The sequence below is a fragment of the Rattus norvegicus genome, chromosome 2 (assembly GCF_021556685.1).
Source record: "Rattus norvegicus strain SHRSP/BbbUtx chromosome 2, alternate assembly SHRSP_T2T, whole genome shotgun sequence".
NCBI lineage: Eukaryota > Metazoa > Chordata > Mammalia > Rodentia > Muridae > Rattus > Rattus norvegicus.
The window spans coordinates 184,960,682-185,020,513 of record NC_141535.1 but is presented as its reverse complement, the minus strand read 5'-3'; the positions used below and the strand labels follow the sequence as shown (position 1 = coordinate 185,020,513).

General features: G+C 44.2%; 2 protein-coding genes and 1 non-coding gene across 9 annotated transcripts; 1 reads left to right on the top strand and 2 right to left on the bottom strand.

The window, feature by feature from the left end:
• Positions 1–5,291: 5,291 nt before the first annotated feature.
• LOC120101149 (U6 spliceosomal RNA) lies at positions 5,292–5,398 on the bottom strand. The gene has a single exon (XR_015678527.1). It is a non-coding gene; the product is annotated as a U6 spliceosomal RNA (small nuclear RNA).
• Positions 5,399–19,337: 13,939 nt separating this feature from the next.
• Positions 19,338–50,277, top strand: Setdb1 (SET domain bifurcated histone lysine methyltransferase 1). Of its 5 annotated transcripts, XM_087634577.1 has the most exons (23): positions 19,338–19,447; positions 19,768–19,872; positions 20,293–20,561; positions 22,117–22,268; positions 28,073–28,107; positions 29,729–29,828; positions 30,502–30,627; positions 30,829–31,030; positions 31,839–31,912; positions 33,844–34,034; positions 34,226–34,355; positions 35,372–35,522; positions 35,628–35,786; positions 36,394–37,062; positions 38,241–38,357; positions 45,415–45,584; positions 46,271–46,899; positions 47,522–47,550; positions 47,666–47,795; positions 48,059–48,224; positions 49,014–49,225; positions 49,433–49,521; positions 49,639–50,277. In XM_087634577.1, exons 2-23 carry the CDS (start codon positions 19,822–19,824, stop codon positions 49,754–49,756), a joined length of 3,969 nt encoding a protein of 1,322 aa, XP_087490703.1. In that variant the 5' UTR covers positions 19,338–19,447; positions 19,768–19,821; the 3' UTR covers positions 49,757–50,277.
• On the bottom strand, positions 50,210–58,420 carry Cers2 (ceramide synthase 2). Of its 3 annotated transcripts, none has more exons than XM_087624105.1 (11): positions 58,134–58,404; positions 53,578–53,751; positions 53,058–53,175; positions 52,757–52,875; positions 52,545–52,602; positions 52,405–52,455; positions 52,129–52,221; positions 51,819–51,947; positions 51,559–51,665; positions 51,319–51,472; positions 50,210–51,154 (listed from the first exon to the last, which is right to left on the bottom strand). In XM_087624105.1, the coding sequence occupies exons 2-11, from the start codon at positions 53,748–53,750 to the stop codon at positions 51,014–51,016; spliced, it is 1,143 nt and encodes a 380-aa protein (XP_087480231.1). In that variant the 5' UTR covers position 53,751; positions 58,134–58,404; the 3' UTR covers positions 50,210–51,013.
• Positions 58,421–59,832: the final 1,412 nt, after the last annotated feature.

The window sequence follows — 59,832 nt, the reverse complement described above, 5'->3', positions numbered from 1 at the left end:
CTAGTATTATATCTTGAAGATATTCATGTTGTCTTCGAGTTTCCTTGCTGTGAACAGACACATGACCATGGCAGCTCTTCTAAAGGACAACATTTAATTGGGACTGGCTTACAGTTGCATAGGTTTAGTCCATCATCATCATGGTGGGTCATGATAGCAAGCAGGTAGACATGGTGCTGGAGGAGCCAAGCTCTACATCTTGATCGACAAGAATCAGAAGAAGACAGTGTACCACACTGGGCATAGCTTGAGCATAGGAGACCTCAAAGCCAGCCTCCATGGCACACTTCCTCCAACAGTGCCATAGCTCCTAATAGTGTCACTTCCTATGAAACTCAGGACCTCTGGAAGAGCAGTCAGTGCTCTCAACCGCTGAGCCAAATCTCCAGCCCCCCTGGTCACGTTTTCTTTTTTCTTTTTTCTTTTTTTCAGAGCTGGGGACCGAACCCAGAGCCTTGTGCTTCCTAGGCAAGAGCTCAACCACTGAGCTAAATCCCCAACCCCCTGGTCACGTTTTCTTATCACTGCAATAGACACCCTAACTAGGTTACATGGGTTCTGGAGATTAAACTCAGGCCATCAAGGTTGTGGAGAGACTGAGTTAGTATCCCTTTGTTTTGATTAAACCAATGAAGACTGAACCATGGACTTAACTATTGTTTGGCTAGCATTATACCAACTGGACTTCATTCCTATCCTGTAGTGACATTTTTTAGAGAATTCTGGAATTATTTTTACTTTTTAAAAACACAAATATTGGGCTGGAGAGATGGCTCAGCAGCTAAGAGCACTGACTGCTCTTCCAGAGGTCCTGAGTTCAATTCCCAGCAACCACATAGTGGCTCACAACCATCTATAATGAGGTCTAATGCCCTCTTCTGGTGTGTCTGAAGACAGCTATAGTGTACTTATATATAATAAATTAATAAATCTTTTTAAAAAACCACAAATATTATAATATTCTTTCATTTTAATCCTAGGTGTAGGGATGTGGGACACTTCAGTCTGTCCATAGCAGCTGATCACAATTTGCCTCATGTTCTAGCAGAAGCCTGGTTCTGCCAACTGCAGATAATTTCCACAATTGTGTGTGGCATTTGGAATTCTGGGAAATTTCCAGAGGGTACATAAATGCTAGGTTCCCAAGAGGTGACAGTGGTGTTGATTGTTGTATTTTTAGGGAGTTTTTGTTGCAGTTTGTTGGTAGCCATGGTTGAAAAAGGAAAGGAAAGAAATTAGATTCTGGGGTTTTCCTAATTCCTCTCTCCCCTCTATACTTGTTTCTCTCTTATCTAGTGTTATGGGGTAAAACCAGGGGGCTGAGGGATGATAAAGAGTGGAGAACTAGGAAGCGCAAGGCCCTGGGTTCGGTCCCCAGCTCCGAAAAAAAAAGAACCAAAAAAAAAAAAAAAAGTGGAGAAAAGAAGAACCCACAAAGTAGGAAAGACCAGCTACAAGGGGCACCCAAATGTGGTCTCGAAAGTTAAGAATAAAAATGGAAAATTTGATTTCAAATGCCATAGAGAAAAGGGTGGAGGATGAAGGACTGGATATACTTTTTACAAGACACTAAAAATTACTGCAGCTGCTATCGTTGGGATGTCCGTGATTTGCTCCCACAGGGGATTTTCTGTATTTTTTCTTTTTCTTCTTCATAGTTTATTCTGTCTCAAAAAAGGTTAGAAGAATGGCCGAGCAGTTGGAAAAATTGTGGGTGGAAATGGAGGGGCCTGAGAACAAAAAGTGGCTGAAATTGGAAGACAAAAGGGATCACTCCTCTCTGTTTTCTGAAAGGATTTCAGAGTTAGTGGTGCAACTGGAGAGGTTTCTGGTGGAGGTGGAAGCACTCAGGAAGAGAGGAGCACAGGAAAAGAGAGAACTGAGTCTGAGCAAAAGAGTGGGAGTTTCCTGCAGGAAGAAAGATGAAAGAAAATATGCTGGAGGGTGATAACATCAGAGAAAATCTGAAAAAGCAGGAGGACAATCAGATGAATCAGCCCTTCAGCAAAAAAGGGCTATTCTTGAACTAACGATGCCTCCAGAGTTGGAGGAGGGGTGGGCCTTGGTTACAACGTCAACATCAGCTTTCTCTGTAGACATATAACATATGCCTGTTAATAGTGTGGAACAAAATTATGACAAGATAGGATAGCATTCTATAAAAATGATATATCTAAGGCCTTTTAAAGAGGCTATGATTTCATATGGGATACACTTTACATATGTGAAACAAATTCTAAACAACTGGGCTACTCAAATAGAATTATTCCCTAAGACAAGAAGGTCTCGGGAACAGTTGTATTAGAGGCCAGTCCACTGTTGTAATTATTTTAACATGGTGGAAGGAAGAAGCTTGAAATACTGAACAGTAAAAAAGAGTGAGGGGAATGGATATAGTAAAAGATCAGTTGCTGGAGAAGGGGCAGTGCCCTGACATACATTTTTGTTATTTTTCCTTCAACTCATTCTCCTACTGGACTCATTATGCAAAGGGAAGATAGTATTATGAAAAGGATTTTCTTAGAACACAAAAGAACCACAAAAGTGGTAGTAAAAGTTTACAGAATTACATAGAAAAAGTTTCTTATTTAATCATAAAAGGTAGACTAAGACTATGTTAATTGTCAGGAACAAACACAGCAGAAATTGCAGTACCTTATACTAATGCCAAGATTATTGTTGGGGTGACCTTTTGGGTACAGTGTATAGATTTTAGTAAGTAATAACTCAGGAGTATCAGGAGGGAGGCATTATCAACGTGGAAGTTTGGGAGTGGCCCAACCATTGTGCTGTTTAAGGCATATTAAAATAGAAGGCTGCGGGCTGGAGAGATAGCTCAGAGGTTAAGAGCACTGGCTGCTCTTCCAGAGGTCCTGAGTTCAAATCCCAGCAACCACATGGTGGCTCACAACCATCTGTAATGAGATCTGATGCCCTCGCTGATGTGTCTGAAGACAGCTACAGTGTACTTATATAAAATAAATAAATAAATCTTTAAAAAAAAAATAGAAGGCTGCATATGTGTGACTTTCATTCAAGAATCCAGAGCATTTGGGCAGCAGCGAAAAACTCACGCAGACGCTGCCTGGTAGGTAGAGTGGATTAATCATCCAGAGCAGCAGATGTAGGCTCTAATGCACTATTAAAAATTAATTGCAGGGGTTGGGGATTTAGCTCAGTGGTGGAGTGCTTGCCTCGCAAGCGCAAGGCCCTGGGTTTGGTCCCCAGCTCCAAAAAAAAGAAAAAAGAAAAAAGAAATAATTGCAGATTCTCAAATGGAAAACACATGCTATGATCTGAGATTAGGAGGTGGGGAGAATTGGGTTCTTAGCAGAGCTGCAGGTTTTTCCCAAGCCTTATGCTCCCTCCCTAAGCCACACAGGTTTGGAATTAGAACAAAAGGAGTGCCAAATTGGAACGCATAATTCTGGGGTTCGTGTCATGGGCTGGGACACAGCAAAGTCCCCCAAGCCAACTCGGACAAAGCTGGGTTGCAGGAATTTGCCACGGGTCCTTCTTAAAGGCCCTTCTTTGGCTGCCTAAGAGAGTTTGAGCTCAGAGGCGCTGGGAGACAGGCTGCTAGGAAGGCAGAGAGAGGCAGACAGAAGAGGCTGCTTAAAAAGATAGAGATAAGTGAATAAAAATCGATTTAATTGTTTTTAAGGATAGAAGGACAAGTCTAGAAATAGGCTCATATACACATACAAACACACACACACACACACACACACACACACACACACACACATATATATATATATATATAAGATTTAGACCTTGACCTCACTATTAAAAATTAATTGTAGGGGTTGGGGATTTAGTTCAGTGGTAGAGCGCTTGCCTAGCAAGCGCAAGGCTCTGGGTTCAGTCCTCACCTCTGAAAAAAAAAAAGAAAAAAAAAAGAGTAAAAAGTAATTAATCATCTAAGAATAAGGCATGGGATATTGAAGGAGCTGTCTCAATGGATAATATTTGTTTAGATTGCTTTAATTGCTTTGAACTGGGGGCTGGGGATTTAGCTCAGTGGTAGAGCGCTTGCCTAGGAAGCACAAGGCCCTGGGTTCGGTCCCCAGCTCCAAAAAAAAGAACAACAAAAAAAAAAATTGCTTTGAACTGCTTTAACTATCACAATGTGTGTGGTTATAAGTTTGGCCGTTATGATATTAAAAATCCTCTGTGACAGAGGTCAAAATCAAGCAAGCCAAAGAGGAAGGAGCCTGCTGATTTGAATCACTCTATGTCTTTAATGATTTCAGGCTACCAGACCAAGGACATGCTGTTGTGGGAGAGAGGCTCTGTATTGTGTTAATAGGAAAGAAGGAAGGCTCTGGATGCCTTCCAGAGTGATATGGATCAGATAGGATAGGGGAAGACCTTCTGGAGATCTTGGCTAAAGAAAAGAAAAATTCGAGAAAGTCAAACAGGACATGTAACTTGATTTGCTAATTCATCAACAGAAGAACAGCTCTGTAACTGGCTTGGACATAAGAATGTCTCTAGCCATACCTTTAGCTAAAATTAGACAGTAAACCTTGTTGGTTATAGAACCTTACAACTCATCCCGCCATCCTTCACATGGCATGAATGAAGATTTATTACAATTGGTTACTGAACAAATTAACTCATAAAAGGACAGTTGTCTTTAGCCTGCTCAAACAAGGAGCAAAATTTTCATCCTTAACTGATCTGTGCACCTTGTACAATCCATACAAATATCTCAATAGTACTAAAATTTTGTTGTAAGATTCATATCTTGCAGAATGTGCTGCTCTGATGAGCTTCATCCACAGGGAAATGACCTGCTGTTCCAGCTCCCTGCCTCCTGATGCAGGGAGACTTGCTCCCAGAAGATCTTCAGGAATAGCTGGTGATTCCCACTGTCCTCAGTTTATCCAGTCTTTCAGATGGAACCAGTTAGAACTTCCGTTAAGCCCTGAGCCGACTAAGCATACAGAGACTGGATAACAGATGCTAAATCTAGCTCTCTTTCTTCCTTTCTTTCTTTCTTTCCTTCTTTCTTTCTTTTTTTTTTTAATCTTTATTAACTTGAGTATTTCTTATTTACATTTTGATTGTTATTCCCCTTCCTGGTTTCCGGGCCAACATCCCCCTAACCCCTCCCCCTCCCCTTCTATATGGACTTTCCCTCCCCATCCTCCCTCCATTACCACCCTCCCCACAACAATCATGTTCACTAGGTGTTCAGTCTTGGCAGGACCAAGGGCTTCCCCTTCCACTGGTGCCCTTACTAGGCTATTCATTGCTACCTATGAGGTTGGAGCCCAGGGTTAAAAAATATGGAACGCTTCACGAATTTGTATGTCATCCTTGCGCAGGGGCCATGCTAATCTTCTCTGTATCGTTCCAATTTTAGTATATGTGCTGCCCAAGAGAGCACTAAATCTAGCTTTCTTACCTCTAACCAATTTTTCTAATTTTCCTACCCCTCCCCACCCCGTTAAAAAAATCGTCGCCCCAATTCAGCAGGAAGAAGTTGTGGCGAGTCATCGTCCCAATCCCTTGAGTGTCTGGTTATGGTTACTTTATACAGTATAGATAGGTTGTCATTTTTTTAGATTTATTTATTTTATTTATATGAGTACACTGTAGCTGTGTTCAGACACACCAGTAGAGGGCACCAGATCTCATTACAGATGGTTGTGAGCCGCCATCTGATTGCTAGGAATTGAACTCTGGACCTCTGGAAGAGCAGTCAGTGCTCTGAACCACTGAGCTATCTCTCCAGCCCCCTAGATTGTCATTTTAAGGGATAATTTGGAAATGGTCATAATTGTGAACAGAGAGGAAATATATGGGATGGTGTAGGATTCTTGGCCTGTGTCCACTCTGCCACTGGGGATGGCTGCTTGGGGAGGTGGAACACAGGGAGTTTGACTTCACTTAATGCCACATGGCCGCTGGGGCAGGTGCTGGGCTGTGGGAAGCGCCAAGGCACTGCTCTGTGGGTAGGAAAGCACAGTCTGAGGTATGGGAAGCTGGAGTTGGCTCAACGGTCCCCAGGCCCACGATGAGGCTAGGACCTTGGGTTTCTCAGACTCTTGGATATCTGGGCGCCATTGGGAGTCGCAGAAGAGCAGAGAATGGAATGGGGGGGGGGGGAGGGAGTGGCCCAAGGAACTGGGTCCGGGTGGAGGACTGGCCCTGCTGGGAACAGCCTCTAGCGCAGGGCCAGGGGGAGCTCTGGCTTGTCTTACGCGGATGATTGTCCTTGTCTTGGCGGGGGCAGGCTTGGTGGTTGTGGCTGGGAGTGCAGAGAATCCTACTGTAGATTAGGCTCAGCTCTGTAATGAAGGCCTTCTTCATGGGTCCCCTCAGCGGATCTTGGTGAAAAGAGACAGTGTTGTGCCCAGATTGTAAAAACCCCAAAGAGACCACCAGGAATCACAACCCGATGTAATCACATGAGGGTCTATATTCAAGCTCGATCTGATGGAACAGGAAGGAAAGTGAACCCCAGGTCTAAGTGAAGGGGGTTTAAAAAGGAAAAATAAAACACCCCCGCAGGTGGGGCGGCGGGGGAATGGGGAGTTCCAAGCCTTGGCATTACATGAGAGTGTAAAGGAATGTTGGTCTTTCAGCTAATTGGTTTACAGCGTCTGCTTAAACCACAAGGAGGAAATATGCATCAAAAAGGAGCACGTGGACCTGGGAAAGACTTACATTTTCTTAGCCCACTCTGTTATCTGCCAGCTGCAGCTGCTGTTTTGCAGCAGCCAAGGACATTTCATGATAATTTTTTCTCAGACCTCAAGGGAGCGGGCCATGCCTCTCTAAAGACAGGTTAACTTAGAATGGAGTCTTAAGAACAAAATGGAGGGGCTGGGGATTTAGCTCAGTGGTAGAGCGCTTGCCTAGGAAGCGCAAGGCCCTGGGTTCGGTTCCCAGCTCCGAAAAAAAAAAAAAAAGAACAAAATGGAGTTTATTCTGCTACCTCAGTCCCTTCAACATCCCATGGATCTAAACAGTTTATTGACATGGCAGAAAGTGGGTGCATAAAACCATACTCCACTTCTCAGGGTGGGCCTGAGATTAAATACCTTCTGCAGGAAGGAATGTCAGGGAAAGGAAGCTTACTGGCTAAGCCCTCTGGGCCTCTAGGTACCTCATTAACATGGAGAACACAGTTTTGTGCCTACTTGACCACAGTCAGGCCTCTTTCCTTTTGTCTTGGTCTGAGATGTTAGGCATGCCTCATCTACATGTGGAAGGACTTGAGACGTTGCCCCTAGGTGACTGAAGGCCACAAATCTTTCTATGTAGGATGCAGCTATGAGACAGGGACCCAGTGCCAGGAGCAGGTGAAGATCCTGCTGTCCCTTCAGGGTTCTCCAGGGCTTCTAGCCTTTAGCTTGACCTTACCAGGTTTCCTCTCACATACCACCACCTCACAGGATGGACTACTAAATTTATTCTTAGATAAAGTATTGTATAACTATAATCTTACAATGGTAGACATCTTTATAATTGATGCAAAATTGAAGTTATAATTTCTTATATGGGTATAAAATTTATATATTGATACAGACTTAAGGTTTTCATTGGTATAAATCTTTGTATATTGATACAAAATTTGAAGTTGATATTGTTACTCTTAGATAGACATTGTGCCTATGCAACTCATTTAAGAATACAAGGTTTTGGGGCCAGAGAGATGGCTCAGAGGTTAAGAGCACTGACTGCTCTTCCAGAGGTCCTGAGTTCAATCCCCAGCAACCACATGGTGGCTCACAACCATCTGTCATGGGATCTGATGCCCTCTCCTGGTGTGTCTGAAGACAGCAACAGTGTACTCACATACAGGAAATAATTAAATAAATAAATCTTTAAAAAAAAAAAAGAAAGAAAGAAAGAATACAAGGTTTTGACCCAGTCCTTCTATAGCTGCTGTTCCAAACTGTTTAGGATGATTAAGTAATGCAAGGGCAAAATAGTAAACTCATGGTTATATTAGATTCTGGTTAATTATAACAAAGTGTTTTCAATTTAATTCAAATAGAAGTACCTAAGAGTAGTCAAGGCTTAACAGTTCAGATATACTTTATATAGTTAGATAGTCTTCAAAAGCATCAGAACTCCACATAATATGACCTTTAAAGTCACTTCATTATTAATAGAAATTTTGACTATTAAATTTTGAAATGTCGGGCTGGAGAGATGGCTCAGCGGTTAAGAGCACTGACTGCTCTTCCAGAGGTCCTGAGTTCAAATCCCAGCAACCACATGGTGGCTCACAACCATCTGTAATGGGATCCGATGCCCTCTTCCGGTGTGCATGAAGACAGCTACAGTGTACTCATATATAATAAATAAATACATTTAAAAAAATTTTTTTTGAAATGTCTGCTCCTGACAGTATTCTCTTCATGGTTCAAAGAAGATATTAAGCATCACAAATGTCATATGGAATTGTTCCAGTTGTGGCAAGGAAGCCACTGGGCAAGACTTGCCCTAATTCATCTACAAAACACAGGATGGTGGGATGGTCAACAGCTTAGCTCTGCCAAGACAGAGTAAACTAGTCCTTCATAGCTCCTGCTTCACTTAAGTTCTGTCAGATGGTTCTGGGCCAGAAGGCTAAAGACAGATATGCCAACATTTTGAGGAATAGGTGAAAATTTGTTTCTGCAAATTGGTTAAGTTTTGGAAGCTATGTTTTTGTGCTTCCTATGTATTCAGGAAATATTTAATTTGTTCTCGGATCTCTGATGGGGTTGAACACTAGTTATAGTCTCACAATCAAATTTTAATTATTAAGCATTAAAAAAATGATCTAGGGCTGGAGAGATGGCTCAGAAGTTAAGAGAACTGGCTACTCTTCCAAAGGTCCTGAGTTCAATTCCCAGCAACCACATGGTGGCTCACAACCATCTATAATAAGGTTTGGTGCCCTCTTCTGGCTACAGGCATACAGGCAGGCAGAATGCGGTATACATAATAAATGTATTATATAAATAATCTTAAAAAAAGATGATCTAGATTTAAAAGGATGGTTTTCAGATGGTAATGCAAATTAAAATCAAAACATAATTCAGATATAGGATTATAAACTCTTTAAGTTCAGATAGATGTTAGAGTAATGTGCCTAAATTGACAAAATTGATGGACTGGACGTTATTAGAGTATATCATAACTTATAGTCTACATAACTGTAATAACTATGTTCATGGTATATCTGAGAGAAAAGGGCCTTTTTTTTTTTTTTGGTTCTTTTTTTCCAGAGCTGGGGAACCGAACCCAGGGCCTTGTGCTTCCTAGGCAAGCGCTCTACCACTGAGCTAAATCCCCAACCCCGAAAAGGGCCTTTTTAATGGTTGAAAAGGGTGAAATATCATGAATTGGTTCTAATGCTACTTGTGTTAATTTGACTCCCCAAATTACACAGGAACTGCACATCTGCATGTAAGATGCTGAGGGTCCCTGTCCCCAATTGGCTTTGATTGGTAAATAAAGTTGCTGGCAGCCAATGGCTGGGCAGGGAGACAGAGGCAGGACTTTAAGGTTCCCCGGCATGGAACATAGGAGAGAAAGAAGAACCACCATGCCTAGAAAACAGAAGGATCAGGCTTGAGAACTGGAGAAGCAAGGACATACAACCATGTAAGAACCAGGGAAGAGTGACCCCCAAGGAGGCCCCCAAGTGGGTCTAGGGCAGCAAAGATGGAATATAGATTTTAGTATGTAATAATTCAGGAATATCGGAGGAGAGGCATTAGCAACACGGAAGTTTGGGAGTGGCACAGCCATTGCACTATTTAAGGCATATTAAAATACAAGGGTGTGTGGGTTTGTGTGTATTTTTCATTTGAGAATCCAGAGTATTTGAGCAGGCAATGAGAAACTTGTGCAGCTGCTGCCAGGGAGGTAGAGTAGATGAATCAACCAGAGCACATGGTGTAAAGGTTGCACTTATATTATTCAAACGCTGATTTCTGTACCGTCAGAGATCTGAGTATTGGCCTTTGGGAGAGGAGGAAAGGCTGAGACTTCTGGGCAGAGTTAGGAGCTCTGGGAAGCAGTCAGAGGCAGGAGATCCACCAGTCGGATGAGAGGAGAGATTCCTCAGACAGACTGGGAAGAAGCAAGTGCTAGTACTCAGAAGGTAACAAGCCTTATAGCAGAACGTAAGTTAATATAAATCGACCAATTAAAGTATAAGAGCTAGCTAGGAACGAGGCTAAGCTATGGCCAAGCTTTCATAATTAATAAAAAGGTCTCCATGCCATTATCTCAGACCTGGTGCCTCAGAGACAGTCCAGTGATAGATTATGTTATCATGGGTAATCGATGAAAATAGACAAAGAGCTCGTAGCAGGTATTTGAGAAAAATTAACAGCAAATATACCAAATTCAAGTGTCTTCAGTTATAAAAAGAACCAATTAGATTCTCCCGTGGATTGTGAAAGGAATGCCAATTAGTGAAGAACCTGCATTTCACAGTGATGCAAATGAGTTAGAAATGGCAGACAAAATGAGCAAAGTAATTCAAAGCCCATATACTTCAGTTCAAAAATCAGAGCTATATGTAATTCCTATTGTATTATTAGATTTTCCTGAATTTCTTTTTTTTTTCTTCTTTATTAACTTAGGTATTTCTTTTTTTTTTTTTAATTAACTTGAGTATTTCTTATATACATTTCGAGTGTTATTCCCTTTCCCGGTATCCGGGCAAACATCCCCCTCCCCCCTCCCCTTCCTTATGGGTGTTCCCCTCCCAACTGAATTTCTTAATATAATTACTGACTCTTCCCCCCCCCCCCCCCCCCCGGAGCTGGGGACAGAACCCAGGGCCTTGCACTTCCTAGGCAAGCGCTCTACCACTGAGCTAAATCCCCAACCCCCATTACTGACTCTTAATATGCCAAAAGGGTTGTTCTTCATATAGAAAGTGCTGAATGTATTCTGGATAATTCATAATTAACCTTTTTCTTCATACAGCTTCATAACAGTCAATTAGAAATAGAAACTATCCATTATATATCACCCATATCCAGTCTCATATAGGTTTGCAAGGTCCATTAAGCTCAAGGAAATGAAGAAATTGATGAGTTATTAATAGGAAATGTGTTAGAAGCCTCGAAATTTAATGAAAAATGCCGTATTAATGGTAAGGTTTACTGGAAAATGTTTCTGCCATCTGGCAACAAGCCAAAGAAATTATAAGAAAATGTCCTTTGTATAAATAAATGTTTGGGCTGGAGAGATGGCTCAGCAGTTAAGAGCACTCGACTGCTCTTCCAGAGGTCATGAGTTCAATTCCCAGCAACCACATGGTGGCTCACAACCATCTGTAATGAGATCCGATGCCCTCTTCTGGTGTATCTGAAGACAGCTACAGTGTACTTATATATAATAAATTAATAAATCTTTAAAAAGATTTATAAAAATAAATAAATAAATAAATAAATAAATAAATAAATAAATTTTTTTTGGTTCTTTTTTTCGGAGCTGGGGACCGAACCCAGGGCCTTGCGCTTCCTAGGTAAGCGCTCTACCACTGAACTAAATCCCCAGCCCATAAATGTTCCTTATATAACCATTATATATTCCATTACCAGCTGGCAGCAACCCTAGGGGTATCAAAGGAAATGAAATCTGGCAGAAGGATGTGTTTCATTTTGCAGAATCTGAAAAACTAAAGTTTTTACACCATACCATTGATACATATGCAGGGTTTCTATGGGCAACTGCTTTGAGTTCTGAAAAGGCTGATTCTGTGATTACACGTGTACTGGAAGTATGGCTATTATGGGGATAGTTATATAAATTAAGACTGACAATGCCTTTACATATATCTCCAGTATGAGGAAACAATTATTTGCATACTAAAATATAAAGCACATTGCAGAAATATCACACAATCCTACAGGACAAGCAGTTGTAGAAAGACCTAATTGCACCTTAAAGGAAATGTTACAAAAATAAGGAGGAATAACAAACAAACCAACCAGAGATAGAATCAACAGTCCCTCTGTTAAGTTAGATTTTCTGAATGTTAGTGAGAAAGGAACAACAGCAGTCAAGAGACACTGGGTTATAGAAAAACTGTGAAACTGTTTGCTTCTATACTATAAGGATGTATGAACATCAGAATGGAAGCCAGCAAAGGTTTTGCAGTGGGGACAAGGATTTGTTTATATTTCCACAGGATACCATCAAAACTGATAAAACGTAGAGCTGAACAGGAGAGGTTTCCTGAAAGCCTTGGCCACTGACCAGAAACATGCTTATTTCATTGAAAATGTCTCTGTTTATAATTTCCCACTGCAAACAGCACAATTAATGGCTTAAAACAGAAGGAGGGTCCATAAATGCTAGAGCACCGAGAGATGCGTGTGTGATTGTCGTCATTTAGGGAGGCTGGTTGCAGTTTGCTAGTAGCTGTGGTCAAAGAAGAAACAAGAGAAATTAGATTTTCCTAACTCTCTTTCCCCCTTCATCCTTGTTTCTCTCCTATCTGGTGATAGAGCGTAAAACTTTGAGGATAAAGGGTAGTAAAAAGAAGAACCCAAAAGTAGCAAAGGCCAGCTACTCTACCCACTTTGGTTTTATGCCCCTAAAAACAGATAAAAATTACATTATTGTTTAAGTATGCCATGATTTTATCAATTTCTGGATATAATTTACATTATATATCTATTTACCTATCTTTCTTCATTGATCTATCTTGTGATGTAGTTCTTGAGGGGGGTTTCTATGTCCATTTAACCCCTAAATAACTGCAGGGTATTTCTACTCCCACTTTAGCCCATTTTAACACCTAGGTAAAAACAGAGGCCTGGTATTTTTATTCACAAGCCCTAAGCACTAATACCTGGGAAGATTCTGTCTATTCTTTTTTTTTTTTTTTGGTTCTTTTTTTCGGAGCTGGGGACCGAACCCAGGGCCTTGCGCTTCCTAGGTAAGCGCTCTACCACTGAGCTAAATCCCCAGCCCCGATTCTGTCTATTCTATCTAGTCTGATTAGGCTACCACTGCCCAGCCAACTATCCCATGCTTTACCAACTGGTCTTGTTCTATTCTCTGTGGTCCATGTGTGTTCTCATAGCTGCTTTCTCATTGAAATCTCATGGTGACTCCTCCAAGTCTCTCCATGTGCTTTCTTCATACCCTTTTTCTTCTCCTCTGCCCTTTCCTGCCCAGTCATAGACTGATCAGTACTTTATTAACCATTCAGAGGTGACAGAAAACAATTTTTACATAACATTGAGACTGGAAATGCTTGACCATGCCAATGTCTGGACTGCAACCAGATGTCTGGGCACAGAAAGAAATTACCATGTAAATAGAGAATGCACAAAACCCTTCTCTAATGCACTCTGTCTTTATCTTGTCTCCCCTAGGCTGACTACAAACAAAACATGTATCCAAAGATGGATAACCCAAACTCTTTTTTTTTTTTGGTTCTTTTTTTCGGAGCTGGGGACCGAACCCAGGGCCTTGCGCTTCCTAGCTAAATCCCCAGCCCCAACCCAAACTCTTTATCCTCCTGCCTCAGCCTCTAAAGTGCTGATCTTACTTGCATAGACCACTGTGACCAACTTGGCTTCCTACTTAGACCTACTGACCTATAAAGAATGTACAACTCAAACCTGCCATTCCTACTTAGTGTCTCAAATTTAGTTCAATAAATTATCTGGGGTTACTACAAAAATTCAGATTTGGGGTTGAGAGTATACATCTTGGTAGAAAGGCTTGTCTATTATGTGTGAGAAAATGAACTTGTTTCTCAGCATTGTGAAATAATAATAATAACAAATACAAAGGCAGTAGAAGTTAACTCGTGTGTGTGTGTGTGTGTGTGTGTGTGTGTGTGTGTGTGTAGCACATGTGTATTCACTTGTCTGTGTACACATGAGTGGAGGTCAGAGGTCAGTGTCTAGAGCTTTCCTCTGGTACTTTGCATTATACTGTTAGAGACAGGGTATCTAAGCGAATCTGGAATTTACCACTCAGCTAGACTTGGTAAATAACCAGTGTGTGTGGCTCCCCATTACAAGAATTACAAGGTATGCTACCATGCCCAGACATTTTTTTTTCTTTTTTCTTTTTTTTCGGACCTGGGGACCAAACCCAGGGCCTTGCGCTTGCTAGGCAAGTGCTCTACCACTGAGCTAAATCCCCAACCCCTGCCTAGACATTTTTGACTGTGCTGGTGACCTAAACTCAATTCCTTGTGCTTGTCCAGGAGTTAATTCTTCATTTTTTTTATTCGTTTTTTGACACAGGGTCTATGTATCACTGGCTTTCCTGGAGCTTGCTATGGAGAGCAGATTGGCCTAGAACTTAAAACAATCCTCCTGCCTCTGCTTCCTGAACTAGGATTAAAGACATATGCCACTATGCCCAGGTTCAGGAGTTATTTTTTTTTCCCCAAGGCCAAGTCGGGCTTGATGCATAGTCCTTTATTTATTATTTATTTTTGTCTTTGTTTTGTTTTGAGACAGGGTTTCTGTCAATGATAGGTAGATCCCTGGGCTTGGCTGGCCAGTTAGTCTAGCTCAATTAGTGAAACTGCCTCAAAAAGTAAGGTAAGATGGGGCTGAAGGAGACACCTAATACTGATATCAGGCTTCCACATGCACATGCACACAAGGGTACATGTGTACCATGCACATATCCACACACAAAAAGAAAAAGCAGGAATATTCTAGGTACTAGACACCGATGATTGAGGGTAAAAAGTGATAAATTATTTCTCAGCAGGTGAAATTATCCAATTCAAGCCAGATTGGAGTATATATAAGCAGGTTTATTGGGAAACTGCTCTCTGAAGTTCACAGGCCCCAAGGAAGGAGGCCAGAGCCTCTGTAGGAAGAGCAGCTCAGCCCCTGGGCTGGAAAGGTCATGGCAGAGGGCAGGTATTCCAGGTTTGAGGGATGCTGGAAGAACTTCAGGCCAGGTCTGCTTTGATAAGTAAAATACCTTCTTCAGCTTTTTGATCCTGGGTTTGAAACCCAGCAAAGAGATGAAAAAATAACTAAAGAGATATGATAAATGTGAAAGGAGGAATAAAATAATATGGCCAAGGACATAAACTAGGATCAGACTATGAAAAAATCCAAATATTATAGCGTAGATTTTTTTTTTCTATTTTTTTTTTTTTTTTTTTTTTTTTTGGAGCTGGGGACCAAACCCAGGGCCTTGCGCTTGCTAGGCAAGCGCTCTACCACTGAGCCAAATCCCCAACCCCTATAGTGTAGATTTTAATTTTAATTTCACTTTAGAGATTTCAAAAAAAAAAAGGCAGGGTGTAGGATGATGTCACAGGTGAGGCAGGTACAGGATAGAAGGAGGCCTGTCATTGGAGGAGAAGGAAGGATGGGCGGGAGAGAAGTTTGAAAGAAGAGAAGGAGACTAGGGGAGAGAGGAGGAGACAGGGTGGAGGAGAGGGGCTGAGAAGCCGTGGCAGGACAAGATGACAGGTGATGTTAAGATTCTGCTCTGTGTATTTACAGGTTGTTATTAATGTTCTCAAGGGATGGATAGTACCGGGCTTTGTATGTTTAAGTGGACAATTAAATCTTACCAATTGGATCTAAGATTATTGTGTTGTGTGTTCTTTTATCTGAGGGTTTGAGTGTAGGAAAGTGTGCGGCTGGGCTGTGTTTCTGCCAAGATATCTAGCAGATATCTTGGACACCGCTGTGCGGACCTAGCGGGATAAAAGACAACTACTCTTTTTATTTTTATATTTTTACAACAACAGTGTGGTAGCACAGGGCTCTAATTCCTGCACTAAGGAGGCAGAAGCAATCATATCTTCATGAGTCTATCTGCCTAAATGCTTTGGATTCCTGAAAGAAACACACACACACACACACACACACACACACACACACACACACACGAGTGCGCGCAACCTATTTTTAATATGCCTTAAACAGCTCAGTGACTGGGCATTTCCAAACATCCCCTAGATAGCGCACTCTCCCCTTCAATTCTAAATTAGTACTCTCTAAACTCCATATTCCATCTCCGCTATCCCAGACCCAATCTACCCTGATTCTTTTTTTTTTTTTTCCTATTTTTCGGAGCTGGGGACCGAACCCAGGGCCTTGCGCTTGCTAGGCAAGCGCTCTACCACTGAGCTAAATCCCCAACCCCAATCTACCCTGATTCTTACATGCTGTAGGCTTCCTCTCCTGCAGCTCTCGTGCTTGCTCTTTCTGCTTCCCTGTCACAGAGATTCTAAAACCTCCTTCCTTTTGTTGTCCTTTGCTTGGGAAATCTAAGTTCCATCTCTGTCTCCATGCCCAGCCATTGGACACCAGCAATTTTACTCACCAAGTAGTACCAGCTTAGGGCAGGGACCATCAGTGCCTCACACACAGACGTGCAAATTCTCCTGTGATTTTGGGAGCTGAACAACAGAAATAGCATTAGAACCAATCCGAGAGAGAGAGAGAGAGAGAGAGAGAGAGAGAGAGAGAGAGAGAGAGAGAGAGAGAGAGAGAAAGGAATCAGATACAATGTTTTTATGCAAGTAGGCAGGCTCAGGTCCACTGAAGATGATTTGGCTCACAAAATAGTCTTGTACAATAATCTCTTTCCTTCTGTTTTCCCATCAGTTTGACTATCCCTCCTCACCCCCCAAACCCCTTTATTTCTTACCCATAGTGTTCCTGACTTTGCCTGTCTGTCTGTCTGTCTGTCTGTCTGTCTACTGTGTTTTTAAGACAAGGTAACTCACTATGCAGACTAGGCTGACCTCAAACTCAGAGATCCCCCAGTCTCTATCTCCTGAGTGCTGAGATCAAAGGCGTTCACCACTCTCTATGCGGGGCTACTGACACTGCCATTTTAACATTTACTTATGCCAAACCTTTGTTTCCATTGTAACAATACCATCAATCAGCACACTGAGTCAACTGGAACCACCCGTTTGAAGCTAGCCTAACTTATCTACCAAATCTACTGTCCTAGTTTACATAGCAAACCCTGCCCCAATAAACAAAAGATCAACTAAAATATATACTCTCTCTCAAATAGAGGTATACATGTGTCGTGCATACACACACATACACACACACACACTTGAAAGACCATGGAAAGCCAGAACTTGAAGAGAAGGAAGGTGTGGGTTTGTGTGTCTGTATAAAATTAGGTTTGGAATTTACTTTTTTCTTTTTTTTTTTTTTTTTTTTTTTCCGGAGCTGGGGACCGAACCCAGGGCCTTGCGCTTCCTAGGCAAGGGCTCTACCACTGAGCTAAATCCCCAGCCCCTGGAATTTACTTTTTTAAACGAGGTCTCACTGTGTTGTTTTGACTCTCCTGGCACTCACTTTGTAGATCAGGCTCCCAGCACTTACTGCTTTCCAGAGTACTTTGAGTTTGAATTTTTGAGTACCCATGTTGGATGGCTCACAATTGTCTGTAATTACAGTTCCATAGAATCCAGTGCTCTCTTCTGGCCTTAAGGCCAACTTTCACTCAGTGTGCACATACCCACACACAGAGACACATGGGTGTACAGAGAAATATATAGATTTCTTGCAGGGCATGGTGACTCACTGGTTAATCCAAGCAGGTGGAAAACAGAGGCAGGTAGACCTTTGTGTTTTATTTTTTTTAAATATTTTTTACTTTACTTAATGTATATGAGTAGAGGGCACCAGATCCCATTGCAGATAGTTGTGAACCACCCTGTGGCTGCTGGGAATTGAACTCAGGACCTCTGGAAGAACAGTCAGTGCTCCTAACTGCTGAGCCATCCAAGTAGTTTACATAGCAAGATCCTGGCCATCCAAGATTACACAGTGAGACCCCCATGTTAAAACCACAAGGAAAGTCAACATCTTGAGTCTGCTCTCTGTTCCCATCTGTGTATAATCTTCCTTTACCCTCTCAGGCAGGGTTATGGGAGAACAGTGTGAGAAGACAGTTTACTTGAGTTTGGCAGTTTATTCCTAGGACCATTCTTAGGCTTAAAAGGGGGGTGAGGGTGGGGGAAGATCTGTTGTGAAAGTAATTGTATTCAAAGATGGGTAGGTTGAAAGAAGCAGAGAATGACATGAGAGAAACACACACCAGATGAACACCGCCTCCCAACCCCCAAAAGGAAAGAAACTCAGAGAATATTGATATCTTCACCAAACCTCAAGACAAAGCCTGAGCTAAACCAGAGAAGGAAAAACCACGGGGTTGGGGATTTAGCTCAGTGGTAGAGCGCTTGCCTAGGAAGCGCAAGACCCTGGGTTTGGTCCCCAGCTCCTAAAAAAAGAACCAAAAAAAAAAAAAAAAAAAAAAAAAAAAGAAAAAGAAAAAGAAAAACCACAAGAGGGGAAAAAACAAAAGAAACTTTTAAGACAAGACTGATTTTAGATCTCCAGGGCATTAAAGGGGATGCACACTGCTGCCCTTTAGGCAATGAAGGCATGTTAAGAGAAGTGGATGAAACAGATGAGTAAAAGAAAACACGCATGCGCACAAAACCCATCACGCTAAAAACTTAAAAACAAGACAAAAGTCCCTTTGTATATTACATAGACACACATTAAAAGCTTGTGAAAGAGCTGTAGTGATGGCTCAGTGGTTAAGAGCACTGACTCCCCTTCTAGAGGTCCTGCGTTCAAATCCCAGCAACCAATGAGACCTTATGCCCTCTTCTGGTGTGTCTGAAACAGCTGCAGTGTATTTATTTGTTTGTTTGTTTTATTTTCTTTTATTTTTTTTCCATCTTTATTAACTTGAGTACTTCTTATTTACATTTCGATTGTTATTCCCCTTCCCGGTTTCCGGGCCAACATCCCCCCTAACCCCTCCCCCTCCCCTTCTCTGTGGGTGTTCCCCTCCCAATCCTCCCCCATTACCGCCCTCCCCCAAACAATCATACAGTGTATTTATATATAATAAAAAAATCTTTTTAAAAAAACTTTGTGAAAGATGAAATACTACATAATCTCAGTGATGGAATTCACGTTTCTTTCTGTTTGTGTTTTTCATATTTCCTAATATGAACACACATTAATTTTGCTAAAAAAAATTAACAGTTTTATGACAAATAATATCTTCAAAGCAAAACAATAAACAACTATTTTGGCCACTAGTAGGAGAGGAGCTTCTGTCAATTATTCCCAGAAAAAATCTACAAAAAACCTGCTTTGCCCATTTATCAAGAAATGCTCTACTTCACACATGCGTACTCTCCTTATGTCCCCTGTCCCGCAACGCATTGCTACAAAATTTGATCGCTTCGGGCTACCGTCTAGGAGGCCGGAAGGACGCTCCATATTGCTTCCGGACCATCCTTTTGCTTCCCATCCCCATCCCCCTTTGCCTCCTCACGCTGTTTCCCCTCCCCCGCCGTCTCTCCCTTCAGTTTGCGTGGGTTTTGGCGAGGCGGAGCCCTGGAGTAAAACCTGGGGTCGGTGTTGTGAGACCCGGCCCTTGCGGTTGGGAGCCGGAGCTGTGGGGCGGGCTGACTGAGGTAGGCTGAGGCTGAGGTGGACCCGGGAGGGTTTGCTTGTAGGAGGTTAGGGCTGTGTGTGGAAACTTGGCGGGAGAGAAGCGAGGCGGGGGCGGGTCGGCCTAAGGCGGTGGCCGCGGGTGGGCGTGAGGTGGTGCGTGCGGGAGGCGCGAGAAGGCGCCGGAGGCCGCTGCGTTCCTCGGTTCCTCCGCGGCTCAGGCGGCCGAGACCCTTGTGCGCGTTATTCGGAGTGTGGCTGTTGGGTGGTCGCCATTGCTTCAAGCTTCGCTCTGTTGATGTAGGAAAGACCTCTCCTCTTTTTTCTTTTTTGCTGGTTGTAGACTCCAGGGCCTGGTGCAGCCGAGAACCCCTCCCCTGTGCAGCTGCCCTGTCGCATGGTCCTAGGAGTTTTTAAAAGCCAACTTTCTACAGGAAAGCAAAACTCCGTAAGAAGGGAGGAGTAAAGAATCCGGTTGGAATTAGTTCATTACGGGCCAACTGTCTCCAGGTGGACGGGGTACTTCGGGTTAGGCAGTGTGTTAGAGAGAAATTAAGGAGCAGGTTAGCTCCACAGAAGCGCCTTCCCTTGTTGATAAGCATTCTTCCGCTTTCCGAAACACTGTTTTAGGTGGCTGCCTAGTGCATGTTGGTGTTCCCCAAGGTCTCTCTCGGCTCTTAGTTCTTCCTCAGGGCTTTGGTCTGTGTGTGTGTGAGGATGAGGGTCTCCCCGGGAAATCTCCGGATCATCTTCTGGAGAAGGAGGGGAGAGAACAGTTTGCAGGATAGGAGGGCCTTTTATTTATTAGGAGACAGAATTGCCTGAGTTGAGGTTAGAGTTGTTTTTGCGTCTTGTTCTTCCCGCACAGGGCGAAAGCATGTCCTCCCTCCCTGGGTGCATGAGTTTGGCTGCAGCGCCAGCTGCGGCGGACTCTGCAGAGATTGCTGAGCTGCAGCAGGCAGTGGTTGAAGAGCTGGGTATCTCTATGGAGGAACTTCGTCAGTTCATCGATGAAGAACTGGAAAAGATGGACTGTATACAGCAGCGCAAGAAGCAGCTGGCAGAGCTGGAGACGTGGGTGCTGCAGAAGGAGTCTGAGGTGGCTTATGTTGATCGGCTGTTTGATGATGCATCTAGGTGAGGGTTCATGGAAGCAGAAGGAAATGTCCATCTGCATCGTCCTTGGAGTGATCGTTGTTGTCGTTGTCCTAAGCACTTTATAGTTTGCCCGATTCAGTCATGTGGGACCTTACACTTCCTCTGAGTTTCCAGTGCAGAGTTGCAACAGAACACTTTTCCCCTGTGGGTAGCTGATATGTGATCAGCAGTAGGTAGGTTAAAGGCTTGAATTCCCTTGTCTTTCTCCTGTACTGAACTTCCTTACTAAGATCCCCAGGAAGTGAAGATTGTAGAGTTGCTGCTGTCTTTTCTGTTTTTCTGAGACAGGATCCCAATTCCTAGCACTTGCTGGCCTCAGACTTGCAGAGATCTGCCTACTTGTGCCTCCTCAGTGCTGCGATTAAACGATCGCTTATGTTTGTTGAGTTCATTGGGATATCATGAATAACAGCCTTGAATTTGCTCTATAGCTCAATGTGATCTTGACCAATGGATAATCCTGTTTTTTAACATTGTGAGTGCAGGGATTATAATTGTGGGCCACCATGCAGAGTTTATGTTGTGTTTGGTATAGCAGTAAGGCTAGACAATCTGTCCGTTGAGGTACATCCTCAACCTCTTAACTTATCTTTAACTGTCAAACATTAAAATTCCTAATTCTCTCAGAGTATCTGTTTCAGATTGCCAGTGCAATTTAAGATAACCAGATTGCTGATGTTCGTACTGCACTTTGTTGATAGACTAGTTAAAAACTGGTGCAGCTGTTCGTTCAATTTTTATTTTATTTGTTTATTCATTCATTCATTTTTGATACAAAGTCTCTTTACACAGTTGCCCTAGAACTCACTATATAGACCATACTGGGCTGGACTCACAAAGACCCATCTGCCTTTGTCTCTCCAGTGCTGAGATTAAAGGGATGCGTCACAACACCCAGCAAAATGAAGTTGCTATTTAAAGCTATCTTCTTAGTTCCCAAAGCCACTTAGATAATAAGTATCTGATATTAAGATTTTTGTTACAGCAAGTGGAAAAATTGAACTCTTGCAAATTGTTTCATGGACTAATTAAATGGAAACAAACATACTTTGGAACATGGAGAGCAAACAGTCTGTATTTAAATATGTACACCATCCTGTTACTGTGTTTTGGTGTGTGTGTGTGTGTGTGTGCATGTGTGTGTGCGCGCGCGCCTGTGCACATGTGTTTTCTTATTTTTCTGTTGATTTTATGTTTTTTGAGACAGGGTTTCTCTTGTAACTCTGGCTGTCCTGGAACTACTTCTGTATACCAAACTGGCCTTGGAACCCAGAGATCCGCTTGTCTCTGCCTCCCGAGTTCTGGGCTCTGTTTTTGTGGTTTCTAAAGGTTTCTTACTCTATAGGCCATGTTGGCCATGAACCCACTCTATTGACCAAAGTGACCTCAAACCTAGACAGTCTTGGTACCTCAGGCTAAGTACTAGGATTACACGTATGAGCTCGTAGACTGCATAAACGTATATAAATTCTAATGTTCTTATACCGCACTTTCTCCACTGGCTTTGATTTTTCTACATGTGTTCCCATACTAGGGAAGTGACTAATTGTGAGTCTTTGGTGAAGGATTTCTACTCTAAGCTGGGATTACAGTATCATGACAGTAGCTCTGACGATGAAGCTTCCCAGCCTACAGAGATAATCGAGATTCCTGATGAAGATGATGATGTCCTCAGTATTGATTCAGGTAAATGATGAAGCTTTGGTGAGAAAAATCTTACAGCGGAAGCTGAAATAGTAGAAGAGAAGCAGGTAGAAGATGAAGAATCACATTGTCACAAATCAATATGCCAAATTACCTGACAATTTTTATAACAAAATGTAGGTATTGTTAGCATTCCAAGTGTTTCCTTTTCCAATTTCAGATAAGGTATATTTTCTGCCACCCCCTCCCATGTGTTTGTGTATAGTTTGCCTTTGTCTCAGTTTCTTTCTCAGTTACTGTGATAACTGACAAAGTCAGTTGAAGGTTAAGGGGTCTTATTCTGGTTCACATTTCCAAATCATATCCATGATGGTGGGGGACTTCACAGTGGCAAAAGCCTAAAGAATGTGGTCACATCGTTCTGCAATCTGGAAACAGATGGAATGTCTCATCCTGCTGCTCCTCTGATAGCTTTCTTTGTCTATTTATGAAGTCTGTGGAATGAATGGTACCACTCACAGGTGGCAGGTCCATCCACCTCTATATAATCAAAGTAATTCCTGTTGGCTTGCACAGACTTCCATTTCCCAAGTAATTTTAAATTCTCTCAAGTCAATATTAATGGTCACAGTGTACATGCACATGCCCATGTTTGGGAGTAAACGTTTATGGGTGGGTGTACATATATGTAGAATTCAAAGGTTTACATCAGGTTTATTGCTTGATCATTTATCACTTTATTATGGAAGCTGGGTCTCGCTGAACCAAGAGTGCCAATTCTAGCATGTGTAGAGAGCCAGCTCATAGTGGGTTTCTGCCTCACGAGTGCTAAGATTACAGATTTGTGTCCTGAGATTCCAGTTTCCAGGACTTGGGATTTATATGACAAACACTATTTGCTCACTATCTCTCTCTGTAGTACTTTTATTTTACAGTAGGATTTTACAGTATTTGGCTGGCTTGGAATTCTCCATATAGACTGTACTAGCCTCAGAGTTGGAGCAGTACTTCTTCTTTTGTTTGTTGGTTTGTTTGGTTTTGTTATTTTGAGACTGGGTAGCCTTGGATGTCCTGGAACTCACTCTGTAGACCAGGCTGGCCTCAATGTCACATCAGTCTGCCTGCCTCTGCCTCTTGAGTGCTGGGATGAAAAGTGTGCACTATTATCACCTGGCCAAAGTTGTTGCCTCCCTCTACCCCCTCTATTGATTGATTAATGGACTGACTGACTGACTAATTTTGTTTGTTTGTTTGGTTTGGTTTGGTTTTTTAAGATAACAGTTTCTCTATGTAACAGCCCTGGCTGTCCTGGAACTTGCTTTATACACCAAACTTAGAGAGATCCTCCCACCTCTGCCCCCGGGGTACTGGGATTAAAGATGTGTGCCACGTCACTCAGCTCTATATTGAATTTGCTTTCAGAGTCATAATCAGAGAATAGTTTGGTACTGTGAAGGATTGTCAAGCCTCCATCCACAGCTCCCTCTGGGCCCCCAAAATTTTATTGTCATTTGTAGTTTGGATATGTCCTGAATTCAGATAGCAAGGGAAGGCACCCGGCAATCAGTGTTATCCACATTGTAATCATCTGCAGTAACCTCTTCTCAGCCTCCATAAATCTTGTCCATGCCAAGCCTATTAAGCAGTCTGCTGGCAAGCAGCAGGCCAGTACAGTAGGCTGCAGCATAATTTGTCAGGCCCATTTCGACACGGTATTTGGTAGTTGGTGTACACGTGCTGTGCTGACTATTGTATCTCCTGTACAGGGATATGCAGTCTGACAGATGGTATCTCTGTTTTGTGAAATTTTATCCTGTATTTGGGTTTGTTGTACTTATTGTCTTTGATCACCAATTCCTCCATTTTTTGGGAAATGTTTTGATTTCATTTTTCTTTAGAATTGCATATTCCTCCACATACATATATACTGGCTTACTATCCATTCACTTGTTGATGAGTGATTTTTTTGAGACAAGGTTTCATGATTCCAGGTTGACTTTAGACTCACTATGTAACCATAGCAGGCCTTCCTGCTTCCTTTCCCAAAGTCGATTATTTTAGACAAATGCTACCACATCTCACTCCTTTTATTTGGAGTTTTGTTTTTATAATTTGTGTATTTTTAGACACTGTTATAAGCCAGTCTGGCCTCAAACTGACCACATGATAATTATTTTCAGCTCCTGATCATCCTACCTCTACCTCCCAAGTGCCAAGATCATAGGTGTCAATTTTATAATTTTCTACTTATCATTGATAGTTTCATGCATATGTAAAAATGTATTTTTATCATATATACCAACTTCCCATACTATCTGGAATCTTTCATCTTCCCACATCTGTCCCCTTCCTTCTCTAATGTATTGTTCTGTTTTTTAAATTTTTTTTCTAATCCACTGAGTTTAAATTTGGGTAGCTTGCACATACATGAGTGTGGGGTTCTTGGGCAATTTACCAGTGACTACATCCCTGAGTAAAAATTCCCCTTCCCTAGCAACCTTTAACTGCCAATAGTTCCTCAGGGAGGGGTAGGGCTTGGTGCCCCTCCCCCATTCTTGCTGGAATGCTGACTGACTTGTTCTAGTACAGGTCTTAGGGCAGGTAACCAGTGCTGCTGTGAGTTGATGAGCCCATGGCCCTGGCAAGTCAGAAGATGATCTTTCCCAACACTGCTCCCCATCCTACCCTAACCCTCTTCTACAATGGTGTCCTGATGCTTGTTGGCTAAGTGTGCTTACAGCTGTCCCTTTTAGGTTGAGCACTTAACAGTCATTTATTAGTGCTTTGACCAGTTATGAGTCTGCTCACTGCTAAAAGAAGTTTCTCTGGCCAAAGTTTAGAGCAGGGCTGAGGAATGGCTCATTCAGCGAGCTTAGCATCAAGCCCTATGACCGAGTTGGATCCCCAGGATCCAGCCAGCCAGAACCAGTTCCTATATTTGTCCTTCATTTGGGCTGTTATGAATGATGCTGTTTTGTGGATATTTTTGTTTAAATGTTTTGTGGAAATTGCAGTAACATTTTTTTAGGCAAAATTGCCATGGTATTTCAAGGCAGTTGTACCAGTTTATATTCTCATGACTGCTGGGGAAATAGCTCAGTGGTAGAACATTTGCCTAACACATATAAGGTCCTCACTGTTAAAGTATGAGAGTTCCAGGCTGCCTGTATTTACCAGTGATTGGGGCTGACAGGGTTTGTCTTTACCAGGCTGGTTTTGGTAGTGGTGGTGGTTGTTCTGGAGACAGTGACATTAGCATTCAGGCAGAAAATTACTATGAGTTAGGACAGCCTTGGGTGGCAGAATGAGACTGTCCCAACAGGAAAGATAGGGTTAAGTTCGAAAGGTCTATTATTGCTTAGAATAAAGAAAGAATTCTATAACAGTGAAGACAGTTTTATTTGTAAGTTTTTGGAGGCTGGATATAGTAGTCCATGCTTTTTATCCCAGGACTTGGAAGGCAGAGATAAGTGAATCCCTGAGTTTGAGGACAGTCTAGTTTATACTGCAAGGTCTAGGCCAGCCAGGACTAGTAAAACCCTATCTTAAAAATGAAGAGGAGTAAGGACTTTAAATTGATACTTTGAAGTTGTTTTTTTGTTTGTGGGGGGGGGGGTTGTTTGGGTATGTTTGTTCTGAAACAGGGTCTTTTGTAATTCAAGCAGACCTAAAATTCAGTGTGAAAGTAAAGATGACTAAATACCTTATCTTTCTGCCTCTGTTAAAGCTGTGGTTATAAATGGGCGCCACAACATCTGGCTTTTGTAGTCTTATAAATGGTGGTATATACACAAGAAAATATTCTCAGCATCATTCATAATGGGCCAACATGTAAATCAAACCACTTTTGGACTGTAGTGCATACCTATAAAACCAGTACTCAGGGATAGAGTTCTTTTGTTTTTAGTTTTCAAATGGGGTTTCTCTATGTAGCCCTGGCTGCCTTGGAACTTACTCTGTACACCAGGCTGGTCTTGAGTGCACAGATCCACCTGGCTCTGCCTCCTGAGTTCTGGGACTAAAGGAGTACACTGCCACCAAATGGCTAAAACAGCACTGAGGAAGTGACACAATAAAGATTGTAGGTTCAAGCCACCTTCCACTTACATAGTAAATGCCAGGCCAAATTGCACTATGTGAAAACACACTATCAAAAAACAAAAAAGAATAAAAATGTTTATTTTAGCATTATTTATGACAGCTAAAAAGTAGAAACAGGTAGGTTGAGAAATGGAAAACCAAATACATGGCATCTGTCTATAGTAGGTTACAGTTCAGCTATAAAACTGTACTGACTTGTGCTACTCAGATGAACCTGTGTAGATCCCAAATTGTATGACTCGTTTATATGAAATGTCCAAACAGGCACATCTGTAGAGATAGATGGTAGATTTCTGGTTGCTTGGGTTTAGGGAAGTCAGGGAAAGGGAATGCTGGGTAATGAGCATGGAGTTTCTTTTTGGACTGATGAAAATATTCTGAAAGTAAGTGTACCACAATAGTCTCACAGTCTAATGAATGGATTGCAGTTCACTGAACTACACGCACATAGATTATACCTTAATAGGAACTTTTAAGAATAAGCCAATTTTAAAATGATTTCCTTAGATAAAGTAACTACATTTCATGAACACTAACAGCAAGGTATTAATGAAGTGAAGAGTGTTAGGTGTGGGATGTTTCTTTAATCGTTGGTAGTTTTGTTGCACAGTGCTTCTAGAAAATAAACATTTGCTCAAGTTCATTAGCCTCATTTCATTTTTAAGTTGTGTGAATAATTATTGTTACAGAAGTTCAAATAGGTGACAGTTACCTTAAGTGTGATAAACTACCACCTGTCTCAGTACTTATCTAGACATAAGCACTGCCAGCCATTACCATTTTTATCTCCAGATCCCTTTCAGTAACTCTTTCAATACCTTCCCTTTTCCCTGGGAATTGAACCTAGGAACTCATATATGTTACCAGTAAATGTACCCCCATCAACTCTATACTTAATTGTTTGGTTTGGGAGTTTAAAGATTGTTTTTCCTCTTTAATGATTTATTTTTATTATTATTTATTATTATTTTATTATTTATTTTATTTTTGCTGTGTTAAAAATTTATCTGTCTGTGTGGGGGAGTGCTCCTGTGAGTATAACTGGACTCAGAGCTTAGAAGAGGACACCATGGGACTGGAGAGATAGCTCAGCAGTTAAGAGCACTGGCTGCTCTTCTAGAGGTCCTGAGTTCAATTCCCAGCAACCACATGGTGGCTCACAACCATCTATAATGGGTTTTGATGCCCTCTTCTGGTGTATCTGATAGCTACAATAAATAAAGCATTAAAAAAAAGAAGAAGAGGGGGCTGGGGATTTAGCTCAGTGGTAGAGCGCTTACCTAGGAAGCGCAAGGCCCTGGGTTCGGTCCCCAGCTCCGAAAAAAAAGAACCAAAAAAAAAAAAAATAAGAAGAAGAAAAAGAGGAAGAGGGCAGCACTGGATCCACTGAGGTGTGGTGACAAGTGGTTGTGAGTGGCCAATATGGGTACTAGAAACCAAATCCAGATCCTCTGCAATAGAACTACTCTGTCTGAGCCTCTGATCCTTTACTTGAACCCCTGGTGTTTATATTTTGACTCTTACACGTTTTGCTTGGCTTTCAGTGTAACTTAAACCAGGCTAACCTTAATATACTATGTTCCTTTTGCCCTACTTTGCTTTTTATTTTGAGACAGGGTCTAAATTGCCCAGGCTGGCCTAGTTCTTGTTCTGTAGATACAACATGTCTCAAAGGTGCCTTAGTCTCTCAAGTAGCTGGGTTCATAGGCCCTGCTTTCCTTCAATGAAGTTCTTTTCTTCCATAGGTGATGCTGGGAGCAGAACGCCAAAAGATCAGAAGGTGAGTTGAGTTGGATATAGGAAGTTAAGAATCATGAAATTGGGCTGCAGGCATAGATAGTAGTTAAGGAGAGCATGCTGCTCTTCTGGAAGACTGGAGTTTAGTTCCAACACCCATGTTGAGAGGCTTTCAGCAGCCTGTATCTCCAAAGGACCCTGTGCCCTCTTCCGGATTCTGGAGGGACCTACATACAGTTGGCATTCGCTTACATGGGTAAGCAGAAGTACGATATAATTAAAGCAAGGCCTGGTGGCACACAACCTAAGTCCTAGCACTGGGGAAAGAGAGCCAGCTGGATCTCTGTGAGTTGAACACCAGTCTGTTGTATATGATAAATTCCAGGACAGCCAAGGCTATGTAGAAAGTCCTTGTCTCAAAAAACCAAAATAATAACAACAACAAAAATGCTAGTGAATGTAGCTGAGCATGGCAGTACCCATTTTTAATCTCAGCACCGAGAAGTCAGGGGCAGGTGGAACTCAGTGAATGTGAGGCTAGCCTAGGTTACACAGGGAATTCCACAGTAGTTAGAGCTACAAGTGAAACTGTCTTGAAAACCTTATTAATAATAATATATGGCTAAAATGGTGGTTCTGTGTTTAAGAGCACTCACTGATCTTACAAAGGACGTGGGTTCAGTTCTCAGCACCCACATGAAGGTAACTCATAACCTTCCACATATATATCTTTGGGGGCTGGAGAGATGGCTCAGCAGTTAAGAGCACTAGCTGCTCTTCCAGAGGTCATGAGTTCAATTCCCAGTGACCACATGGTGGGTCACAACCATCTATAATGGGATCTGATGCCCTCTTCTGGTGTGTCTGAAGACAGCTACAGTGTACTCACATAACACAAAATAAATAAAATCTTTAAAATATATATAGTCTTTGGCCTTAGTTCACCATTACACTAGCAGTTTTCTGGTGATGCATGCCTGTAATCCCAACACTCTGAAGTGATGGAGGCCCAGAGATCCGAAGTTCAGTCTTACCACCCTCGGCTACATAAGTTCGAAGGCTTGGAATACAGATGACCCTGTCTTTATTTAAAAAAAAAAAAAAAAAAAAGCAGTTCTGGAGAGATGGCTCCTTGGTTAAGATAAGAATTGGCTGATCTTCCAGGGATCCAGGTTCAATTCCGAGCACCCACATGGCAGCTCACAACTATAGCTCGATTTTCAGGGTACCCAACACCCTTGTACAGACATGCGGATGAAATGAATGTCAATGCACACATAATGAAGAAGCTTTTGAAAGTAGTAATATGTTTTTGCCTAAGCATAAATTGAGTTTAGTTTCCGTGTATTCACCATGTAGTTAGCTCCATTCATTAGAGTCGTCTTGTAGATATTGCAAGAATGCAGACTAATTGAGAAGTTGCCTCTGTCTGGCTTTCACATACAATTGAATCTATTTTAATTATTGAAGACAGTTATTTCACAGGAAGTGTTCTTTGTCCTGTTTTTTTATATTGTTTTGTCTTTCTACTTTTTTGCAGCAGTGGGTTCTAAACCAGGGGTCCCTATGCATGTTAGGTCAGGGCTGTCTCTAAGTTCTTGTGTCTTCTCACGTTGTGTCTAACTCATGAAACTGAATTTTTTTTCTTTTCTATTTTCCTATAGCTTCGTGAAGCTATGGCTGCCTTAAGAAAATCAGCTCAAGATGTCCAGAAGTTCATGGATGCTGTGAATAAGAAAAGCAGTTCTCAAGATCTACATAAAGGTTAGTGTCGAGGAGTACCTGCATAGATGAGACGTGAGTTCTTTCCGGAATGTTATTGACAGCTTTGCCTCTCACAGTGCTGTTTGACTTGCCAGTCTCTTTTTAACATAGTTTTATGTCCACAGTCAGTCTGAGGTGACTGATGGATGTGGTGGCTCAGGCTGTTAACCGTTGTTAGTTGCTGTTGGTAAGGAGTGGGCCATATTTGGCTGTGGCAGAGGCTAGTAGGGTACGCCAACGGAGGTAGAGTCGTGGGGATGTTCTGTATTCATTTCTCCTGTCCGCATAAGCAGTTGGTTGTCTTGTGTTTCTGCCTCTTCTGTCCAAAGTTTAGCAAAAGTGGCTAATGGTCACAGAATGCCTCAGTCTCCTCTGTTTCTACACTGCCTTCTGATTTTGAGATGGTATCTTTTGTATCCCAGGCTGGCCTTGAGTTTCCTGTGTTGCTGAGGATGACCTTAAACTTCTGATCCTCCTGCCTTCCCTACCTGAGTACTTGAGATTACACCATGAACTATGCCAGGCGTATACAGGGCTGAGGTTCAAATTCAGGGCCCTGAGCAGGCAAGGCAGCCGCTGAGCTACAGCCCCATCCTACCTTCCTGCCCTCTGGACCTTCCCTTTCCCCGTCCAACCCCTGACATCACTCTTTATAACAACTCCATGTTTATAGGAACCTTGGGTCAGGTGTCTGGAGAACTGAGCAAAGATGGGGACCTGATAGTCAGCATGCGGATTCTGGGCAAGAAGAGGACTAAGACGTGGCACAAAGGCACCCTCATTGCCATCCAGACTGTCGGTATGTATGTCCAGGCTGGAGGAAGGGCTAAGCCAAGGCAGCCTGTGGGGGCCTCCATTGCTGACTTTCCCACAGCCTTTGCTTTTGTCTGCTGTGTTTCACCCAGGACTAAACGTAGAAAGGAAACAGCTTTTGGTTTGGTTTGTTTGGTGGTTTTTTTTTTTTTTTTTTTTAATTTTGTTTGTCTTTTCTTTTATACAGGGCTAGGAAAGAAATACAAAGTGAAATTTGACAACAAAGGAAAGAGTCTGCTGTCTGGGAACCATATTGCCTATGATTACCACCCTCCTGCTGACAAGCTGTTTGTGGGCAGTCGAGTGGTGGCCAAATACAAAGATGGAAATCAGGTCTGGCTTTATGCTGGCATTGTAGCTGAGACCCCTAACGTCAAGAACAAGCTCAGGTACCCAGACAGGGATTGTAGATTGTAGAGGAGTAGGGGCTGGGAGCATGGTGCCCATCTCTTATACTGTGGTCAGCATTTCACTGTTAGCTTTTGTGTCCTCAGTGTCTTCCTTATGATCGGAAACCGTGTCTCTTTTTTTTTCATGTCATTCTTTGTGTGTGTGTGTGCATGTGTGTACTTTTTTATTTTAGACTTCTATACCTTGCTCAGACTGCTATCACACATCTTTTTCTTCTTTTTAACAAGTTGAAGAAAGTATCAACAGTGATTTATCTGTCTTACTTTATGTGTATGGATGTGTTATTTGTGTGTATGTATATACATCACATGCATGCCTGAAACCTGCAGGATCTAAAGGAGAATGTTGAATTCCCCCGCAACTGGAGTTACAGATAGTTGTAAGCCATTATTTGGGTGCTGGGAACTGAACTTAGTTAGGTCCTGGAAGTGATTATGGTACTCTTAACTGCTGAGCCATCTCTCCAACTCCATTATCACTTATGTTCCTAGATTGGTCTCAAACTCACAAACCTGCCTCTGGCTCTTGAGTGCTGGGATTGGAGAAATGTCTCATGCATGTCAACAGGTTGCTGTGAACCTTATAAAAAGCCTCCTGTTTCTCCTTCCTGAGAGCTGAGATTAAAGGTGTGTGTCTCTGTGCCTGGAAGAAAGAAAGTGTTTTTTTAGTATAGGGGAAAATAAAAGGAGAGTGGACTAGTCTGTGTTTCAGAGAATGAAAAGTATAATAAAGGACCCTGTGATAAACATTCTCTATAACCTCCATGTCTGTTTCCTTTTCCTGCAGATTTTTAATTTTTTTTGATGATGGCTATGCTTCCTATGTCACTCAGTCCGAGCTGTATCCCATTTGCCGACCATGTAAGTGTCCCTACACGCTTCCTCAGCTAGTCTAGCTGCAGAGAGTTCCCAGTATTTACATGTATCTACCCCCTAAAGGTGGAGTTACAAGCATGCATGACTTTTTTACATGTGTGTTGAGGATGGATACTCAAGTCCACAAGCACACTTGTATAGCAAGAGTTCTTACCCACCGAACTGTCTCCCTAGATCCACAATTGTTTTGAATTGCAGAAGAATCAGTTGCTTATTGTTAACATGGAAATAAACACATGGCAGAGTCTTTTGAGTTTTTAAGTTTTATGTTTGCACATTCACATGTGCTTGGAATTGTATGTAGACCAAAGTTGATATTAGATGTTTTCCATAATTGCTATCTACTTACTGTTTATTGAGGCAGAATTATTGGCTAAACCTGGAGCTTGCCAACTGCAGCTAGCCAGGTTGCCTTGGGGAATGTTTTGTTTCTGCTTCCTGAATGTTAGAATTATAGGGGGTCTTCACACCTGCATAGTTTTTACAAGGGTTCTGTGAGCTTGGTCACCTTGCTTTCATGGCCAGTGCTTTAACTATTTAACCATGTCTCCTGTAGTTCAAGCTGACCTTGAATTCTGTGTATAGGCAAGGATGTCCTTGAACTTTTTATTTACTTATTTATTATATATGAGCAAACTATAGCTATCTTCAGACACACCAGAAGGGGACATCAGATCCCATTACAGATGGTTATGAACCACCATGTGGTTGCTGGGAATTGAACTCAGGACTTCTGGAAGACCAGTCAGTGCTCTTAACCTCTGAGCTATCTCTCTAGCCCTTCCACCCTGTTCTTGAATGTCTAGTCTTCTTCCTCTGTCTATGTGCTGAGAATATTGGTACATGACACCATTCGTGTGTGTGTGTGTGTGTGTGTGTGTGTGTGTGTGTGTGTATGTGTATGTGTAAAAGCTAGAAGTTAATGTTGGGTGTCTTCTTACCTTATATTTCTCCTAATGTCTTTAGACAGGGTCTTGCACTGAAGCTCTGACCAGTCGGCTTGGCTAGGCTGGCTTGCTCACTGGTGGGTGGGCCATCATTCTTTTTGAATCCACCTTCCCCCTACAATGCTAAAGTTGCAAATGTGTGCCATGGCACCCAGCCTATGTCAGGGCGAGGTGTCTGAGTTAGGCTGGAGGATGTTTCAGCAGTTAAAAGCACTCGATGCTCTTGCAGAAGACCCAAGCTCAGTTCCCAGCCCTTGTATTTAGCAGCTCATAACTTTCAGTAACTCCACTTCCAGGGTACCCAATGTACTCTTCTCACTTCTTTTGGAGGGCTGCACATACATGATATACAGAAGTATGCAGGCAAAGTACCTAAAATTTAAAAAAAAATCTTTGAAAGAAATAAAAGTTTGGGGGGGATGAAAAAAGAAACAATAGGCTGTGTTGTCGCTCAGTGGTGGACAGCTCTTACTTTGCTTGTGGATCACCAGCATTGATAAGAAAAAGGAGTAAGCCAGGCAGTGGTGGTGCACACCTCTGATCCCAGCATTGGGTAGACAATGGCGGGGGATCTCCGGAGGCTAGCTTGGTCTCCAAAGCAAGTTCCAGGACAGCCAAGGCTGCACAGGAAAACTGTCTCAAAAAAAAAAACAAAAAGAAGGAAAGATGAAGAAACAAAGAAGAGGGAAGGACTGATTGTTTCATATTAGTTTACTATATCTAGGGGTTATTAAGATTCTGCATAAAGTGAAGTGTCTGTTTCTTTCACAGGAATTGCTTCGGTTTGCATGTGGCTTAGTTTAGTATTTAACTTGTATATGCATTTGCACATTAGCCTCTGTACGTAAGATAGTCTTGGTTTTCTTCTCTTGAGGGATTTTTTTCTGTTGATTTTTGGAAGTGCCAGCTGTTCTTTCCTTTAAAGATATGTCCTTCCTATACTTAGCTCTGCTTCTTTCCTTTGGACAGTGAAAAAGACTTGGGAGGACATAGAAGACAGCTCCTGCCGAGACTTCATAGAAGAATATATCACTGCCTATCCAAACCGCCCAATGGTACTTCTCAAGAGTGGCCAGCTTATTAAGACTGAGTGGGAAGGCACATGGTGGAAGTCTCGAGTTGAAGAGGTTGATGGCAGCCTAGTCAGGATCCTCTTTCTGGTAATGTTCTTCCAAAGAACAATTTGTGGTAGTCTTAGGGAGCCAGGTGCCAGGGAAATGGTAAATTGAGTAAAGACACTTGCTGTCGAGCCTGATGATAAGAGGTGACACATGGTATATATTCTCCACAAGAGACAGGATTGAGTCTAACCATGAACTGCTTTTCTCCCTCCCTTTGCCCTGCCTCCCAGGATGACAAAAGATGTGAGTGGATCTATCGAGGCTCTACACGCCTGGAACCTATGTTCAGTATGAAGACATCCTCAGCCTCTGCAATGGAGAAGAAGCAAGGGGGGCAACTCAGAACCCGTCCTAATATGGGTATGCCGTAAAAGACACCCGGGGAGGGAAAAGACAGGGCAGACTAGCACAGAAAGTTAATGTATGGCAGCTGCCCTTTTGTTTACCACAGCAACACCACCAACTCACTGGATAAAGACGTGTTTAAAATATTTCCATTAGTGTTGGTGGCTTTGTGGACCTGCCTCCACATTGCTATGATTTTTATTTATTCTAAATATCCACATATAGCCAGACATGTTGGTGCACACATGTAATCAGTTCCAGCACTTGGAAGACAGAAGTGGGAACATCTGCAATTTAAGACCGTCCTTGGCTACTCAGTGAGTTTGAGGCCAGTCATGATTACATGTGACCATGCCCCAAAAAAACAAGTCTTTCCAAAACCAGTGTTTACTAGTATACCCTCTTACTGGTATAAATAGTAAGAACAAAAGAGGTTAACACTTAGAAAAATGTGTCATTTACCACTTTTGTATGAGAATACAAGCATACTCATATCAAAGTGCTTGTGTAATCAGAGGACCATCCAGCTTTAGAATTAATCTTCCTTGTTTGATCCAAGTTGTGTTGTTCATTGCTACATGTGTAAGGCTAACTGCCCTGCATGGGGGATTCTCTGTTCTCCACCCCCTACTTCCCTGCAGCAGCACTGGGATTACAGACACATGCTGCCATGCCTGGCTTTACATAGGTTTGAATTCACGTCCTTGTGTTTGTGTCACTGAGCCATCTTTATATTCTATTTGCTGCATTCTTCTTGTTCTCATTTGTGTTGGGTTTTCTTTTTGTTGTTTTTCTGAGACAGGGTTTCTCTGTAGCTCTGGCTAACCTGGAACTCACTCTGTAGTCTAGGCTGGCCTTGAACTCACAGAAGTCTATCTACTTCTACATTCCTGGGACTACTGGTGTGCACCACCTCTGCCTGGCCATTTCCTACGTGAATATATTACATTAGTTGATAGGGTTTGTGCATAAGAGTATCTGGCACAGCTGTCATCCTCTCAACAGTCAGTTTTTGTTGGTTTTTCCTGTAGGTGCTGTGAGGAGCAAAGGTCCTGTTGTTCAGTACACTCAGGATCTAACGAGTACTGGAATCCAGTTTAAGCCCATGGAGCCCCTGCAGCCTATAGTCCCACCTGCCCCGCTTCCCATGCTTCCTCTTTCCCCCCAGGCAGGCGACAGTGAGTAAGTGCTCGTCAATCTTTTTACTTCCAGGTATTCTGTTTGTTTGTTTTTTACCACACATACCTTCGGAATCCTTACTATATGGTCTCTTCTCAATCCCCTTAGAAGCTTAGAAAGCCAGCTTGCTCAATCACGGAAGCAAGTAGCCAAAAAGAGCACATCATTCCGACCAGGATCTGTGAGTTCTGGCCATTCCTCCCCTACTTCGCCCACACTCAGTGAAAATGTACCCCCTGGGAAAATTGGAATGAACCAGACATACAGGTAAGAATACCTCAGACACTGGGCAGTTGGATGGACTCCAAGAGCCTTTAAAGTCATGTCAGTGAGAAACATGGTCTTGAAAATGCAGCTTCTGAGAAGCTGGTAATAAGAATAGTTAATTAGAAATTTCATGTCTAAGAAACACACTATCACCAGAAAGTCATTTGCCAAAACTTCTTGAACATTGTAACATCATTGCTTCAGCAGAAAGACCATCAGGTCTTCTCCTTGACTTTTAGGAGATGGCAAGGATGTTTAGAAGTACCCTATTGAACTGTTGACAGTCTGTCTGAGGAGTCAACAGGGAGTAGCATTACATTGTTGTCCAGGTTTGTTTGGTAAGGCAAAGGATCTGACCTTGTTCTTTAGCGTCCCGAGCACAGCTGGCTGGTGTATTAGTACACACCTGTAATCTCAGTTCTTGAGAGGACAGAGCAGAAGATTTGGGAGCTGCAGAATATTCTGGGCTACATGAGACCTTGTCTCAAACAATAAAACAAAAAAACTGTATGAAAGATGAGAGAAATGACTTAGCCAGATGGAGAGAAAACTATATAGCAAAGAGGCTTGTTGCCTTCTGATCTAATATCTTGCTTTTCATTTGCAGATCACCTTCAGCCTCTGTAACATCTACCCCAGCACCTGCAGCCCCTTCTGGGCCTCCAGCCCCTCCAGGGCCTCTTGCTCCTCCTGGACCACCGGCCCCTCCAGCTTTCCACGGCATGTTAGAGCGGGCACCAGCTGAGCCCTCCTATCGTGCCCCTATGGAGAAGCTTTTCTATTTACCTCATGTCTGCAGTTACACTTGTTTGTCCCGGATTAGACCCATGAGGAATGAACAATATCGGGGCAAAAACCCTCTACTGGTCCCACTATTGTATGACTTCCGGAGGATGACAGCACGTCGCAGAGTTAACCGCAAGATGGGCTTCCATGTAATCTATAAGACACCCTGTGGTCTCTGCCTTCGGACGATGCAGGAAATAGAGCGCTACCTTTTTGAGACTGGCTGTGACTTCCTGTACCTGGAGATGTTCTGTTTGGATCCATATGTCCTTGTTGACAGAAAGTTCCAGCCCTTTAAACCTTTTTACTATATTTTGGACATCACCTATGGCAAAGAAGATGTTCCCCTGTCCTGTGTTAATGAGATTGACACAACTCCCCCACCCCAGGTGGCCTACAGCAAGGAACGCATTCCTGGCAAGGGTGTTTTCATTAACACAGGCCCTGAATTTCTGGTTGGCTGTGACTGCAAGGATGGGTGTCGGGATAAGTGAGTTGGTGGGGTGTGCAGACATTGCTGTCTCTGCCTTCAGGTTTAATACAGTTGCTTTTCTTTTTATTCTTTTATTCTTTTTTATTTGTATTGCTTTTTCTATATTCCCTTTCCTCTTTCAGCTAGAATTCTGCTAAGCCATTGTGAAATACAGATACAGAAGCTGGGTGCAGTGGCACAGACCTGTAATCTCAGCATTTGAAATTCAGCACTGCAGCAGGTTCATCTTGAGCTCTGGGCCAGCCTAGGCTAGCTACACAGTGAGATCTTACTGAAAAGAAAAAAAGAAAGACATGAGATAGGGACACCAGGGTCTGATAGTCTTATATGGCCCCATGAGTTACCCTGGGAATTGTTCTGTTCCTATCCCCACTTGCTATTTTTGTCTCCCCTTTTCTTTCTTTCTTTCTTTCTTTCTTTTTTTTTTTTTTTTTTTTTTCCGGAGCTGGGGACCGAACCCAGGGCCTTGTGCTTGCTAGGCAAGCGCTCTACCACTGAGCTAATTCCCCAACCCGTCTCCCCTTTTCTTAAACTTTCATCTTGTCTCTGTTTTCTGCACTATGATTCTCTATATCTACTCTACTCTCACTGTATCTTATTCATGCTTGTTCTTACTACCTTTACCCTACCCCCATCCTTTGTGGTTGATTTTTGCCCTAAGGCTCAGGTTTGTTGATGGCTTAAAGGGCTATTGGGAGTCCCTGGTGACTGAGGGTGAGGCCTGGAAGTTCCTGGCAAGTGAAAGAGTTTACATAACCAAGAACTGCTTAAAAGTATGGTTTTTAGCTCCACCTTGCCATAGTAGAGCTTGCTTCTTGCTCAGCATGGCTCTGGAGGTTAGAGCCTTTCTATTTCTCAAAATTTAGGCAGTCCTTGCCAACAAGGTCACCCACTCAGCAGGTGCACCTCCTTACCACAATGGGCACCTTGGGCATGGAAGAGCCTGGCTTAAGATGAGTGACTATAGCTAGCAGGTCCTAAGTTGTGTGTTCAGCTCAGTTTTTATTTAAGATGGCTCAAGCCAGCCGGAACTTACTAGCTGAGGATAGCAGTTAACCACTGATCCTCCAACTTCTATGTCTCAAATGTTGATTACAGATGTGGATCACTATGCCCAGCCCTCATCCTCATGAACCTAAGAACCACAGCTGTAGTTACCTTCTCTCTCTCTGCAGATCCAAGTGTGCCTGCCATCAGCTCACTGTCCAGGCCACAGCCTGTACCCCAGGGGGTCAGATCAACCCTAGCTCCGGCTACCAGCACAAAAGACTAGAAGAGTGTCTGCCCACAGGGTAAGTAGTCAGTTTGCCCAAGTCCTCAGAGGAGTACATTCTTGTTTTTCTGTTTGTAAGAACCTTTGGAAACCTAACTTGCCAGGAGGCTGAAACAGGAAGATAGTTTCAGATCCATCTGAGCTATAATACTAAAATTCTGTCTCAAAAAATATATGAGAGTAATTAGAGAGTTTTCACTACTTTTTCTTATGCAGAAATCTTAGAAGGATGTGATAGCATATGCTTGTAATCCCAGCACTCAGGAGGCAGATGCAGAAGGATTGCTTGATTTCTAGGTCTGCTTAGACAATGCAGCAACACCTTGTGTAGAAACAAACAAAAATGGAATTGGCAGTGCTCAGCAGTTCAGAGTGAAGCACCTGTTCCTGCAGAGGACTTGGTTTGATTCTAGCACCTACATGGTGGCTCATAGCCACTTGTCACTCCGGTTCCAGGGGATCTGGTACACAAATGCTCACAGACATGCATGCAAACAAAACACTCATATACCTAAGATTAATTTCATAGATGTCTGAATGTTCTGATTATGACGAGTGAATTACAGGGCTTTGTTAACCTAAAATGAAAAGTTAGAATCAGGCCCAGTGGTAGTGGTGTAGTCTTGTAATCTCAGCACTTGGGAGACAGAGGCAGGAAGTTAAAGGACACCCTGGTCTGTTCCAGGCCAGTGAGTGGGGAAAAGAAAGTTAGAGTCAAAATCGTGATAAATAGGTAAGTAGGTAGGGTTTTTGTTTTTTTGTTTTTTTTTTTTTTTTTTGGGGTTCTTTTTTTCGGAGCTGGGGACCGAAACCAGGGCCTTGCGCTTCCTAGGCAAGCGCTCTACCACTGAGCTAAATCCCCAACCCCGGTAGGTAGGTTTTTAAGTAGCCTTTTAATATTTTTTTTTCTTTTTGGGGGGTGCTATTTGTCTTAGATCAGAAAAACAGAATTTCAAAGATTTCAAAGACCAACTTGGTAATTTTAAGAGAATATATGAGAAGTAATGGGAGCTTAGGCCTTACACTAGAATGGAAATGGCAATGGGGATTAAGGAGGATAGGGCTGAGTGTGTAGCCCAACAGAGGCATGGTTAATATGCACCAAGAATGAAGTAATAAATGAGAGCTGTTGGGTGCATGAGAAAGTACAGCTCTATAGAGAGAGAACTTGTTTGTTGGTTGGTTGGGGTTTTTTTTGTTTTTTGTTATTTTTCCAAGATAGGATTTCTCTGTGTAGCTCTGGTTTCCTGGAACTCACTTTGTAGATCTGAATAGCCTCAAACTCAGAGGTCTGCCTGACTCTGCCTCCTGAGTGCTGGGATTAAAGGTGTGCGCCATCATACGCAGTCTCATACAGAGCGTGGTAGATGGAACAGTGAGTGGGGTGAAAGAAGTAGAATCAAGGACAACTCCCAGACGTTTGACTTGAGGAAGCAACTGGTTATTGATGCTGCATATTGAGTTGGAAAGCCAAAGGCTGTGCGTCTGGATGTTGTTTCACCTTGTTTTCAGCCATGTTAAATTAGGAGCCCAAAACAAATGTGAAGAAGATGGTAAAATTCTTGGAACAGGCTGTGCATGGTGGTGTACATGCCCTTAAATCAGCATTCCCAGAGGCAGAGACAGATCTCTGTGAGTTCGAGACTAGCCTATTTAATATTTAAGAATGTTAAAAACAGATAAAAAGATTGCTGGAGCAAAGTTAAGGGCTTAGACATAAAGACCTAGGTGTCCTCAGTAGAGAAACAATAAATTTAAATGAATGTTCAAGGCTAGTCCCTGAGTGCCACATTTAGAGTTTGCATCAATATCTGAGACTCAGAAGGACAGGTCAGAAAGAACTGTAGTGAGAGTGGAAGATAGTGCAGCTAATATGCCCAACCCCTGAGTGTACGTATTAACACAGGGAAGGGAGAAGGAAGCAGGCGTAAGTAAGATTGCTTCATTTCTCATCATCAAAGGCTCTTTTTACACTGAAAGGTATGCTTAGTTTGGGCGTGTAGCTTGGTGATTGAGCACTTGCCTATCATGCATAAGATCCTGGGTTCAGTCCCCAGCATAATAAACCAAAATATATTGACATTAATAGACATAGTTAGAGTCAGGTAGTGATTATAAACATCTTTACTCAAAGCACTCTGGATGCAGAGGCAAGTCAATCTCTGCGAGTTCAAAGTCAGCTTGGTCTACAGACCCTGTCCCTCTAGTTCCAGGAGTTCCTTCCAGGGTACCTGTATTCATTTGTGTTTGTGTTGAGTGTACACACACACACAATTTAATAAAAGAAAAAATGTGGGTGAGAATCTATAATACCAGGATTCAGAAAGTATAGACTGAAGAATCTTTAGAAGTTGAAAGCCATCCTGGTCTATACCCAGTGAGTTTCAGGCCAGCCAGAGCTACATAATGAATCTGTTTCTCTCAAAGAGAAACAGACATGACTAGAGGCTAGAGAAATGGCTCAGTAGTTAAGAGCACTATCTGCTTTTCCAGAGGACTGAGGTTAAATTCCCAGCACCCACATAGTAACATAACTCTAAGTCCAGTTCCAGGAGATGCAATACCTGCAAAAGACATACATGCAGGCAGAGCATCATTGCACATAAATAAAAGAGAAGAAAGCTTGATGAGAAAAATCTCTGGGGGGCTGGAGAGATGGCTCAGTGGTTAAGAGCACTGACTGCTCTTCCAGAGGTCCTGAGTTCAATTCCCAGCAACCACATGGTGGCTCACAACTATCTGTAAAGAGATCTGATGCCCTCTTCTGGTGTGTCTGAAGACAGCTACAGTGTACTTATATATAATAAATGAATAAATCTTTAAAAAAAAAAGAATACAAAGCCACCTTTGGCTGTGCAGCTGATCTAAGGACTGGGAAGGCTGTGCTACACGAAAATGAGACCCTTTCCAGAAGAACTAAAACCATGAAAAAATAAAAGAGAGAAAAAGAAAAAAAGGTTGGAAGACTGAGAGTCTAGCTTAATGCACTGCTTGCCTAGTGTTCATGTAGCAGTAAGACTGATCTGCAGGTGTGTGTGCTGTACATCTGTCAGACCCAAAATCACCATTGTAGAGAAGAAAGTGGGAGAAAGAATTAGAAATTCAGAGTCATTTTTAGCTACTATATAGCTATATAAACATGAGGCCAGCATGGTTTATATAAGACTCATCTCAAAACAAACAAAAAGAGACATTTTTTTAAGATTTATTTATTATATATAAATGCTCTGTAGCTGTCCTCAGACACAACAGAAGAGGGCATCGGATCACATTACAGATGGTGGTGAGTCACCATGTGGTTGCTGGGAATTGAACTCAGGACCTTTGGAAGAGCAGTCAGTGCTCTTTAACCACTGAGCCATCTCTCTGGGCATGGCCTTTAATCCTAGCACTCAGGAGGCAGAGGCAGGCCGATCTCCGAGTTGCAGAACAGCCTGGTTTATAGGAAATGTTTGGTTATTGGGTAGTTTTGCTTTTGCCATCTCTTTTTCAAGTTAGGGTTAGAACCCAAAGTCTTGTATTACTGTTGTGTTTTGAATAAGAATGTTTACCACAGGTTCCAATCTTTGCATTTTTGGTGGAATTGTTTGGTAAGGATTAGGAGATGTGGCCTTATGAAGGAGGTATGCCAATAGAGATGGTGAGTTTTAAGGTGTTAAAAGCCCATGACTTTGCAGTTAGTGTTTTCTCTCTGCCTGATGTAAACTCTCAGCTGCTGCTCCAGTACCAGGCCCCACAACATGATGGTAGAGAATTGACCTGTAAAAATATAACCTCCCCAGCTAGATACTTTCTTTTATAGTTTGAGGTGTCTCTTCATAGCAATAGAAAAGTAACTTAAGATTACCACTTAACTACATATCCAGTCCATAAACAGACTTTTCCTTCTCTCTTTTTAAAAAAATCAGAAAAAAGACTTAAGTTCTTTTCTGAGACAGGTTCTCCATCTGTAGCCCAGGCTATCATTGAAACTTGCCATCTGCCTAGCTTGGCCTCCCAAGTGCTAGAATTACAAGCCTGCACCACCATATTTAGCAAAAACATTTCTGAATAAGTACAAATATATGCCACTCACATTTTTTTTTTTTTTTTTTTTTTGGTTCTTTTTTTCGGAGCTGGGGACCAAACCCAGGGCCTTGCGCTTCCTAGGCAAGCGCTCTACCACTGAGCTAAATCCCCAGCCCCACCACTCACATATTTAAAACTATTAGTTGCCCAATACACATGGATTTCATTTTTAACCCTTAACTTGAAAAACACTATACTCTGTAGCTAGCCTACTTCTCTCCCTCTAAAGTTGCTTGAAGTGTGTTTATATCCATTACTTCCTAGATCCATTTCACTTTTTTTTTTTTTTTTTTTTAAGCCTACCTCTGGGGTTTTTGTGCAGGAGATGTGTTCTTGGCACCTTCCACTGCTTTTGTTTGTCTGGCTTTAACCTTGATCTCTCAGTTTCAGTCTCCTGCCTTCAACCTGTCCCTGGGTACTTGAAAAGTAGGCCTTTTCCCCTGGGAATTGGTTTTGTTTATTAGACATGGTCTCCCTTGCTAGGCAATCTTCCATCTGACTGCATAGCCAATGATGACTGAATTTTTGATCCTTCTGCGTCTACCTCAGGTGCTGAAATTCTATACAGTTACTATACACACAGTACTTTGGTTTTTTTCTTTTTTTTTTTTTCCTTTTTCTTTTTTTTTGGAGCTGGGGACTGAACCCAGGGCCTTGCGCTTCCTAGGCAAGCGCTCTACCACTGAGCTAAATCCCCAACCCCGTACTTACTGTGTTTTAACTCTTTTCTCTTTTACAGCACCACATTTGTACTTTTTATAAGTATTTCTGACAACTTTGTTGACTCAAGTGTGTGTTTGCTTTTTGTTTGTTTTGTTTTGTTTTCTCATATTACAGTGTAAGCTTTCTGGGCTTTCTCTCTTCCGAACACATTGTATCACGGCACTGCCTAGTGCAGTGTTACAGAGTAGCCACTGAGGAGTTTTGAGGAATGAATAAATGAATGATACTTAGGATAGTTACTCTGATGGTAGCCTCCTGTGCTGGTAACATATATATTTACATGAATAGCCCCCTAATTCTCAGTAGGTTTTCCCTAGGTGAGGCCTGGAGCCCACTGTAGTGCTGGGATTAAAGCATGCACCACTATACCCAATAGGCTTTTAAGGACGCACACAGTAAAGCAGTTCCCTAGAGAGGTGCTGATATGTGATACTACTCAGTTTCTCAAAACTGCTTGAACTTCAGTCCTCTTAAAGCATTTTTGTCCATGTATATCACAATAATCCTACTCAGGTTTTGTTTTGTTTTATTTATTTTTGTGGTGCTAGCAGTCAAGCCCAAGTCTTTTCATGTCTGGCAAGGGCACTCCCACTGAGCTACATAGCCTCAACAGTCCTTTCTAAAGTTGAGGGGAATAAATAAACCTTTACTTTTATTTTATTGTTGCATTGTTTTAGATTTACTCTTACTTTGGTCTGTCTTGCATACATGCAAGTCTGTATTCTGTGCTTAGCCTTTTGGATCCCCTGGAATTGGGTTTACAGATGGTTCTAAGCCACCATTATGAATACTGTGTGCTGAACCCAGGTCCTCTGCAATGGCAGCAAGTGACTCCCAATTACTAAGCCATCTGTCCAGTCCCTTTTTTTGTATTTTGAGACAGGCTCTGGTTGGCCTTGAACTCTCAGTGTTACCAAGGATGACCTTGAGTTTCTGAAACTCATGCATCTGCCCCCAAATCCTGGGCTTACAGGAATATACCACTATCACCAGTGTATGCTGTGCTGGGGATATAATTCAGGGATTCTTGCATACTAAGGATACACATTACCTAGCAAAGCTACATCCCCTGCCCTGGTGGATATGTGTAGTCGTGGGTAGTGCATGTGGCGATCAGGTCAACATCATTCATCTTTGCTCTTTACCTTCCTTCCTCCTCCCTCATGGTTTCTCTGTGTAGCTTTGACTGTTTAGACTGTCAGCCTAGAACTAAGAGATCCAACTGCCTCTGCCTCTGGAATGCTGGGGTTAAAGGTACCACCACCAACTAGCAACTATCTGTACTTTTTATTAGGAGCTTTTTTGTTTTATATTACATTTTTTGCAGTTTGAGGCAAGATCTTTCTTTGTAGCCTTGGCTGTGCTAGAACTCAAGTGTGTTGACCAGGTTGGCATTGAACTCAGATTCACCTGCGTCTGCCTCCCATATTTGTCTTTTCTTTAGTTGTTGAATTGGAAGTATGGGGTCAAAATTATTATGACCTTTTCTTTGTGTAGTCACAATGTTTGACACAACTCTTGTTAAATAAATGTTACTAAACTCAGCATATTGGCACATGCCTTTAATATGGAAGGCACTTGGAAGGTAGAGACAAATGGCTCTTTGAGTTCTAGGCAAGCCTGGTCTATGTAGTGAATTCCAGGATAGCCCAGGCTATGTTGAGAGACTCTGTCTCAAAAAAAGTAAACAAAAATTTTTCTGAAAGAATACCAGCTTTATGCTAACAAAAGAATTATATCAGTATTTTCTTATCTGTTTCCTTTTGGTATATGTAATCTGGCTTCTGCTTTTCTTCTATATCTATCTGTTTCTAGATGTCAGGGTTTTATTACATTTATTGGGTGATTGCAGGAGTGTAGAGATCAGAGGACAACTTGGAGGAGTTGGTTCTCTTCTCAAACCCTGTAGCCTCCAGGGGTTGAACTTAGGTCATCAGTCTTGGTGAAAAGTGCTTTTACCCACTAAGCTGGCTCACCAGCTCCTTTACTTGTATCAACTCAAACAATCTATAAGCTTGTATCTACAGTCTGAATCACTTCATTGTTTGCTAATCCTTTCTCCAGGGGTTAGGCACTCTGTCACTCATGGTGTGCAATGTTACTATGAGCGTCTTTGTGAAGCACTTTCCCTTCTGGATTATGTTCCTGGTCTTTGTTTTCCCATGAGTCCAAGAGGATATATGATCATCCCATAAATCTACTCTCAGGTCACTACTGACTTCAGGATCTTTGCTCGTGACATGTCACAGATTTGAATACTCACTGATTGTATTCTGACCTCCCAGGGTTTATGAGTGTAACAAGCGCTGCAAATGTGACCCAAACATGTGCACAAATCGGTTGGTGCAGCATGGACTGCAGGTTCGACTACAGCTGTTTAAGACACAGAACAAGGGCTGGGGCATCCGCTGCTTGGATGACATTGCTAAAGGCTCTTTTGTCTGCATTTATGCAGGTTAGTGATAAAGAGAAGGGTTTTTACCCTATGGGGTTTGGGACATGGAAGGTCAGGGGAAAGTTGGACATAGCAGAGTGGGCATAGTAACAACACATGTCTATAATCCAAATATTCAGAGGTGAAGGCAGAAAATTGAGAGTAGGAGGTAACCTGAGCTACATACCTAGACTGTACCTCAAAAAAACTGAGGAGTGGAAATGTAGATCAGGAGAACAATGTATGCTTAGTTTTCAGGAAGTGCTGCATTCAGTCCCTAACATCACAAAAAAGAAAGGATGGATTGATGAATGAAGCGTTGACAGTTAAATCTGGGACTAAGAGGAGATGGAGTCTCTTTTTCTATAAAGGACACGATAAGTGATATGCCTCTATAGGTAGGCCAGAGAGGGGAAAGTGCTTCGTAAATGGTGCCAGGGGATCAGATCTTGACTATTGATTGATGTTTCTTTCAGTGAGAGACCTCATTTAGATTCAATTATATCATTTTCTCCCAGAGATATTTTAGCACAGTTAGGAAGTATCAAGGTAAACAAAAGAAAATGGGAAGGGCAAGGCGACAGCTGCAGTGACTGTGCCTTAATGGCAGAGGTGAAGGTGGCATCCAATGAAAGCCCATAACATAAGATTTTACCCTGCGAGTGGGTGCAGTACTGATGAAGACCTTCAATTCTCTTTATTCGCAGGCAAAATCCTGACAGATGACTTTGCAGACAAAGAAGGCCTCGAGATGGGTGATGAGTACTTTGCAAATCTGGACCACATTGAAAGTGTGGAGAACTTCAAGGAAGGATATGAGAGTGACGTCCCCAGCTCCTCTGACAGCAGTGGGGTGGATATGAAGGACCAGGAGGATGGCAACAGTGGCTCAGAGGACCCTGAGGAGTCCAACGACGACAGCTCCGATGACAACTTCTGTAAGGACGAGGACTTCAGCACCAGTTCAGTGTGGCGTAGCTATGCAACCCGGAGGCAGACTCGGGGTCAGAAGGAGAGTGAACTGTCTGAGGTGACTTCAAAGGACTCCCGCGCCCCAGACCGTGGGCCTCCCCACGTCCCTATCACTCCCTCAGGATCTGTAGGGGGTTGCAATCCACCTTCCTCCGAAGAGACACCCAAGAACAAGGTGGCCTCATGGTTGAGCTGCAATAGTGTCAGTGAAGGTGGATTTGCTGACTCTGACAGCCGTTCCTCCTTTAAGACTAGTGAAGGTGGAGATGGCCGTGCTGGGGGAGGCCGGGGAGAGGCTGAAAGAGCCTCTACCTCAGGATTGAGCTTCAAGGATGAAGGAGACAGTAAGCAATCTAAAAAAGAGGTAAGAAATTTGAGAGCAGTCCTACTTCCCTGTAGAAGTAATTTACTTTAATTCATAGGCCTGGTGGTATAAAACTGCATCTGGTGATGGTCATCCTAGCTGGCAGACTCCCAAGGCAGTGTGAGGTGTTACACGACAAGAGTCAGGGAATGTGTATTTATGTTAAAAGCAGTGCCTTTTAGCATTGGTACAAATGAAGATTGAGACAGGGGGCTCCCCCCTTCCAAGACTCCATCTCAAATGCAAAGAAATAAAGAATTGATTCCAAGTATATTGAGTTTACTGCTGTTGTTTTTTTTATTTAGACAGGGTCACAGTTCACTCCAGGTTGACGTGAATTTTGCTATTAGAAATTGTATCTTTGATGTTGAAATATTCCCCGTTACAGGTGTAAAAACTGTTGGGTCCAGGAAGCACTGCTCACAGTGCTGTTCTCAGATGTCCATTATTGGGAAAGGTTAAAGGCCCTTGCCAGGGGAATATACTGTTGACTGTTACTGTTATCAAGTTACAATGTGATTTCCCCACATCACCCCCTTTAGTGTGCGTCATGGTAATGTTGTTTTTGGAGATCTACCTTGGACCAAGAAAGCATTTAACTTTTCCCTTGTTCCTTTTCCAGGACCCTGAGGACCGAAACAAGATGTCAGTGTAAGTTCTTGCTTTTTCATCCTTCTAAGTCTGCCTCCTTCTCTTAAGCCCACAAAAGAAGCCTAAGAAACAGCCAGTAGCAACCTGACCCTCTCCATCTTTGATCTTCCCATAGAGTTACTGAAGGCTCTCAGAATCATGGACACAATCCTCCCATGAAGTCTGAAGGGCTTCGCCGACCAGCTAGTAAAATTTCTATGCTCCAGAGCCAGCGAGTTGTGACTTCTACTCAGTCAAACCCTGATGTGAGTGACCTTTTTATGCTTACCTTAGGTTCATCTTGCCTTCTGTTTTATTCAGTCCATGGAAAGGAGCACACACCAGTCCCACCCCAAGTTCTTACTAGCGTGACTGTCAAGTCTCTTCTCTGACTTTGACGCTGTGCTTTGTTCTCCAGCATCTAATCGTCTATCGCCATAGCCCTTTTTGCCAAGTCCTGGGTAAAAGCATTAACTTGAAACAGCCTTTCCATTAGCTGCTCTCACTTCCTCACACCCTGTCTCTCCAGGATATCCTAACACTGTCCAGCAGCACAGAAAGTGAGGGGGAAAGTGGAACCAGCCGAAAGCCCACTACTGGTCAGACTTCAGCCACAGCAGTTGACAGTGATGACATCCAGACCATCTCTTCTGGCTCTGATGGCGATGACTTTGAGGACAAGAAGAACTTGTCGGGTAGTCTGAAATGTTTGGATGTGGTAGGAAGGAACAGGAAAAGTAGGAAAAACATTTTTAAAAGAAGGAAATGGGGGTTGGGGATTTAGCTCAGTGGTAGAGCGCTTGCCTAGGAAGCGCAAGGCCCTGGGTTCGGTCCCCAGCTCCGAAAAAAAGAACCAAAAAAAAAAAAAAGAAGGAAATGATCCAGATCCCAAGAGTTGGGCAGCCTTGCCAACTCTGCTACACTGTTAGCTGCCATGTGCCCTTCCTTTCTTCCCAGTACCCCTGCTTTTCTTCAGCTCCTTAATTCAATATAACTCGTGCTTTAAATAAAGTATGATACAAAATCTCAGCCTGGTGGCCCAAACCTGTAGTCCAACATCTGGGAAGCTGCAACATGCTTGTAGGTTTGAGACCCACCTGAGTTACATGGAGCCTCATCTAAGACAGTGTGACTTATGGTCTGCCCCACCCCCAAGACCAGGTTGTCCTTGAATTCAAGAGATCGCCTACCAAGAGCTGGGATCAAAGGTGTGCAACCAACCACACCTGGCTAGTGGTTTAGGGTCTTAACATGAATTTAGCTAGCTTTTTGCTATCCCTGAACTGCAATGGTTGGAATAAAAATGAGGAGAAATGGGGCATGGTGGTAACATCTATGATTCTAGCACTTGGGAGAAAAGGGGCCCAGGAGGATCACACATTGATATCAGCCTAGCTTAAAGTGAAGGTGGTAGAATGAATGTCTAGTTAGGAGTGGACGATTCCTCACCACCACCACTCCTTTTTTTTTTTCTTTCTTTCTAGGACCAACAAAGCGTCAGGTGGCAGTAAAATCAACCCGAGGCTTTGCTCTTAAATCAACCCATGGTATTGCCATTAAATCAACCAACATGGCTTCCGTGGACAAGGGGGAGAGTGCACCAGTTCGTAAGAACACACGCCAGTTCTATGATGGTGAAGAGTCTTGCTACATCATTGATGCCAAACTTGAAGGCAACCTAGGCCGCTACCTCAATGTGAGACTGAAGCACCTATAGGTGGAGGGTTCTATTTCTAACTTTTTAAAGATGTTGTATAAACCTACCTTTGCTTATAAGGTGACCTCAAAGAGTAAAGTGGCTTTCTCTCAAAACATCACTGCTATAGTATGTAATGGGGTAGAGATCAGAGTTTACATATCTGACGCCTCCCTGGTTGAATGACTGTCATCTTTAAACTTACAGCACAGTTGCAGCCCCAACCTGTTTGTCCAGAACGTTTTTGTGGATACCCATGATCTTCGCTTCCCTTGGGTGGCCTTTTTTGCTAGCAAGTAAGGGGGATAATGAGGAAGGGGCACATTCTGTGGAAATTGGGGTGAGGGGAGTACCTTCCTTTGTGATCTGGCTTCACCTTTTACCCTCTAAACTCTACCTTTTTCCCATATCAGGAGAATCCGGGCTGGAACAGAACTCACTTGGGATTACAACTATGAAGTGGGCAGTGTGGAAGGCAAGGAACTGCTGTGCTGCTGTGGAGCCATTGAATGCAGAGGGCGGCTTCTCTAGAGGAAGACTCTTCCTCACTCTGAGGATCCCTTCCCCAGGAACTGGGTCTTTCTGACTCCACGTCTCTGATCTGGCTTCTCCCCAGCTCCTAGTAGATAAAAGTGGGGGTCCTAGATCAGGACGTTGCCAGCGTGGTGCTAGCAGGCACTAGGGTGGGATGACCACCCTAGCATCAGCCTGAGGTCCTTCTCATCCCGTATGTGTTCATGATTCACATGCGCCGTGTATCTGGTTTGTATGGTTTCTTGAAAGTCTTCTAACAAGATGATAAAATAGAGCTTGTGGTTTGTCTTCTCTCCTCAGCCCCATCTTGACCTTCCAGGGAGATGTCATTTCCCAATGGCAACTATCATTAGTTTACCCCTTGATTTTATTTGCCTTGTGTAATTTTTAACAGCAACAAAAGTTCCATGACCAGGAGGGAAGCCTAAGAAAAATAACCCTTCTCAAGTCTTAATAGTCTGACACAGTCATGTTTTATTTAACCTTTAATATACTTTAATTAAAAAAAATTAACAGTACATTTTGGTCTGAAATGGTCCCTCGCCGAAATGCCAGGTAGCTGTAGTTCTGGCTTTGCAACTGAAACCCCAAATGTTCAATAAATAACAGAACTAGTTGCCCTTCTACTCCACACCAGCTTGTCTTAGCTGAAGGGAGGGGAAAAGGGAGGCCAGAAATAGGAGGCAGTGAGATCTAGGAACCATGGTCCCTGGGGTAGGGTGAGGGCATGTATACCCTCCTTCACTTAATTGACTTGTAGTTAAGGAAGAGAAAAAGTTAAAAGTAGCTCAGCTTTCATTTTTGGCCTCTGAGCTAGGGAGCTTAGAAAGGTGGAACCTTGGTCCAGCTTTGGCAGAATGAGGCCCAGAAAAGGGACAGTAAGGCACAACCCTGGCTTGAAGTCAGGGAGTCAAAGGCAAACAGCTAGCTCCAGATTCTTAGGAATGAAGAATGTGAGTTATGACTCCAACCCTTAGAGCTGAGAAGGGTTAGCAGGAGAAAGGGTAGCTTGGAAGGTAGAGAGGGAAATGAGACCAGACAGTCCCGTCTCAACAGGATACAGCCAAGCCTCCTTTCTACCTGGAGACCGGCTGTTTAGAGTCTGGTTTAAAGGCAACTGGGTGAAAAAAGAAGGGAGGTCAACATAGACCACTCCTCATATCCTTTCTCCCCAGAGCTCAAATGCCCCTACAGGGAAGCTTGGCTAGTTTCTTGGCTTCGCGTATTGATGTGGGAGGCAGCTAGGACAACGGTTCAGTCATTCTTAGGATGGTTGTTATTGAGGATGGGGTGGCCATTAGCTAGGAGTCGGCTCTTAGCTCCTGCCCCAGCTGCAGCCTCCTCCCCCTCTGAACTCTCTGTTTCTTCTCTGTCACTGCGTTCATCTTCTACCAGCTGTGAAAAGGACAAAAAGGGTTATGTATCCTTCAGTATCCAAGGGCTGTCTCTAAGTTAACCCCCAAAACCTCATGCTTTTTAAAAGAGAGTTGCTGGCATGACAAGGCATTGGGGCGTTAACAGGGTGAGGGACCTGCAGGAGGAGGGTGGGCCTTCCTCACCTTTCCAGTTATGAACTTGTGGGCCATGCGCACAATGAAGTAGGCCCAGAAGACATGGAGCATCTGTAGCACTACCATCATGGAATTGAAGAAGTAATAGCCAAAGAAGGCAGGGTAGAACTCCAGTGGGTATATCATTGTGCAGTGGAGGATCCTAAGGATTTAAGTGCAAGTCGTAAACATGGCCATGGGCGAAAGCTTGAGGTAATGAAAGGGGCAGGAGCCTGAGCACCTACTCACCAGAAGGGCATGATAACCAGTCGAGTGATGATGAAAACGACGGCGAAGACAATGAAGAGGTTGTTGCAGGTGTTTTTCCATCCTGCGTAGTTAAACATCTTGGCAGACTGTAGAAATAGTCCATCTGTTATCATGGGCTCTTCACTCCCTTAGACATTAGTATGTGTACGTGGTTAGCAGCACTGACAATCCCCTCTCAATCCCCTAGAAGATGGGGGCAGGGGGGCTGCACTGGGGCCTCTACTATGAGGAAGCCTAACCTCCAGCAGGTAGTCGGAAGAGTCATGCAGAGCCATGATGAGGGTCCCTGCTCGGACATAATTGGCAAACCAGGAGAAGCAGAGGAGAATGATGGTGGCCACATGGTGGATGATCTGTTCCTTAAAATCCTGCAGAAAAGATAGAGGCTCCAAAGGACTCTTTCCTGTTCCATTGTTCCTTCTTCTCCCCCTCAGATTTTGTTACCTACATCCCAGCAGCTCTGCCCAGCTCCCCAAGAAGTCAAAGGGGAGACTCTTCACTCCAGGACCTCTTCTGGCCTAGACTTAGTTGCACAGCCTCTTTACCCACCTTTCGCTTGACATCGGAGGCAATGCTGAAGAGCAGGGACCAGTAGAAAGCAAGCTCAATCATGTAGTACCAATACTGAGAAGGGATGATACTCTGGGAGAGGAGAGAGGGGTAAGGGAATCCCAGAATAATTAAACCTAAGGGGCACACCTCCCAACGCATTACTTCTAGCCCCTCAAGATAGTCTTCATGATTTTCCTCTGCCATGTATTCGTGAAACCCTTAAGGGGGAACTGTACACCACAGTACACTCCTACATAAGGGATTTTCTCATACCTGTATGGGATATCCTTCCCAAACTTTCCTCAAGTCATAGAACCAGGGTTTCTGCAAAGAGAGAGATTAAAGGAAGAAGGACTCACATCCTATGGCTTTACCCCATCTTAAAGAATGTGCTCCCACTTCCCAGTACTCACATCCACAGTGACAGCCATGCCAGCAACAAAGGCAATGAGGTAATATGTGAATCTCCAGCTGCAAGAGGAAGCAAGGTGGAAGAATCAGCAGTTTCCCATTGCCTCCAGACTCCTCAAGATACCCTCGCCTCTTCTGCACACCACAGCTCTCTCCTCCCAGCAAGAAAAAAACAACTGTGTCACCCAGCTTCACTTGCCCCAACTGCCCCCACCTGGCTTCTCGGAACTTCTTGAGAAGACTGGGCCTGTCCTGGTTGCGGCGGCGGCGGAACCAACGTTCTACCTGGCGTCCAGAGAGCCCACTCTGCCGAGACAAAAGGTCTACCTCCACCTAGGCATAGAGACCATTATATTCAGCCCTCATCAGCAGTGCCCTCATTCTACTTAACCGTTCCCCATAATAACCTGAGTCAGGCCCATCCCCTACCAAGTTCCCATCTTCCAAAGCAAGCAAGCATTCAAACTCTGACCCACCCAAGCTCAGCAACTCCCAGAGTCATCTACAGCTCATACCTGCTTGGGCTGCTTGCCGACGGTCAGGTAGAAATGCTCTAAGGTGGCATTGGGAGGTGCCCGCAGTCGGGTTTTCTCCTTAACATTCAGGAGGGCAGCCAGGGGTGTAGCCACATAACTGGGTAAGGGACAGAGAGAGAGGTGTCTGGCTCCCTTGGGGCCCTCCTAACCCTAGATGGGATGGAGAAGGTACTGCAAGATTTAAGTCTGGGCCTCAGTTTCCCAAGTTCCCTGGCAAGCACCTTTTCTCTAGCCTCCTGGGCTGCCCACAGCTGACAAAGCTGCCTATGTTCACTACTGACCGGTCGAGGAGGCGGGTGCAGAATGAGAACAAATAACCATTGAAGGAAAAGCCTGGGGGTGCTGAGCCCTCAGCAAGACAATGGTGCCCTGGGGGAGGGGGAGCATGGGTAGGGACCTGGGTGACCAGAACACCAATGTTTAGAACTAAGTACCAAGAGATCAACATGAAGCCTGATAGGTTAGCTGGCAATCAGGGAAGGTTTGAAGGCATGCTCACAGCTCAAAGAAGTATCGAATGATGAGAAAGAGCAGGGCCAGGGGTAGTGTGATGTAGAGGTCTGAGGCTTTGGCATAGACACGTCCATCTTTGTCTTCTAGATCAGCCCAGGTTAAGTTCACAGGCAGCCATAGTCGTTCCCACCAGAAGTAGTCATACAAGGTCTGGAGCATCCTAAGTGTGGAAGGGAAAAGTAAGGCCAAGTGGAGCACCCCACAGGCAAGAGAGGGAATGAGCACTCCTGGTTGTCAAAAGGAATGGGACAGTGACTCTAGTCTTGAACTCTGCTCTGGCTACATGGCATTGGAATGAACTGGCTGGCTTAAGTGAGGAGGTTTCCTCATGTGTAATAGGAAATTAGTGGCTTTCAAGTTCAGCATTTATTTACTTTGATGCAACTTTCGGTGATGCTGATACCACTTAGGCCTGATTCCCTGGGGAAAAAAAAAGCAGCACTCCTTTCTTATCAATCTTATCTTTTGGATCTCAACCTGGAGGATAAACAAAACCCAGTCTGAGAAGCTGTAGTCAACAATCAGGAAAGTTAATCAGAGAGAGTGAGCAGAAGGGTGCACGCCTTTTTAAGCCCAGCGCTCAGGAGGCCGAGGCAGGAGGATCCATATAGCAAGTTCCAGGACAGTCAGGGCTACAGAGTAAGACCCTTAGTTTGTAAAATGGGTTATGTCCAGTGCGTCTAATTTTGGCACTGGAGCTGCTGAGGCAGTAGGATCATGAGTTTGAGACCAAGCTGAACTGCATAAGCTGTCTCAGGGAAGAGGAGTGGGGAGGAAGATAGCTCAGTTCTGAATAAATGAGGCAAAGCACAGTGAACATCAAACACCCGCCACTCAGTGTCTACAGGGGGAGGGGGGCACACAATCATCTGTCAACCTCTGCTCAGAAAGGAAGTGAGGAAGAATTTGAGTCAGCAAAGAAAAGCAAGTTCCAGGCCAGCCAGGGCTACAGAGAAACCCTGTCTTGAAAAACCAAAAAAAGAAAGGAAGGAGGGAGGGAAGGAAAAAAGAAAGTAAGGCAGGGTACAGGTCAGGACTGGGGACAGAGAATCCAGACAGCAAACCAAGACATTTTGTAAAACTGACCTATTCGCCCGCCCTCTTTCCTCTTTCAGATGGCACTTACGCCCCCCAGCTTGGTCTCAAACTCATGATCCTACTGCCTCAGCAGCTCAAGTGCTGGAATTACAGACTCATCACCACACCTGACATAACCCATCTCTTACAAAGACTTGTCCAGAACATAAGAAGCTGCCTGCAGGGGAACCAGCCAATATCCTCAAGCCAGGGAAGAGCTGCTGTCTCCAACGTCCCTTCTTCCCTCCACAGAAAAAACAATGTGGCGTTGACCACTGGAACCTAGATGAGGCAGGGAATGGTCTTTGGCAGCTTCCCCGGGATTGAGAAGCAACCTTCAGGTGTTCCTGAAGGGTCAATCATCACCATAACGCCTGGAAATTCTAAGACTTGCCGAGTAGGAGAGCCAGGGATGTCCTCTGAAATACCAGGAGAGGTGACAGCAGACTGACCTAGAGACTATGACTAGGAGGAAGGTGGTCTCTCAGGTGGAGAGGAATGGAGCAGCAGCCTGTGGACCAACGTGGGCAGAGGCACCAGGCACTAAATACCGAGTTGCTGAAGGAGGTGGAACCCTCAGCTCACAGCTGAGCTAGGCTGCCCCTAGGTTTGGTTGGCTCTCTCGCCAGCTCCGCCCCCACCCTCCACAGAAGCACTTGCGAAATCCCTCTCAGCATGTCACAGGTCAGTCAGTACTCCTTCCAGCTCAAGGACTTTACCCTCTTGTCCCCACTCCTGCTCACTGCTCTTTTGGATGAACTCAGAGGTCAGCATAGATGATAAAGGATTTCAGCTGCACACACGGCACACACATCCCAGTTATACATTCCAGGCCCCAACATGGAGAGCACTGTCCGTTCCCCTCCACCTCAACCTGAATAAATATTTAGTTTGTCAAATAGAGTGGAAGCCTCTCCAAAGGACAGAATTAAATATAACTGCCCACGCAAGCACACTTTCTCCCTAGAGGAAGGAGAAGGCCAAGTGAAGGTGCAATCTGGACACCCCACCGCCTCCTTCCTACCTTTGGGTTAACTAGATAGGAGGTAGGGACCAGTCAGTACCTGACCTTGTCTCCTGGCTACTGTGTGCCTATCTCTTTCTTCAATGAGACCTAAAGTCAAGCATGCAGGTAATCCTAGCCTTGGGCTATCTCCATGCCATTCCATTACTAGGATATTTTTCTTGATAGAGTCTTTTGAGGGTTAAAGACTCAGAGCTAGCAAGGGCCCAGGGAGTGGGTGGAGCCTCTCCTCTGGGCTCCAGCGGCGTAGGAATGTCTAGTGCCTTCCTTATCCCTACAAAGAAGGTAAGGAGCTAGAGGGTGGGGGTTGGGTAGCCCAACTGGGTATCACTGAAGAGCACACCTATTTCAACCCCAGGACAGCAGCCCCAGCGCTCTCCCACTGTCACTGGAGAGTGAAGACTGCTGGGGGCCTGCACGCTGGGCTTCAAGCTTGCTGTGTCCGTCTTTGCTGTTCTGAATTTCCACGAGATGCAGCAAAGTCAAGACTTTTAACTCAACAGGAGAAGGGACTGGGGTTTCCAGTCAGCCTTACACACCTCCACAGAGCCAGTCTGCTCCCTGCTGCGCCCCTGGTGGCTACTTGGCACCAGCACACCAGACAAAGCATTCCATCAATAAGAAATCAGGACAAGAGAGGGCGACATCCAGCCCCTAAGGGCTGATTACACCTTGATTACACCTGCAACTTGATTACACCTGCAACTTTTCCACTCACAAAAATTATACCGCCCACACACATGAAGAGATCTGGCATGGTGTCCATCTATGTGTTCCTCACACGTGCCTGCCTCAGAGACGGGCACCACTTTCCGAGACACAGGCGGACGAGGAGCCAGTACAGCATGGATTTCACAAGCATCATATTACTCGAAACTTAAGCAGGGTTCTTGCCTGACTCCAACCTCGGCTCCAACTCTGACTGATCCTCCACTCAAAGACCCTCCGACGCAAGTGAAAAGGGGTGAGAGATGGGTGCTTACAGACCCAGAAGGCTGGGAGGGTAGACACTTAACCTACAAGAAAACCGCAGACCCAGTGGGACGGCAGATAGACTGAAAGAGACAGTTTCATAGGCTCTCGAGCCTGAGCAAACATGGAAAAGGCGACATAGTCCTAAGTAGACTTTTGAAAATTTTCTTTTCGGGTAATAGTAGCTGGCCATGAACTTCTTTCTAGACACCCCACCGCCTAGAAGCAACAGAAGTCAAAAGGTGTGTCAACTGCTTCAGGCTACAGCACAGCCAAAGCTATGGGTCAGATTCTGGGGAAGGTAAGGAGGTGAGGCTGTGACAACTGTGGCCTCAGGCTTCACGTGGCCTGCCACTTCTCTGGGATGTTTCACAAACACTGTATAAAAGTATGCCTCCAAGAGACTGGAGAGACCAGTAGGTTGAAGTAGCAGCTGCAAGTGGGATGGTGCTGAAAGAACTGTATAGTGTCAGTTTGCCTATGGCCAACGACAGAGGGGGAAAGTCCCTCTTCCCAGAGAGAAACCGGGCCAGAGACCCCAGTGAGAATAGAGGGGTATGAGGCAGCAATAGACAACAAGGAGCAACACACACATAAACGCACACACATACGCGCGCGCGCGCACACACACACACACACACACACACGAAACTAGGCACTATGTGACCAGAAACAAGACACACACACACACACACACACACACACACACACACACGAAACTAGGCACTATGTGACCAGAAACAAGACCTAAGGAACAGAATCCTTACGCTTAAGGGCCCCATCAAAAGCGCAGTCAACAAACATATACAAGTCAGTCACCTCGGCTCTGGGATGGCAAGTGACTTCCTACCCCAGCTCTAACACAAACAGAAGTAATTGCGGGAGGCCTTCCCTAATTCCGTTCTCTCGGAATTCCGGCCCACTCCAGACCTCGCAGTGCTTAGAACACCCTGACAGCTGAGGCTGGCAACTCATACCCAAGATCCGGTTTGGATGCCAGGAGTGTGTCTGAGGCACAGGAACTCCCAAACTCAAGCTAAAAAGGAATGTCACCCACCTGCAGGTAGCCAGCTAGTTTGAGGACCTCTGGGCCTGTAATTAGCAAGTTACCACCCAGAGCTGGCCACACACGCCCCATAACGGTATAGGAATGTTAGCCCTTTGGGGCCAGGACAGACATTTAAGAGTGTACTCCTTCCTGTTTCCCGTTAGGCACATGGACGCTCTGACCTCCCTCCTGGGGTGGGTACAAGGGGCACAGAAGCAGCGGCAGAGGCGGCGGCCGCCGCCGCAGTAGCTGCAACAGCAGTAGGGGCCGCCGCCGCTCGTCCTCGGCCTCCACACTCAGGCCCCAGGACGCACGCGGGCCCCCAGGGGCTGCTAGCACCAAAGGTCCGCTACTCCTCCACTCCCAACAAAGGGGCGTCTGTGCCACGGATCCTGAGAGAGCGCCCAGCTCCAGCCCCTACCTGTTGCCCCACAGGCCTTCTCTGGGCCGAGGCCCCAGCCTGACCCGGAGCGTCCGCTCCCGCAGCGCTCGGCCCGCCCTCCGGCAGGCCGGCCGCCATGAGCCGGTGGAGGCCCCGCTCCCTCCGAGCTGCGCCCTGAGCCCCCGCGCCCGCCGCCACCGCGCCACCCCCGCGGCCCCGCGCACAGACTCACTCGGCGGCCAGTGCAAAGCTGACCGGTCCGGGCGCCGCTGCTCCGTGTCCCACTTCTAGCGCCCGGCCAGTGCGCACTGACTGGGCCGGGTCCTCTCCTCCCCCTTCCGCCGCCCGCGGCTCCCTCCCTCCTTCCTCTTTTGCCCGCCGAGCCCGGGCGAGCCCTGGCCGAACCCTGTAGCGGAGCTGGGCGTGGGCCGCTGCCAGGCGGGGCCGGGCCCCCGGAACCCTGCGCTGCGCCGGTGGAGCGGAGGAGCCCCGACGGGGCGGATGGCGCGTGCTCTGCAGGGCGCTCGGGTCTCCGGGTGGCGCGGTTGTGGCCTCCACCCGGACATTGGTCGGGGACGCCCTGGTGCCTGAGCCCAGAGCGACTCAGAGAGAGCTGCCTCTGCCCACCCCCGCGGCCCTGGTGTGGTCGGCGACCTCGGCCCGGCTGTCAGCCCTTGGTTCACCCCCGGGTTGGTGGCCACAATTCCCGCGTCCGGCCACTGGCGGCAGAGAAAGGGCCCATCCAGGAGCCCTGCACAGACCCGGATGCTCCCCACGATGAGATAGATCCACAATCCCCCCACCCCCAGCCCTGCTGTTTGGAGCCTGAACAGAGCTACTCTCAACCTTTTGTAAAACATACTCCAGTCTCCATGCTACACTATGGTTAGATGTGATCATCTTCGTATTAGAACCTGTTTTCCCTTAACTAGACCCATAAAATTCATGCTTCAAAAACAGAGCAGCGGTTAAGAACACCCGACTGCTGTTCAGAGGTCCTGAGTTCAAGTCCCAGCAACCACACACAACTAGGTCGCTCACAACTATCTGGGATCCAATGAACTCTTCTGATGTGTCTGAAGACAGCTGCAGTGTACTCATATAAATTAATAAATAACAGAGAGAGAGAGAGAGAGAGAGAGAGAGAGAGAGAGAGAGAGAGAGAGAGAGCGCACTATCGAGCAGCCTTAACTCCATTGTGGACGGAACTTGACTTAAGATGTACTTAAGGGTCCCTTAACAGGGAGACCTGTAGCTTAGCTTCTTCCATGTAAAAAAAAAAAAAAAAAAAAAAAACTTTAAAATCTGCCTGCTCGGGGCTCATGCCCAAGCATGGTCCCAGTATTTGGAAGATGATATCATTTTTTTCAACCTTCATGAAATAGTTTTTTGGGTTTTGTTAAGAGAGAGGGGGGGGGGGGGAGAGAGAGAGAGAGTGTGTGTGTGTGTGTTTTAATGGGTGTTTTGCCTGTATGTATACATGTGTTCCATGCATGTCTGGTGCCCAAGGAGGTCAGTTGAGGGTATCAGTGTTGCTGGAACTGGAGTTATATAAGGTTGTAAGCAGGCATGTGGGTGCTGAGAATCAAACTAAACCGAGTTCTCTATAAGAAGTGCTCATTACTGTTGAGCTGTCTCTCCGACCCTTGTTATGAATCCAGGTCCTCTGAAGGAGCAGCTACGAAGCCATCTCTCCAGCCCCCTGATATAGCATTTTTCTACCATTGCTAAGCCCGCG

Coding starts and splice junctions, on each gene's coding strand:
- Setdb1 (XM_087634577.1), top strand. CDS start 19,822: ATGGTCCTAGGAGTTTTTAAAAGCCAACTTTCTACAGGAAAGCAAAAC. Junction 20,562..22,116: donor CTGTTTGATGATGCATCTAG/GTGAGGGTTCAT, acceptor TTCCCATACTAG/GGAAGTGACTAATTGTGAGT. Junction 46,900..47,521: donor GTAAGCAATCTAAAAAAGAG/GTAAGAAATTTG, acceptor TTCCTTTTCCAG/GACCCTGAGGACCGAAACAA.
- Cers2 (XM_087624105.1), bottom strand. CDS start 53,750: ATGCTCCAGACCTTGTATGACTACTTCTGGTGGGAACGACTATGGCTG. Junction 53,176..53,577: donor ATTCGATACTTCTTTGAGCT/GTGAGCATGCCT, acceptor TCCCTTACCCAG/TTATGTGGCTACACCCCTGG. Junction 51,473..51,558: donor CTGGTTATCATGCCCTTCTG/GTGAGTAGGTGC, acceptor TTAAATCCTTAG/GATCCTCCACTGCACAATGA.